We start from the raw sequence: 72,089 nt of genomic DNA on the forward strand, positions 1-72,089 counted from the left end.
AACAGCTCCAGTATAGACGGTAACAGCTGCAGTAAGGGTGGTAACAGCTGCAGTAAAGACAGTAACAGCTGCAGTATAGACGGTAACAGCTGCAGTAAGGATGGTAACAGCTGCAGTAAGGATGGTAACAGCTGCAGTATAGACGGTAACAGCTGCAGTAAGGGTGGTAACAGCTGCAGTATAGACGGTAACAGCTGCAGTAAGGGTGGTAACAGCTGCAGTAAAGACAGTAACAGATGCAGTATAGACGGTAACAGCTGCAGTAAGGATGGTAACAGCCGCAGTATAGACGGTAACAGCTGCAGTAAAGACAGTAACAGCTCCAGTATAGACGGTAACAGCTGCAGTAAGGGTGGTAACAGCTGCAGTAAAGACAGTAACAGATACAGTATAGACGGTAACAGATGCAGTATAGACGGTAACAGCTGCAGTAAGGATGGTAACAGCTGCAGTATAGACGGTAACAGCTGCAGTAAGGGTGGTAACAGCTGCAGTAAGGGCTGTAACAGCAGCGCTGGACATAACTCTCTACGCTGAAAAGCAGCTTCAGTTATTGTGCTATCGAAAGGCGACTCTTTCTAAGCCCAGTTATCCCTCAGTAAGGGCCTGACGCTGGTAAGGGCTGGTTTAGGGAGAGAGGGAGGGAGGAAGAAGGAATTCCAAAAGAAAGGGTAAGGAGAAAGAGGGAGAGGTGGATAGGTGGGTCATGTGTAAGGATAGGTGTGGAGCTGTTAGGTGTACAATGGGATAGGACAGGACGATAAGGGATGAACGAGAAACAGACATGATGATTGGAGGGAAAAGCTGTTAAGGGAAGAAGTTCGTATGAGAAGCATAGGACTGGGCAAGACCCGGGGTGCTGGACACCAGAAGAAACCACCTCAAGGGGAAGGACCAGTACTGAGGCGAGACCTGGTGGTGACTGTAGGGCAAATGGGAGTTAGGAGAGACCTCGAAGATGAGAGGTAGGAGGGTGGAGGAGGCTGGTCTGAACAGGACGGATAAGAGTGCTCCTCCTGCACTCGATCTCTCAGTCAATAATCTTCGACGAGATTCAGTTTTCGTCATCGTCAGCTCCCACACGTTAGCAAGGTCCTTACCAAGCAAATAGGAACTAGTTCCTTATGACACATGCCCCCTCACTATCGTAAACCCCTTTTGCGACTGTCATTCGTTGGTAGTGCACACACACACACACACACACACACACACACACACACACACGCATTCTCTTGTGTTAAACGTGTTGAAAAGTACCAATAAAGTAACATATATTTCCTTTAAGTAGCACAGGTGCATGATACGCAACACTTTACTCTGAAGTAATCAAGTGTCATTTCACTTACAATTTGTATAATTTTCAAACGCAAAAGATCCAATTTTGAAAATACTTTAAAAGGCATGAAGAAAGCCCTATTTAAGTAACACTGAATCTTCCTTATTTGCCATAGGACTGTGTTGAACTTCCTGCAAATCTTATTTTCCTGCTTCTCTTCTGAACAAATCCCTATTCAAGCACATCTAAATCTTCCTTATTTTCCCCTTATGACTATGTCGAGGCAGCTGTAAATCTTATTTTTTCTCTCTTGGAGTCAGAGAAATTCCTTTTAGCGACTTGTATCCTTCGAAGAGGAGGCAAAACCCCTGCTATGCAATATTAAACCAAGATCCTACTTAATGATTCACAAACATTTACATTTTTCAATTATTCATCAAAAGCATGATCCCTTGTTCTGCGGAGGATGTAAAGCTGTAAGCGTTTGCCCGACCTTTCAATATTGTAAATCGTCCACAATGCTGAGAGGAAAGGGTAGAACAATTTCTCTGTCATATATTTTCTCTCTTGTTAAAAGTGCACGGTAGAAAATTAGGTTTCCAATGATAAACTGGAAGTATATATATATATTCCTATGAGTCCACGGGGAAAATGAAACACGAAAAGTTCCCAAGTGCACTTTCGTGTAATAATCACATCATCAGGGAAGACACAAGAGAGGAATATGACAGTCAGTTGATATACATCGAAGAGACGAAGCTAGGACGCCATTTGGTAAACATGTGATTGTCCAAAACGTAAAACGAGCGTTCATAAACTTATCGTTTTACAAATCTTATCAACAATAAAGTTATCTAATTTGTATAGACCATCATTAATATTAAGATTATAATTCTTTGTGTATCTAATAATAGAAGATTCAATGATATTTCTCTTGGTAATAGAGTTAGAGTTAATAACTGAGGTGGCGTTACTCCAGTCGATACAATGATCATAGTTTTTAACATGATTAAACAAGGCATTTGATTCTTGTCCGGTTTTTATACTATATTTATGTTGTTTAAGTCTAACAGAAAGATCCTTACCAGTCTGACCAACATAAAATTTATCACAGTTTCCACAAGGCACTTTATAGATGCAACCAAGAGAATTTTTTGAATTCCTGATTAAGATATTCTTTATAGTATTATTGTTGCTAAAGGCAACATTCACATTAAAGGATATAAGCAACCTGGGAAGCAAAGTGAAATTATTATTAAAAGGGAGAACTAAGAGATTCTTGGTGTCAATGGGAGGTTAGGGCTCAACTCTATAAAATGATTTCTTTGCTAACTTAAGGGATTTATCAATGAAAGATCTAGGGTACTTTAACTTAGATCCAATAGAATATATCTTCTCAAACTCATCATCAATAAACTCTGGACTGCAAATACGTAATGCCCTAAGGAACATAGATTGAAATGATGATAATTTAACTCTGTCATGTTGAGATGAGTAGTAATGGATATATGAGCACACATTGGTGGGTTTTCTGTAAATGGTAAACTTAAACTTGTTTTCTTGTCTATGGATCATGCAATCTAAAAATGGTAACATACCATTATTTTCATTTTCTACAGTAAATTTGATGGAAGGTATTAGATTGTTAAGTAAGGGGAGAAATATTTGTAAATTTTCATTTGTCGGCCAAACACAAAGAACATCATCTACATACCTAAACCAAATTACATTAGAAGGTAAGATATCCTTTAGTAATTTTGTTTAAAAGAATTCCATATAAAGATTATTTAGTACAGGTAAAAGGGGTTACCCATTGCCATACCAAATTTTTGAGCATAATAATCTCCATTAAATTGAAGTACACAGTCTTTTATACACAATTTTATCAGTTCAATGAAATTAGACTTTGAAACAGGTAAATGAATATCATCCAAGACATCAAATTATTCTAAAAGGTCATCAACTGAAACTATAGTGTAAAGTGAGGAAACATCAAAGCTAACTAGTTTGAAATCAAAAATAATATTGATATTGTTTAGGTTGTTGACTAAATCTACATTGTTCATGATATTAGAATTTGATACCTTACCCACCAAAGGGCTTAATAAAGAAACTAACCATTTTGACAATTTATATGTGATGGAGCCTACTGAACTCACTATAGGTCTTGCTGGAAAATTCTGTTTATGTGTTTTGATAAGTCCATACATATATAACAATGAAGGGGACAAAGATGACAAACCTTTGATAAGAGAAATGTTACCTTTCAACAACAAGTTCAATTCTTTATTGAAGTGAGAATTAACTGTTTCTAAGGGATTTTTATTAAGTTTGCAATATGTTGTGTTATCATTTAGATCATTTATTTTAGATAAACAGTTACTTTTGTCTAAAATCACAACAGTGTTACACTTATCTGCTTTAGTAATATGTATATCCTTGTCTTTTCTTAAGGTGTTAATAGCTCTTATGAATCTTTTAGGGCAATTAGCTTCCACTGGTTTTGACAAACTGGCATACACTAAACCCATACAGATATTAATATCATTACTTAAATTACTGTATTCTTCTAAATTACAAAAAGACTTTGTGACATCAACACAGCTGGCTTCTCTGTTAGAGCACAAAAAACTTAATAGCCTAATGCACACAAGGAATCTTTATCTAGTTGTTTATTAGACAGGTTTACCACAAAAGATGGGTTTGTGTTCTTGGTCCAGTCGCTGTTTTCAATTAGATGGTCCAACTTACGATTTAGTGACACTTGTAACCTATTGCGTTCTTTCCTTCATTCATCAGCAATATTGGACTATTGCTATGATGAATTAAGGAAAGAACGCAACAGGCTACAAGTGTCACAAAATCTTAAGTTGGACCACCTTATTGAAAACAGCGACTGGACCAAGAACACAAACCCATCTTTTGTGGTAATCCTGTCTAATAAACAACTAGATAAAGATTCCTTGTGTGCATTAGGCTATTGTTTAAGTTTTGTGTGCTCTAACAGAGAAGCCAGCTGTGTTGATGTCACAATGTCTTTTTGTAATTTAGAAAAATACAGTAATTTAAGTAATGATGATATTAATGTCTGTAAGGGTTTAGTGTATGCCAGTTTGTCAAAACCAGTGGAAGCTAATTGCCCTAAAAGATTCATAAGAGCTACTAACACCTTAAAAAAAGACAAGGATATACATATTACTAAAGCAGAAAAGGCTAACACTGTTGTGATTTTAGACAAAAGTAACTATTTATCTAAAATGAATGATCTTCCAAATGATAACACATTCTAAACTTAGTAAAAATCCCTTAGAAACAGTTAATTCTCACTTCAATTAAGACATGAACTTGTTGTTGAAAGGTAACATTTCTCTTATCAAAAGTTTGTCATCTTTGTCCCTTCATTGCTATATATGTATGGACTTACCGAAACAAATAAACAGAATTTTCCAGCAAGACCTATAGTGAGTTCAGTAGGCTCCATCACATGAAAATTGTCAAAATGGTTAGTTTCTTTATTAAGCCCTTTAGTGGGTAAGGTATCAAATTCTAATACCATGAACAATGTAAATTTAGTCAACAAGCTAAACAATATCAATATCAATTTTGATTTCAAACTAGTTAGCTTTGATGTTTCCTCACTTTTCACTAAAGTTCCAGTTGATGACCTTTTAGAATATTCATTTGATGTCTTGAATGATATTCATTTACCTGTTTCAAAGTCTAATTTCATTCATTTGATAAAATTGTGTATAAAAGACTGTGTATTTCAATCTAATGGATATTATCATGCTCAAAAGTTTGGTATAGCAATGGGTAACCTTCTTTCACCTGTACTAAGTAATCTTTATATGGAATTTTTTTAAACAAAATTACTAAAGGATATCTTACCTTCTAATGCAATTTGGTTTAGGTATGTAGATAATGTTCTTTGTGTTTGGCCAACAAATGAAAATTTACAAATATTTCTCCCCTTACTTAATTTAGTACCTACCATCAAATTTACTGTAGAAAATGAAAATAATGGTATGTTACCATTTTCAGATTGCATGATCCATAGACAAGGAAACAAGTTTAAGTTTAGCATATACAGAAAACCCACCAATTTATGCTCATATATCCATTATTACTCATCTCAACATGACAGTTGAATTATCATCATTTCAATCTATGTTCCTTAGGGCATTACGTATTTGCAGTTCAGAGTTTATGGATGATGAGTTTGAGAAGATATATTCTATTGGATCTAAGTTAAAGTACCTTAGATCTTTCATTGATAAATCCCTTAAGTTAGCAAAGAAATCATTTTAGAGAGTTGAGCCTAAACCTCCCATTGACACCAAGAATCTCTTAGTTCTCCCTTTTAATAATAATTTCACTTTGCTTCCCATGTTGCTTAAATCCTTTAATGTAAATGTTGCCTTTAGCAACAATAATACTATAAAGAATATCTTAATCAGGAATTCATCAGAAAATTCTCTTGGTTGCATCTACAAAGTGCCTTGTGGAAACTGTGATAAATTTTATGTTGGTCAGACTGGTAAGGATCTTTCTGTTAGGCTTAAGCAACATAAATATAGTATAAGAACGGGACAAGGATCAAATGCCTTACTTAATCATGTTAAAAACTATGGTCATTGTAATGACTGGAGTAACGCCATCTCAGTTATTAACTAACTCTATTACCAAGAGAAATATCCTTGAATCTTCTATCATGAAATACATAAAGAATTATAATCTTAATATTAGTGACGGTCTATACAAATTAGATAACTTTAATGTTAAGATTCGTAAAATAAGTTTATGAACGCTCGTTGTGTGTTTTGGACAATTACATGTTTACCAAACTGCGTCCTAGCTTCGTCTCTTCGATGTACATGAAGTGACTTATATTTCTCTCTTGTGTCTCCCCTGATGATGTGATTATTACACTAAAGTGCACTTGGGAACTTTTCGTGTTTCATTTTCCCGGTGGACTTATATCTTGATCACGCGGAAAATTGTGATCCTTTCCAATATATATATATATGATATCAAGCTTCCTATTAAGAAATTTCCGAAGCATAGTCTATGGCAAAAGGGAGTTTCAGATGAAATGAGACACAATGTTGAGATGGACCTATAATTCCTGGGGTAATTTTTTGATTCAGAGGTTGTTAATAACACTACATAGAAACTGATGCTACGCTCACATCACATCATCATATTAGATACGCTGAAATATTATGAAGTAGAGCTTTACCACTTCAACATTATACGGATTAACTTACCACAGTATGACACTGTCAAGCATTATAATACCTATCACAATATGGCCTCGTAGAGTCAAACATCAACTCCAGTAGCTTTATACAGTATGATAGTATGACTCTTAACTGAACATCATAAAGGTGAATGGCCAGGGATTCTAGCCATACAAACCCTGTTCCTCATTACTGCTGGTCGCTGGAAGTAATCATCCCCAGGTAATGAGGGTCACCAAAAGTCATTTACATTTTCCAATGAGCAATTTTGGCGACGTAAAATTGACGGCCTCTGGGCGTCAGACAAGGGGCAGAAGCGTCTTTACTTCGTGATTGTTTAGTGTGATGGTAGTTAAGGGATGTCAATACAGGGAGAAGGAGAGGAAAAGTTAAGGGAGATGGGGGTAGTATGAGGCGATACGAATAAGGGATGGCTAGGAAAAGGACAGAAAGGAAGGATAGAGGATATAAAGAGAGTAGAGTTGGGAGGGTCCACCCATGATTTATACAGAGGTTATTTGATCTCATCAATTAAATGGCTTTTCTCTAATGGTGTCGGGTGTAATGGGATAATTAACATATAATTACCCCCCCTGGTGAATTCATTCGCCCCGGACAAAATAGAAAGAAAAAAAGGCGGTGATGAATCTCTCTCTCTCTCTCTCTCTCTCTCTCTCTCTCTCTCTCTCTCTCTCTCTCTCTCTCTCTCTCTTTTTCGGGTAGGGTCATATTCACTGGTGTGGTCTGTGGTGATGTGTCCATGGTGTATGATCATGCATTATGTGGGGGGGGGGGGGGTAGACGTCGGTGATATGCTGGTATGCTGAATGGGAAATTCAGGTATGTTGGGCCATTATGAATGTAGCGTCCTGGTACAGTAACGTGTGTGTAGACTCACGCTAAGAGAGAACCGTGCTAGTAACAATAGCTTTTGGCCTCCAGAAAAAGGACCAAGACAAGGGTAAGCGCTCTAAGACCCAGACCCCTATCCACACTGCTGTAACTTAAGGTCACTGGCGTATTTGAGCAAGCAATTTTACGGAGGGCCTTCGCAGCGACAGCAAAGTGTACGGGATAATGGTGTCTATATATCATTTCGTCCTATAGAGGTAATAACATTTCTTATATCATTCTCTTTCGCTGCTCCTGGACGCAAAGAAAACGGTATCCAAAGGCGAGGATGTGTGGTAATGTACCCTATACTCACCTAGTGTGTGTGGGCAATGACCTAGCTCACAACCCGCCTAGTGTGTGGGGTTGTGGTGACCCCTGTCCCCAGTTGTGGACATCGAATGGTTCATAAAAAATAGAGACAGTGTGGGATTACCTACGAAAGGGTCGACATAAAGGATTATATATATATATATATATATATATATATATATATATATATATATATATATATATATATATATATATATGTGGTATGTTGGTTGGACTTCTATGGTTCTGGCGGACGTATGGTGAGATGAGGTGGCTGTGAGGAACAGACATGAGGAGTGGACAGATGTAAGGGAGGTCAGATGTAAGACTACAACAGGTGTCAAGAGACAGCAGCTGTGTTGTTGTTGGAGCAGATGTGAGGAAGGGAAGTCTGTTGGGCATGGTGCCCTTTTAAGATAATACAGTTGTAGGTGGTGAGGTGAGGTGTACTGTATTGTTGTTAGAGTAGGTATGCATTGTATAACATACAACAGGTGATGGAATGATGTCGTTGTAGGACTGTGTCCTGAGGTGGAGTCTACTGTGAGACGAGGTGAGTTTACCGGAGTGTAATCGAGGAAATCAAATGGATGCAGCATTTGTGTATGGTAAAGTACATTGTTCTGGTGCGAGTGTGGGAGGCCAGTGTCGAGTGTAATGAATAACCCGAGTCTAAAGTGGCCTAGCAGTGTGCGAGTGTGTGTGTGTGTGGGGTCGGGTGGAGAAAGACAGGGAGGGGGTAAGCCATAACCAGCCTTAATTACACCAATTACTGTAACAGCATCAGCGGCACAGCTGCAGTGACAACTGTACCGTTATAATAAACATTACCAGTCCCTGTAATCAACCAGCGCTGTTTTAACTCCGTCTCAGTACCACATCATCCTCCTCCTCCACCACCACCTCCCTCCCTCTCCACACACACACTATACCGCAATGGAACCCAGCGTACCTTAAATGGAACGGGAGAACAAAGGCAAAGACGTCAGAGGAGCATTTACGAAATGGGATTGGTGTCATCATGGGGTGCCACAGGGTTTGGACCTGAGAACCATTGGATCCTCTTGATCTAAGGAAATCAACTGTATTCCAACTGTGTTTCCAGATGATGCCGAAGACAGGAATGGACTAAGGAGCGACATGCAAACTGCAACGACTTACAAGGGAAACTAGACCAACTTTTAGGTTTGGTCTGGTACACTGTTGATGAACCTTTCAACCCAGTTGCATACGAAATATAGAGCATGGGATACAGTGAAGAGAGGCCTCAATACGTTATGCGATACGAAATAAGTTGCAAGAATCAGCGTGTTGAGAGGGATTTAGGTGTCAATATTTGTACTTAGCCGATTATCGAGAGAGCCATATTTCTGGGGAATAAAAATCATCAGAAACGTTCTCATTGATATGGATAATAGCAACCTGTCCACGTCGTACACTAGGCTAAGAATATGCTTCTCAAATCTGGTCACAGCACCTAAAGGCAAATAGATTAAGAGAAAAGGAACACTGGAGGGCAACAAAGACGGTACGAAAATTAAGAATTCTAAGTGTCAGTGATTGATTATAGGCCATAAATTCATCCACCAAAAGAAGAGGGAAGAGTAAATGGTGAAATGATAACAGCCTTTAAATTCTCAAGCCAATTTTGATTTTCTTTTGATCATACGCAAAGAAAGAGCAACCAGAGGTCATAACATAACTATGGTGAGGACACTTAAAAAAAAAAAAATGTATAGAAGTGATATATACAGTCAGAGGATGAAAATATTGATCTACTTGAAACGTTGTGTATGCTGACAGAAAACATTTCTTAAAAACTTTATGGCAGTGAAGGTAATTAAAGAGCAGAACATTGGATTCCCTTACTGTACAGACATATAAATCACACGTACAAATGCACGCAACAAATTGCATATAAAACACAAACACACACACACACAGCCAAAGGATAATGTTCTCCCTCTATCGTTCTCCATTTCTCTCTCATACTCTCTCACTTTATCTATCCATCTATCTCACACACACCTGGGGCCATCCCTCGTAAACTCATGTATATTGTTACCCCAGCAATTTACGTACGTTTCTTCGCTGTATCTGGGACAGTTGGTGCACAATGGTGCAATCACTTGGTGTCTGGTGAGGCTTTCCCTCACGTTCATCATCAGGGGGTAGAGATGGTAGGGGGGAGGCCAGGGGAAGCTGGGGTTTACCTGGGGGAGGTGGTGTAGGAGGCAGGGGGATAGGTACGCCTTTGAAGGAGGAGGAGGCAGGAGGAGTGATGCTACCTGGAGGAGGAGGAGGAGGTGAATGAGGCATGGGATCTCGTATGGAGGAATTGTGGTATGGGAGGATAGCGACTCCATGCTTCCTCAAATGAGCAGTGGAGTGGAGGAGGAGATGGAAAGCGAAGAGGGACGGAAGAATTGAGCATGTGAAGGGAAAAGAATAAGAGATGTGATAAAAAAGGAATGAGATGAGAAAGATAGAAGGAAAAGGAAATGAATGCATAAGGTGAATAAAGGACTTGGGGGAAGAGAGAGAATAAAGATTGACATCAGAAAATACAGACAAAGGAAGAATGGAGGGATGGAAGCGAGTATGAATGAAGGACGTGAATGCAGGAAAGCAGAAGCAACTGGAAGAAGACAGAGGGAAGGAAATGTAGATAAAAGTATAAGAAGGAACTGATTAAGGAGAAATAATCAAGGAATGTTGATGTCCATATTGTCCACTGGTGTAGAATATTTCCTTTTGTATTTCGCCTTCACTTCAGAGGTACGAGAACAGAAGCTGTGGCCAAAGTAGTGATGGCATTCAACAGCCAAATGGAAATTGAACGATGCAAATTGAAATTCTTGAAGTGTATTTTCATTTCGTTGTGTTTGATACACCACCTGGGATGCTCTGTACACAAGCTTCCAGTGTGTTTCAAAGAGTTCCTTTTCATTGCGTTCGTTTATACAAAGTAATAATTAACAGACAAATGCCAGTCGTATCCTCCACACACACACACACACACTGTATACTTTAGCCAAATAGCTGCCCAAATTCAATGAACCATTCTTTCTATACTTATTTCAGACACACACACAGACACACAGACGGCCTTAAGGTGGGAGAGTGTGTGGTGGGGGAAGGGAGGTGGCTGCATCAGGGGTAGATGATAGATGATTTTTGATTGCCATTTTCCATTTTAATGACACAGGAGGAAAAAAAATGTTACCAGTTTCCCTTTAAACTGGAATTTCACGAAGCTACGTAATCTCTATGTTTAGAAGAGTCGATAGATAATGTTTATCGCTACGCCAGGCACATGATACATCATCTACAGAATGCTACAGAATGCGACTCTCGTGTAAATGTAATTCAGACGGGTCACAGAAAATCATGGTTTTAGTATGAACAGTGTCTACCTGGAGAAAGGCTTCAGAAATGTGTGTGTGTGTGTGTGTGTGTGTGTGAAGGAAATAGATATTTTGGTTGACATTGCGGACTGAATGGATTCCATAAATTGATTTGCCAAACTAAAAGTGTTTTTCCCCCTATGGCCATACCACACGTCTGTGTATATCTGTCTTTTCAACCATGAAAACATTGCCCTCAAAATACAATTTTAGAATTACTCTCAACATTTTAGTTTCAGCATTACCCTAACCATACAATCTAGACATTATCCTCAACAATTAGTTTCATCATTACCCTTCAACCGTTTCAAAATCACCCTTGAACATTGTTTCATCATATAGTTTCAAACATTATCCCTAACAATTACCTTCAGAATTACCCTTCAATATTCAGTTTCAACATTACCATTCAACATTCAGTTTCAACACTACCCTTCAACATTCAGTTTCAACATTACCTTTCAACATTCAGTTTCAACAACATTCAGTTTCAACACTACCCTTCAACATTCAGTTTCAGCATTACCTTTCAACATTTAGTTTCAACATTACCCTTCTACATTGTTTCAATATTACCTTTCAACATTCAGTTTCAACATTACCCTTCAACACTTAGTTTCAATATTACCTTTCAACACTCAGTTTCAGCATTGCCATCCACATGGTTTCAACAACACCCTCAACGTACAGTTTCAACACCACACTCATAGTTTCATTTCCATGAACATTTTGCAGGTAATGTTATTATATTCAGTATTGGTCGAGTTTCGCTCAGAATATGTGACTGGCTTCACCTATTGGAGTTTTTTTTTTTTACTGATATGGACTTAGACATTAAAGCCGACCAAACAATCCTTGGTTGATCAGAAAATTATCTTTTTATGTTTTTATACAAGCCCTGGCCATTGTTGATGTATGACGTACTATCTGTGGATAGTAACTGTGTATGACGTCCTATCTCCGGATAGTGACTAGTGTTTTGCTATCCATGTGGATAGTTTATCCCCAAAATGATCCCACGTTATATATACAAGCCCGAAAGGGACAACCGTCTTTTGCAAGTCTTAGGGGAGGCCATGCATGTAAAGGGATGGATGGATTCAGCGTCTTAAAAGTTGTTTTAGTCAGTTCGGATTCTCCCTAACATTCTGTTTCGACCTTGAGTGAGCTGGTTGGCAGAGTCCTTTGACACCTTCATAAAAGGGGAAAGGGAGGAAAGAGAGAGAGAGAGAGAGAGAGAGAGAGAGAGAGAGAGAGAGAGAGAGCGTTGCTTCTCACGAGCTGCGTTTTGATGTCAAAAAAATCTAACTTTTCAATGAAGGAAGTGGGTCGGCATAAATGTGATTTGCAAAATGGATTTCAGCTCGCCCAACTGAATAAATGGAGACTGCATGGCTAATGTGGGAGCGCCCAGGGGAGTTAGAGATACGGAGAGGCTCAGAGAGAGAGAGGGAAGTCGACAAATATTTCTACCCTCCAGCAAAATTGATCGAGGCAATTGTGTTTTGGGTGAAGGTATAGGAAAAGATCGTGGGGAATTATATGATCAAAGATAGTGTAGGATATAAACTGATAAATAATAAGTGAAGCATTTAGATAATGAGAGGTTTGATGTGGGAATGATTGCAGAGGCAAAAATCTTAATTTAACCTAAGTAACCCGGGTTTTAAGTGCTGTTAGGTGCGAATATTAGAGAGTTAGACAAGTCTTGATACAAGAGTTTCTATCTAAAACGCAAAAGAACTCTTCTAAGTCTTTCCAAACCTGATTGTCTGCCATGTCTCGCGCTTATCGTAACATTTTCTCTAACTCTGGGACCTATAGAAACGTAAATGCACAACAAGTATATGTACACACAAACTATTTATCACTGTACCCTAAGACTCGAACCCCGATCCGTCTGTTTGGCAGTCAGGTAGCCACGATGAGCCTATTCGACGATTCGCGAGTCTCGTGATGTCTCACGTATCCATATGATATGGAAATACTGCCACTCATACTATGGACAAGGAAGGAAGGCTTTTTAAATAGACTCGCGATGCACAACGTCAATCTGTACACATCTTAATGATATTTATCTCTTGTATCTCCCCTGATGTGATTATTACATGAAATTGCACTTGGAAACATCGTTCCATATATATATATATATATTTCTATACAAGTATATAGTAAAACATATGTATTCAAATACTACTAAGAAGAAACATTGGACGATAGGTGAATGCCATCCCCCAAAGCAAGAACCACCCACAGAGAAAGCCTTTAAAATGAAGGGCTGGGTAAAGACCGCTATTAGCAGAAAAGGGAGTGGAACATAACGAATAAAGGGATGGGATGAAGAGAGAGGATTGGATGTAATGTGAAAACATAAAACGGGTTCGTGAGGGGAGATGGAGGGGTCAGAAGCGACAAGGAATGACGTTTTCAACCTGAGGGAAAAAGTGTATGGAAGTTAATGGAAGGAGTAAAGATTGGGAAATTGTTTCCAACCCTCTTTATCAGATCTGTGTCTTGTTATAAAAGGAGTTTCATAGTCACCATAGGGTTCGAACCAGTGTCGAAGTTCCTCTAATGTTTTCATTAACTAAATGCCTATTCCAATATGCCTTTATAGGGTTCGAACCCATGCCGAAATTCCTCCAATGTTTTTAAGTAACTTCAAATGCCTAATCCAATATGCATTTACAGTGTCATCAACTTTAAATGCTTAATTTAGTATGAATCTACAATCATTTTCTTTTGATCGTATAATCTGTATACGACCGTCAGTCTGCCTCGTATTTTGGGATTGTCTCTAAGGGACATCAAGAGCCGGAAAAGGTAACGGCAATAGTCAACAATAAAAGAGATATGGGTTAAAACACAGCAGATCTATCTCCTGGGAAGTCGAAAGCTTGGCGTTACCTTGGAGTAAAGAAGAAGGAATAGTGTGTATCCATTTCCACTCAATGTATCTTTCTCCAATTTCGACCGCTCGAGATTGAGAACGAGAGAGAGAGAGAGAGAGGGAGAGAGAGAGAGAGAGAGATTCCAGCCAATAGTAGTCGTAATAATAACCTCTAAGACTATCCTTTCCAACGCCGTGCCAAGGATAGGTCATCCAAGCGAGACACACGAAGATATTAGCGAAGCGACTCGCCAAAAAGGAGTGTTAAGACAGAGTGAAATTTCCTACAGAAAATCTAGCGTTAGTCAACCAGGCTCCTGGGCTGGGAGAACGAGGAGGAGGAGGGTGTGGTGTGGGCGAAGTGACGCAAGAGTGCAAGTTGTTTTGCTATAACACCGAGTGAAGCGCGGAGACAACCGTGAGGTAGGGGAGTTGTCAAAGCTCCTACAAGGCTTTTGAATACGTGGCAAGAACGTTATCTAGGATTCTTGTGAAGGACAAAAGGGGATAACTACAGTATATACAAACGTGTCTCTTGATATGGAGAAGATTCGACGTAGATTGTATTTAAAAAAATAAGTCAGCAAGATTACGGAAGTTTTATACCCTAAAATCTATCAATAAACCATAAAAACCTAAGAAAAGAGCTTTTGAAATTAAATTCCTATTCAAAATAAAGTACAATTCCGAAAAAATATTTATACCAAAATGTTTACCCTAAAATTTATCAATATACCAGAAAAAAAAACCGTGAAAAAAACATTCCAAATTTTCATCCATAACCTTAGATTCGATGATTCAATATCCCGCACAGTTCAGTACTTTCAACCCACACACCAACCAGCAACACACAACGTTGAATTTGCCTCTCGTGCAGTGTGATCATATTTACGATAACCCAGCACCTCGCTGTGCTCTATGAGACATAACTTACACCAAACTCCCGGTTCGTGCTAAAAGGTTTTGGGCTACCCTGACCGCAGGGGACAAGTCGTTAAGTAAAATGGAAAGAGAAAAATAGGGTGGTGGGGGGAAAAGCGGAACGGGATTAAAGAGAAGAGAGAAAAAAAGAGAGTGAAAGAGGTTATATATATGAAGGAAGCATTATGGTTCGACTACCATGGGATATAGATGAAAATGAGAGAAAATAGTGTGAATACGAGGGATGAGGGTGAATGAAAGAGGGAATTATGGTGGAATGGAAGTGCGATAGGATGGAAAGATGCGAGTGAAGTACCAGTGGAAAGGAGGAGGAAGATATTGGTCGAGATGGTTGAGGAGGTAAACTAAGTAGAGAGAAAGAGATAAGAGAGAGATAAAGGTCTGTTAGCTCATGGCGTCTTTATGTTTGCAATATAACACAATCACCATCAGTTCTAGATGACTGGGATTAGGATAGGACAGTACGAAGGCTCTCTCCAAACCCTTCACTACCCCTGACAACCAGAGCCAACAGGAAAAAAAAAAAATGGAAAAAGAAATGGATCGCTGGCTGACATGGCTAAGAATATACCCCACAATCAAAGGCCATCCTGGGTGAAAAGAAAAACATTGGGAGAAAAAGAATTTACAATTCAATCAAGGTTAGTTCATGGATAAAAACGTATGATATAGGAGGAGGAAAAGACGAAAGGCGGAAGAGAATTTTTTCTATAGCTTAGCTGTTCGAAGAAACAGAGGCATTATTATAGTCAGCCTTCGAGCGGTCGAACTCCACACAAGAGCTATTGGAAGCAGCAGCCAGACACTTAAGTGGCAGGGATACATAAAGACACCTCACAAAACCAATGGCCACAATAATACCTGTAGAATAAGAGACGGAGGAAGCAACATTATACCGTACAGGATGGGGTGTTTGGAGTGTGTTGGAGACTAGTGTTGCCCAGATACAAGAAATGGATGGCCTTTGATTCCACTCAAGTTATCAGAGAAGTGGAGGAAGAACCACTCACTGATATGAGAGCTGTATTTCCACACGAGTGAATAAGAGCCTCAATAAATGTGAACTAATGTCAAAGGAGACGGAAGCGTGTGGGATTTTAAGACGAGCAAGGATTGGATCTAGGTTAGAGGAACACTTCCTCGGCGTGTGGGATTTTAAGACGAGCAAGGATTAGAGGAACACTTTCTCAGTACTCGAGAAGATATGCCAACTGGGGTATACACCAGGACCACTTCGAGCTGAAAGAGTCCTGGGAGGATCCCGTTGGAGGAGAATCAGGTGCAGAATCATCATCCAAAGCAGAGGAATATATGATACTAAAAACTATTGTGGTTCTGTTAGTTGAACTGAGCTACAGATTGATCATGTCGGGAGAAAGAAGTAAATGTTGAATGAAAAATGAATGAAGATTCTTTTGGTTAAGGAACAAAAAACATTAGTCAATGGACGTAGAAGCTGTAGGTATGCTAACGATTTTCCAATCATAACTGGACTTATTGCCATATATCAGACAAAAAAAATAGACATCTCAAGGGCTGCTAAATCCATCAACTCATTTTTGGACATTCAGAGAAGACCCGTAATTTACCCTACTTCAGAGCTAACGTTAATTACGGGCAATTTAGAAGTTCAAACTGAAGTTTAAGCTTTCTCCAGGAGGTCCGTATTCTTTTTCTTCTTAGTTCACATTTTTTTTTTCAAACGTGGACGTTTCAGTCTAAACATCAACTTGAAACTTTGCATACCGTTTCGACGCCTTCATCAAAACATAGCAGCTTAAACATAAGCTTAGGAAACGTAAATTTAGATCAAGAATAGCTACATAGTCTGGTATCTAACAACACAGTCTACCACAACACTAGCACGACGACACAATCTAACAACACAGTCTAACAACGCAACACATTCTAACAAACGCAAAATAAACAAAATCCAGTACAAAATCTAACAATCCAACACAACACAGTTTGAAATATATTTACATCCCTCTATACCACAGAAACTTGTCATCCTTTGATCAAACTCGTATGGGAATTATCTTACGTGATATATACAATATGTGTGTGTGGAAAATGAATATCATGAATTTTAGATAACTCGCAAAATACGATCATACACATGCTAGGAAATGGAGTTCTAGGACACAAGGACGTGAAAGACGATTTATCAAAGTTGAAAATGATGAGTTTGTAATAGAAGTGAACGCAATGAAGTATCACTGTTTACACTCTTAACTAAAGTCTGTGGTTAGTATGCAAGATCAACTCTGCCTTAATTCAAGGTGAAAAATTGAAATATCGGAATATAATTACAAATATAATCGAAATATAACTACAAATATAATCGAAATATAATTACAAATATAATCGAAATATAACTACAAATATAATCGAAATAATTACAAATATAATCTTAATGTAATTGGAATTTATGTGTAATTGGAATGTAATATTACTCAGCTTGGATTCTTCTACCATGATTATACTCACGCTTAGCCTGACTGAAGATGGCTTAATTCCCGGGCGAATTAACGAGTGTTCCCCTAATTACAGAAGTAATGAAAGGGGCGGAATCGGTGCCATTTATCAAGAGGGAATATCCCCCCCCCTCTGCCATTGAAGAAAAGTGTTCCATCCATCTAACTAGAGGCCATAAATATCATTTAAGGTTTAGATCCCTGTCGGAAGTCTGATTAATGTGTACGACGCATCTGCTCAGGATTGTGAGCCGAGCGACCCCACATCTTGGGCCCCAGTGGTGCTCACAATGACACAGACTACTCACTGGTGCTCAAGTGATCTCAAGAGCTCAGGCGGTGTTGAGCTCCGACATGACCAATGCCCAGAGGCTTGCGTTCAATAAAGTTCTCAGTCGGAACGTTATTAAGAGCGACACAACGTCACAAAAGACGGAATATGAATTCCCATTTCAAAGACTAACGTAATCGACGGAATTACATGCGATTACCTTCACGATTAAAGGTAATGAAAAGTAATCATTTGATCACAGACTGTTAGAATGATCTCACCACACACACAAAGCGAGCAGACGAGGACAATCAAATACACTATTGTACATATGCATTGGACGTAGGACTACACACACACACACTCCCTGCTGATAACTTACAGTGAATAGCGGATGAGGAGACACATGAACACTTGAGCATGGAGGAGCATCTTAATGCATAGTTTTGAGAACGGCTAGTGCCGTGCACTTAGGGGATTCTTAGTCACTAATACTTATAAACTGTAGTAGTAGTAGTACGGTGTCAAGTGCGAACGCTACCGTAAGCTCATCTTGAAGAGACGTGGTGCTATTGCACCCATTAATAAGTGGACATGGTATCTACCTACACTGACAATGCACCCAGATTTAATGCACGGTAACAGCAGCACCCACTGAAATCACAGAGCCTCGCCTAGTACCCACTGAGAAAAGACAAAGTAGCACAAACCACACAGAAAATAGCACCCACCACCCACTTAATACAGCAGACACCATCCCACTAAACTCACAGAGAACGCCACCCACCTCCCACTAAACTCACAGAGAACGCCACCCACCTCCCACTAAATCACACACCACCCACTAAACACATAGAACAATACCAACCACCCACTAAATTCACAGAGCACCACCCACTGAACTCAGAGCACCACCCGCTGACAGCAGCATATACCACCCACCTCCCACTGAACACACACGAACAGAAAATCCAACACCCTCTAAACACACACAGCAACGCCAGCACACTACCAATCACAAAGAACAATAACTGTGACCCACTTATACACACACAAACACACAGAGGCACACACACACAGGCACTGCCATGCGCCACATATCCGCGATGATGAATAAATCCCCTGTAACACATTAGCTATCCCAGTCAATTATCATCTCATTAGCACAATCAGTTGAGGCCGTAACTGAACCCTCTGATGTATAAAAACAACAGTCCGTTCCTCTGTTAGAACAGTGGGTTGTGGCCCATCACTCGCTTAAAGGGTTTCTGTCTGCCGTTGTCTGTCTGTAAGCGTTAGCCCCATCTCGCTGTAGAACTCGGGCCCTGGTGAGGTGGAGGGACAGAGGTATTCTCACGTGGAAAAAACGTCACACACATACATACCTCCCGAAATAAAGGAAAATTCTCCTCTGATACCCGTGTGTGTGTGCGCGCGAGCGTTTTGCGTAATCAGCTTTAAACAAACAAGTTTGGAAATTTCTTCTGAAGAGCAAAAAACACCAATCTCATTTAGAACTTCAAGGAGGCCTAGGGAACTCTGCCTTGGGTTCCTAAGTTCCACTTATAAGGCAAATCCTCCTCCTCTTGTCTGAGCATCTACCATGGAGGAGATCCAACACTCATCCTGAATTAGGTTCCTCGTTAAGAGACTTAAAACAGCCTAAGGAAATAAGGAACGAGTGTGTGTATCCTCACCCTGACACTTTCAGCAAAACGTCACAATAAAACAGTTTCAGAATATATAATGTTCTTAAGACCTAACGAATTCTTAGAGGACACTAAAGAATATTTGAAGTCTATTCCAACACGCTGGATATTGATAGACAAAAGGATATACATCCCAGTGAATATTACAAAGCTGAAATTATGGTATTTCCATACCAAAAAGCTGCCCTTTGAGAAAATGAAACAAGGGAATTCTTTGTGAATGATGCCGTTTCTTACTGCCGCTCGTAACAATCACCAATCGTTAGGTCATCTGGTGCCGACTTCACCCTCAAAACAAATTAAATTGAATGTTTGGCAGTGTTCCATGCAAAACCTAGTTGCGATCTTTCTTGCTCTCGTACATTTTACGTCTAATGTCTTCATTTTCGTATGCTACAGGGGTTATTCTCGCTGACAGTCATTATTTTTCCTGGTTGAAACGCTCAAAGTCGTATCATATTGTCCTTCAATTTGTGTAGATTGCACAAAATGTAAATTACACAAAGGTCTGGTTATTTCAGCCTCTTATTGAAGTGGATATACCACATCAACTCTTAACTTTTTCCTTGTATTTTGCTTCTGGATTACCACCCACCTCCCCTCGATGATGAACTATTGAAAGACATATGGAAACGCTTATGAAATACATTTATTTGCCTATGATCAATGGTTCGTATTATTTCCCCAGATTCATATTAATCTTCTCATAGAAGGAGAGGAATCGTTAGGGGTCTAACTGCATGAAGGTATTTTACTACACCAGAAAAAAATTGAAATATCCATCCTCAAATATACAGAATTATATAAAAAATCTAAAAGTATTTTTGAACGATGTTTTGACAAAGGCTTCGGCCACAGTTCTGATCAGACCGAACGCGCACACACGAACACAGTGGCAGTAAATGGGATGTGGAAAAATAAACAAACATTCATGTATCCATTTGTTACCTCACCTTTTCCTTCGAAAATACACCCCTCTCTATGTACGTGTGCTTATTCTCATTCATGTGTGCTTTTATTTATGTATGTATGCATTTGTGTATGCATGTGAATACGTGTTATGTTTTCTCTACATGTTTTATGCATGTTTTATTACATCTTTTTTGGATGGGCATTTCTGAACGCGTTTTTTTTGAGCGTGTTTGTGTATACGTCTGTCCACTTGTGTACGAATTGCTCTTCTTTTAAGACCTTCTCAATTACTTCTTTGCGATTCTTTAAGCGCACTGACCAAACCTAAGAATACATATATCATCCTCAACCTACAGTGTATAGAATCTACCTAAAGTCTCTCTCATCTGTGTGATATATGCTCATTCCTCTCTGTCTGTCTCTCTCTCTCTCTCTCTCACGGCAGCCTCTCCATCAACAGGTGACGACCTCTCGTGGGTAATAATTGGCTCGTGATTAAACTGGGCCACAGTTATGTCCCCCAGGGAGAGAAGGTGGTGGTGGTGGTAGAGGCATGTCGGAGTTTGTCCGTCTGTCTGCTTCGGAATCTGAACTAGATACTGGTCAGTCAGTCTCGTGTGGACGCTGAATGATGGTAAAATGGGCATACGCATGATTCCATGTATTCTAACACGATATATGTATACATATATATATATATATATATATATATATATATATATACACACACAGTTTTGTAGCATACGAACAATTTTCTGTAATATGGAGAAAAGATCCGCTTCATAGACTAATCTATTTAGAAAATAGACAATTGTACTTTCTAAATACCTTTGAGGGATCTTTTGGCTTGATAGCCTATATGAGCTGCTGGAAGACAATGGTAGTTTTTAGAAGGCGACCGATAGATGCCTGCACTACATCTGACGGGTTCACAAGCAAAAGTAACCGAAACCCAGCAACCCAAAAGAGTCATGCAGAGAAAACAATAGATGCAAAAGAGAAAAACAAAAGCATCGGTAACAGCAGAGAACAGTTTGAAGATTCACAGCTTCAGTGGCAAAAGCCGTGATAGCTTCAGCAACACATATGAAAACCGATTCGTTTTCTCTTCTTTTAAACATCAAGACGACACCTGTAACCGCAGGTAGACTTGGAACGTCCTTGCCACTCGCCCACGATCAAAACAAGACAAGCAGTGGGTGTAAAAGGTCAGCAGGTTTGTCATAATATATTCATACATTCTCTTTCTCGTTAAGAGACTAGTATAACCAGTAATCCAAAAGCTGCCTCACACACTACTGTGAATGTGTGTGGGGTAGGCAAGCCGCTAATGGTTCATCCCACACACACACCACTGATTAAGACCTTCCCACGTGCTGCCGAAGCGAACAACTCATTTTTGACTCCAGCCTACACACACACACACACGCTGCAGAGCGCTCATTTGTGCACGCCCAGCGTTTCTCCAGGTGGGTAGACCATATCGCACTACCACTTACCTCCAGTCACCCACAGGGATGACCCTATCATCCAATGACACTAAAGTCATCCACATAACTTGTCTCCTTCAGCGATTCCCCTTCTATCCACCAGCGCTCTCCCCAGTCCCACACATACCTGTATTCAACTAATCTTCTACTTAAGTCCCATTTATCAGTGATAAACGAGTTATTTACCAATTACCTCAAATTAATCATGGTTTTACCTTTAAGTACGCTTTGCTACAGGAAAATTCCCCATCCTCTCTCCTGTGTTATTGTCTCCCGTGATCTCCCTCCCCACTTACCAATGATCCTTTACAAAGGGCGAATACCACCTTCCAGTGTGTACCATCCACTGGAGAGACTCACTAGCGAACCCTCCACCTTGCAGAAAACCTCCCATTCACCGTTCATCTTCAAATCGCTTGTGACGGAAGTCCTCCAGCGGACGAGTGTTTTTCACCCTCAAGTGTCCTTCACCCACTTAATTTTAACCCTCACTTACCTATTAACATCTACAATACACTCACTAATGACCTCCTCACCCTCCCTATTGACCCCATTCACCACACTAAGAATTCCTTGTTTACCAGTTATTTTCCCCCCTAAAGGCAGTAAATAAACAACTGTTTACACGGTACCTCGTCTTAAACAGCGGGGAAACCTATTTTTTCCACCCACTCGAACAAAGCTTCAAGATTTCCTATTGTTATTCTTGTATATCTCCATTATCGAAAATATCAGGCCCCAGTACACCCCACACGAGGGCTCTAAACAAAGGTAGACAAAAATCAGGAGTTTTTCAGGGTAGATTCAGGATATATTCCGATGTCCTCAGGCATACCATGAAGAAAAGAGCCTATCACAAGTCCTTAAAAAAAAAAAAAAAAAGGGGGTAGGAGGATGGAAAGAGGATAGCTACCCAAAGGCCTCCTTACGTAATACTTTTAGGCTACGAGCCGAAGGAGATGGAAGCACCGGATAGCCACACATGGGCCCCCTTACGTGATATTTATAGGCTACGATACCTGAAGGAAATCGAAGTCCAAACATACGATTTTGACCCAGAAAGTCTCAATAGCAAAGTCTATCAGGCACGCTGGCTATGGGTTGGCTTCGCAGAATTGTTTGCTACTGTGTATGATTAGCCTCTCGAATTGCTCATGGGTGGCAGAAGGAGAAATTCCTTTCACCCTTCCTTTTGGTCTAGGTTGGAGTCGTGCGACATCAGACATCTAACAGAACATAGGTTTATTTCTATAGCTGCAATAAAGTTCCCCCTCCAAAGGAGCATTTCCCTGCTATTTGAAGTAGCGCAGCTATGGGTTGCAGTCGAAACGGTCTTAGGGTAACAATTACAGAAATATGCTAGTTACTATATGCGATATACATATATAAACTTATAAACTATACATATACACATGTATATACACTACAGGACAGCCCGCATAGGCACCTTCCCGAAATGTCTGGTTAAACTAGAATTTTCCGTAACGAAGTGTACAATAATAACGTCTGAACAAGTTCCAAAGATTGTCTCACGAATGGCCAGATAACCACACATCAAAACCCAAAGATATTGACGAGGTGAAACGTAGCAGTTTTCCCCCTTCCACAAAAAAAAAAAAAAAAGAATCTCCCGGAAGAATCAGGGACGGAGATAGGATTTTGGTTTCGTTAATGCAAGATGCGATTCGGTTTATGGCTTGAATACCAAGTATACAAGGATTAAGCTGTTCGGTGCAGATTCCTTCCCGTCTATAGATTGAGATACGGTAATTTCGTCATAATAGGCATATCTACGAGTTATAGACTATCGAATCAAAGCTGAATCTTGTTTGTCATAATGGACATTACTATCTAAACTTAAGGCCTGGGATGAAAACTGGCGATTTTGAAATTAGTGGATTACCTAATATACTACGTAATATTGATCCACCCAACTATTGTTATCAACTGCAGGCGAAGGTGTATTATCCTAGACAAAAAGGTCATTAGCTTTTGCAAGTTTCGTGGTAAACTTTCAATATTTTCCTGTAAAGAGATTTATTCTAGGAATATATTGTCGAATACATCATTCCTTTTGAAAAAAATTTTTCGATGTATATATATATATACATCTTTTTACTTTTAATAATAACAAGCTCGGATTCCCTAAATGAATTGGTACAAGAGCCATACCCAAACCTGAATATTAAACATATTGCTACAGCAAAATGAATGGAAATATATGAAAGACAGCATCTCCCAAATATTAAAGATGTTTTATCCCTACGAAGTCATACCATGACACTAAGACACTAGGAAGGCTGGTGTTATGCTGCACCACTCGAGTGCAATGCTCTTCAACCAGAACAAATACCAGGAAGAATCAATGACATACGAGTCCCACTACCACAGGGAGCACGGACGACGGTGATCAGTACACTTGGCAAGGGAGGAAATGGGGTAATATAGCGAGGGTATAACGAACAGAATGGAGTTTAGGGAGGTTATGGACTCTCAGAATGGAGTGTAGGGAGGTTATGATAACTCAATGGAGTGTAGGGAGGTTATGAACACTGTTGTACACGGAGGTTATGAACGTTCAGAGGGCATGGTAGGGAGATATACATTATACACGAAGGTTATACACTATACAGAGAGGTTGTTGTACTCACGAGACAAGGATGTGGGCGGGTAATGGCGTTGGAGGCGACATGCAAGATGGTCAAAGTCAGGGACGATTCGTTCGGAGGTCCTTCCATTTCGGGAGCTCCCACGAAGTAGTAGCAGCCACGGAGAAAGTCCTTCGACCTGGCCACGTCTGTAGCTGCCTCACTTGTACATTCCAAGTATTCTACCATCACTACTGTGCATCTAGCACTCTTTCTAGTGATCCAGGGGACGTCTGAAGGGAACAGGGGAACGTACAAAGTAGTGGCCAGAGATTCTAGGAGTACCTATACTAGTATATAGGAAATCTAGTCTATTCATTTCGTTGTTAAACCTGCGAATTCAGTTCCTGTTACGACGATACCCAAACTTCTATGGGTTTTCCATTAGCTAATCCTATACTATCTAGGGTGGATTTGCCTAGATTGCATTTGCATACAAATCAAATATGCTTTCACGTCCAGTAGCTCGTCTAAATCCCATCTTGGACGAAAGAAGAGACCCAAAGGGAGTTCATTCGTACTTAACCATAAAACTTACCATGAGTCAAAAGTAATACGCAAGGTAAAGAAACGAAAGTATATTTAGTGTTCCAGTTTATTACCAAATATAGATAATCTTTTACATGCTATAAGTATAATTTATATCAATAAATATACATGCTATAAAGCTATAAGTTATATATGCTATAAAGCTAAAGATGAGATGGGTGGAGTTGAAGGTCCATATACGTCTGGAGACATCCCCATTGTGTCTAATACAGGTGGTGGGGATCATCTGAAATTCAAAATTGTGGTTATTTTTTATACTAGAATACATAGAGATTATCTTAGGATTTGATACCAAGCTTTTAGCATTAATCTTTTGAAATTTTATTAACTTAATGTATGTGAATCTTCAAGACTTCCAATATCTAAATTCTATACTGTAATTGGGACATTCTATTTCGGATATAGAGCATTAGTTTGTATTCTTCATGAAGGGTATAGATAAGCTATAGGTTTTACATTAGCTATTAAAATTTAGAGAATTCTAGAAATAGATTACTTTTTTAGAGTAGATACAAGTCAATATTACCAGTTAGATAATTTAAACGTCTACGAGCCATCTTAGTTAGGATTAGAGATATGGGAGGAAGAAGCTATAACTATAAAGTTTCTAATAGAATGATATAGGGTAGAGACAAGTATGGTAGCGAAGAAAGGTTCACGAGACTGCGTATGCTTACCCCTTAACCCTGACTTGTGCAGTCGAAACATGCAATTAGATCTAGTCCATTAGTTAAGAATTCAAGCTGTGAAATATAGCGTTCGAGAAGCGAATGTAGCACAAGGAAACTGAACAAAGGAATGAAGGAAGGGCGAGGTACAAGAGATCTAGTACGGCAAGGAGGCCAGAGGAAACGAATTGTGGATTTGGTATAGTATGTGAACTCTACTACCTTGAAGTGAACTAGGGGACGTGGAAAGAAAGGATGACGGATGGATCATTAGAATTTTGCGATAGTACGATTTAATGGGTTTGCGAGAGAGATCACCTACGACATTGTGAAATAAGAGCGGAATGATGCTCTAAGGAGAGAAGTGGAGGAAGAATGCCTCGTGTATGCAAGGAGAGACACTCTTTGGCCACACATTAATGGGAGTTACCGGAGAACACAGACGTCAGAAACGAGTATAGTTCATGAACACAGCTTTAGCTAGTGCAGTTATCTTTTATATTAGACTATCTTACCTAATACGAAAGCAGCAAGACGTTAGTCTAAGTTAAAATTTGTCACTTATTAAAAACTAGATACGATTTTACACTAAAAATTGAATTCATTTTACCTGGAACACAGCAGACGCAGTCGTCTGTACCACATTTGCCCTGGATCGAATTCTCGCCTTTCCGACAGACTTCAGAGCAATGGCCATCAAGGGCGTGACATCCAATCGTGTCGTAGCATTTGCTTCCTGTTGGGAAGATAGTATGAAGGTAAATATTAGAGATTTAAGCAGTACCACACAGTTCGAAAATCCAATCTTAAAACTTTGGTAATTTTATTAAAATGAACCCAAGTATTTTATTGTAATGCAGTTCTTAGATACTCTCAAAATTTTCATAGATTCTACATTGTCAAAATCATTACTAAAGTTTTAGATTTTTGCATGATTAAATCACTACAAGTTAGAAAATATTTTCAGCCACATTTTACAAGACAAAATGCTCCAGTAATAGTCAATGACTTAAAACACCTTACCAAATGGAAGGGTTTCAGGGTTGTATAAAGATAAATTACGAGGTTATCTGTTAAGGAGACATTGCCAGCTTACTTGGCACACAGCAGAAGCAGTTTTCACCATCACACAGATGATCTATACGATCCTCATCAAAGCTGCACCCTTCTTTGCAACGACCATTACGACCATGGCAAGCGGAGGAGGTAAATCTACACTGATCTGTTTCTGCATTGGAAAAGGAATATTAACATTTGCCAAGATATATTAACATTTGTTAAAGAATATTAACATTAGCTAGTTTTACATATCAGTTTTCTTAACTTAAGATCAAATTTTCGTTTTATGGCTCATGTTGCCAATACTTAAGAGCTTCAGAGATTCCTTATTCTCCTTTCTTGGATTCGAGGAATTTTAATCTTACGCTTCAAAAAAAACTTTCGAGAATCGAAATGTTCAAAGATGTTTCACCATTTGAAAGCTACTTTGATGCATTTTCAGTATACGCAGCAATAGCAGTTTACCCTTTTATCAATATAAACTTCCCTGTGCAATCTCAAACTTTCCCAATAAATGAAATGATCAGGTTCGTTAACCACTATACAGTGTACGATATTATAATAAACCTTCCGAATCTTTATCGAAAACTTACTGGGAACGCAACAGAAGCAGTTATCGCCCTCACACAGATGTTCGAAACCATCTTCCTCAAATTTACACATCTCCGCACAATGACCACCACTATTACGGCATGCAACAGTGTTACGCCTGCAGTCAGCCTCTGCAACAAGAAGTAGTTATATTGCAGAGACTAAAGGATCTTTACCAAAGCAAGTACTCACCATTTGAATTTGGAAAATCCACGAGACAATTTTTCTGGCACAGTTTTTTGTGCGAGCTAACCAGTGCCGAATACAAGTTATAGGTTAAAATCAAGGATAGAAGCATGAACAGTATTGAGATAACCAACACATATGCTACTATCAATGCATGTTGCAGTAGAAGATTTGAATATACATTTAATTTGTAGGATACCACTGCAATGGCGTGGCTAGATTTTGTCAATAGTGAACATAGTATAGAGTAGAATAATATTCTTCCAAGTTTCCATATGATGTTTGCAAATGTATCATCGTACCAAGACCGAAAAATATGTGTCCTAAAGTTTTTTACCTTTGGAAACGTATGAAAAGAATGCAAACCATAAATCTATGCAAAGAAAAGAACTAAAAGATATGGAATAGTCTTGGAAACCCTATCAAACGAAAATTCTATTCTTCAATCTTTGATTAGCAGAGCCTACTGGCAAATAAAGAATTTCCTCAACGTATTGTCCTGTCTCAGCTAAAGATTCTTTAGCGAAAACTTACTTTGTACACAACACAGACAGTTGTCAGATTCACACAGATGCTGTAGACCATCTTCGCTAACACTGCACATATCGTCACAGCGACCACCTGTGGTCTGGCATGCGGAGGTTGTAAAGCCACAACGAGGCTCTAAGGAAAGAAATGGAAATTATTGAATTTAAATTCATGCTCGTCAGTCTAAGAACTCTGTTTGATAACCATTTCTTTATCTAGAAAAACCTTAAGATTCCTTCAAGACTTTAATCTACCTCTCTGGATATTCCCTAAATACCCATCCAGATCCTTAATTACATCAATCGTGGACTGATGAGAATATCTATAATTTTCTAATCCATGAATTACAAATACACCCATTTCTGATTAACTGTTCTACGATGTGAAAGAAAAATTTTAATTTACCAGATCTACAACTATATAAAACAAATTTAACATCTGGTGATGTTTACCGACTTGCTTAATAAATTTAATATCTGTTGAAGTTCATGGATGAACGAAGTACTTCGTTCCGACCCATAAACTGAACAGTTTCTATTAATATAGTACGGGTTAGAATCTGAACGATTCACCATGTATGACGCCATGATCATTTCCAAACAAAAACTTACTTTCAACACAACATAAGCAGTTGTCTGTCTCGCAGAGGTGTTGGACACCATCCTCCTCCAAACCACACCTCTCGGCGCAATGGCCACCTCTGATCCGGCATGCAAGGGTGTTGCGATTGCAATCCTCAGTCTCTGCAATGAAAAATAATTCCCATTTAGAGAAGTTAGTAAAATACAGGTGTAAAGATGACGTGGCTAGCTTCCAGAGTGGCGAAAGACTATATATATGTAGGGTTAGTTGGACCAAAAACGATTTTTTAGGGTTAGTGGGACTAGAAAATTTTTAAGGACAGAATAAGAACAACGTGGGAATTATGACACTTTTCCATTCCATCCTCTATAGGAATGGAGCACAAGGCTTGCACAAGAAATCAAAGTGTTGTACAACAAGAATGCTTAGCGAAGGTTTCGTAATGTGTGCAAAACTAAGATATAATTAAAAGTTCCTTTTGAGTATTAAACTCTGAATACTAAACTATAGACGAAAGCAGCATGTATAGGATACCTTTATGGTTACAGTCTTAGATTAATAAGGTCTAAGAACTCGTAGCTTTAAGTATATGAACCGATAACTTACTTGGCACACAGCAGAAGCAATTATCACCATCACACAGATGTTCCAGACGATCCTCGTCAAAATCACATGTCTGGTCACAGCGACCACCCCTGCTTCGACAGGCAGGAGTAGTGAACCTACATTGGTCAGCCTCTGAAATGGAAACCAAGATCATTTTGGTCTTTCAAAACTACAAGTTAACTTTGCATATTTACAGGTTAACGTAATTTTTGTATTGTCGATACGTAAAATTTGTTTCCCCCTAAAAAAATTCCAGCAATGTTTAGCTTTAATGCTAGGGTTACAGAAAAATAGCACCTTTAACTTTTTTTATGTTAAACATCTTTCCGAGAAGATAAAAGTTGAAAATACTAAATGGCTTATGAATATTTAGATTAATACCCAAGATAACCTATCAGTTAACGTAGGAGCAAGAAGAAATATTCAGCAACTTTGAAATAAATTACGGTTGCTAATATAACTTGAAACTAATTTTTCAAACTAGCGAAATATGGTTTTAAACAGACGCATCTGCAAGAGTTTCAGAGCAACGCAAGTGTACACCAAATGTTAACAAATATTTAAGTTAGGGTACATCTGTTGTAAATGATCCAAGCACATTCTATGGAATGAATCAGGTATGAAATTTAACACAAGATTTTAAACGTTCATAAATGAAGAATGCCTGCAATCTTAAATGACAAAGTAGTTCCTTTACCCACAAACATGTAATAAGATCAAGAATGATTGAAGTGTTGATCATGTCTAATATAGACTCACTTGGCACACAGCAGAAGCAGTTGTCACCATCACAAAGATGTTCCAAGCGATCCTCTTCAATACTACACATGCCTTTACATCGACCGTTCCTCCTAAGGCATGCAGAGGTGGTAAACCTACACTCCTCAGTCTCTGCATGAAAGAAAATATCAGTTACCAGGCCATATGGAGTAGATTAGTTTCAAGCTCTGTAGATAGACCCGTTACATTGCTTCTGTAAACCTTTTCAACATACTAGGATGAAGTCTTCTCAACATGTTCAACATACTAGGATGAAGTCTATTTCCTACTGTAAGTATTAAATCGGTCATTTTTAATGTACAGCAATAGTTAACAAGAGTAGGTATTCAAGTCAAATTACCAAAAATTTTAAAATTTTCATATTCATGGTCCATTTCAAGCTACTTTATATGTATAAACCCGTTTGACTATTCACGAAGAACTCAAGTTATGCATCATGATTAAAGCCGCTAGCTAGTAAAATACCATAGAAAATGTACTTAAACTTTTATTGCCAAGGTCTCTGGACGATTGAAGGTCCATTGAGAGGAGAGATTTCAAAGTCATTAAACCATAAAGAGGAAAATGTTAACCTTTTCAACATATTGCAAGAAAAAGAAAATCTTATTTATCGATTTTAAACTTAAAATTTTAACCTTACTTGGAACGCAACAGAAGCAGTTTTCCGTGTCACACAGATGCTCCAGGCGATCCTCATCAAAGCTACAGAATTGTGCACAGTGACCACGTCTGCTGCGGCAAGAGAGGGTAGGCCGACAGTCCTCAGTCCCTGTGAAGAAAGTAGAAGTCTCACTAGCTGGTAAATAAGAATATTTTCAAAGGATTCCAGCAAGGAGTAAATATTGTCAACCCAGAGACAATTGCACTTCTATAATAGTTGCTCCAAATATTTAGAGTTATCAAAGCATTTATTTGTAAAATACACTAAACATATGGATTATGTCTATGGCAATATCTATGAAGATTTTTGCTTTTGTATATATTTTTTTTTGTTCAGTAACGCTAATGTAAATTCTCCCAGCAAATGAAAGTACAGAGATTGATATTACCAAAGCTTTTTCAAGCATTCTACCGCTTTGAACTCTTTGTATACATACAGATGAACTTGTACAGTCTATAAAGATTCGTTTGTACCGTGACAAATAGCCTTACCAAAATGCTTATGCTTAACTTATGTAGAAGCTGCTCTCAAGGTACCCGATCATTTCGCTTTTCCATAAACACTAAACCGTCGTTTTACTGGATGGGTAAATCGAGCTACTTTTCCAGAAGCACTAATGTTTTACTGGCTGTTTAAACTGATCTGTAAGCAAGAAGAGAGAAATACAATATGTCTCAAGGTACTATGACTTACTTGGAACACAGCAGACGCATTTGTCACCCTCGCATATATGTTCTACACGATCCTCCTCAAAGCTACACACATCTGCACAATGACCGCGTCTGCTTCGACAAGCGAGGGTATTGTGCATGCAGTCTTCAGATCCTGTGGTAAGAATTCATCGTATCAAAAGCAGAGTTTGAAGATTTCTCGCAAGCTAAAGAGAATGGAAGAATTTTGAACTAGTAATGAAAACATTTGGATAATCTACCAGAACCGCGTGTCCCTTTTCAAGAGGGAAGGATTCTAAAGGGAATTAAAAAGGCCATTTGAAACTAATGGTAACCTAAAAATATGTTCTTTGGAAAAAGAACTGGGGAAGAGGGTTTATGAAATACTATAACTTCAGCTTTAGTAATTAATACTTTCATGAACATGGCATTATCTAAAATTCAAGTTATTTAGCACGAAATAACGTTTTGCATCATTGTTACTTAAAGAACTATGCAAAATTAACACAATATCAAATACAAATTAACTAGATTTACAGTCATCTGGAAATGTTCCAATTATTCTGCAATTCAAATAATGAGAGTAGAATTTACTACAGGCTAATGGCCAAATATATGGGTTATTACATTTCCTATAAAAATCTACACTAATGAAGGAATTACCACCAAGTAGTCTTCAAGTCCACAAATGGACTCTTACGATCCAATATAGCACTTCATCAAGTCAATTCACTGAAGAACCTTAAACTTACTGGGCACACAACACAAGCAGTTGTCCGAGATGCACAGGTGTTCTACACGATCTTCATCAAAGCCACACGCTTCACTACAATGACCTCCCCTGTTATTACAAGCAGTGGTAGTTATCCTACACTGGTCAGTTCCTGTAGTGAGGACGTTGAAATCCGATCAGAGTTGAAATACCAGAATGTGTGTACATGCAATACATTTTCCTTTGTCAAAACCTTGACCTGTACTTTCTAAGCGACTTGTGTACTTGTACCAATCTTTGTAAGTGCCAAGGTCATAATAGATTAAGTACACAACCACTAGAATGAATTATATGGAATGCCCATATAATTTCAACCTTTCTTCAGTTAACTTGAGAATATTCTACACGATAAGACAGGATAGTATATATCGACTTTGTAAGCGTTTAGCAATTTTTTCATTACTTAAAACATCAGCAAAGTGATAAAATGAATCAAGTTTTGTTTTAAAAACTTGGTACTTTACGAAAACAGTATGGGTGTTTTATATCCTCTTTGATTGCTTAAAACATTAACAAAGCGATAGATTGAATAAATTAAGTTGTTAAACTTACTAGTTTACGAAAACAGCATGGGTGTATTTATATCAAGTACTAGACGAAGTTTTGCACGATGGTATGATGCATAAAAACCATGAAACACTCACTTGGAATACAACAGAGGCAGTTGTCCGATTCGCACAGACCTTCGAGATGATCTTGTTCGAAACAAATTTCGTTACAGTGGCCTCCCCTGACGCGGCATGCCAGGGTGGTGCGACTACAGTCTGATTCTGTAATACAGAAAAAAAACTATTGGATTCGGGAAATATGGTAGGCAAAACACTAAGAGTAAATTGAAACTAGTTCAAGTCCGTTCTCTACACATGGGAAGTGTGTGTGCGAGATTTATACTCAACTGGAAGCGCCTTTGACAAGACATTAATAGATTCCTAACCATCTCAGTTCACGTCACAATAAATCTAGATTCAACGCCAAATACGAAGATTAATCTTGTATGAATATTAGCGAAACTCGCCAATTTGGTATGATTACTCTGAGAATCTTGTGATGTTGGAATAAACCAGGTATTAAAGCTCAAAGAATTTAAAGTTCCTCTCCAAAACGGTTTAACGTCTTAATTACAAATGAAGGTTATTACAATATACGCATTATTATATACTAAAATTAGGTTTAATCTGATATTTGGGTCCAATTTTCTGGACGAAGTACTAGGTACTACACAATCTACCATTAACAAGTAACTACTTTGGGAAAAAAAAAAAAGTATGCAAAACAAGTTGTTGCAAGGGACATTTCGGGGGTTCTTTTTTACCAACTCTCTTTATACACAGCAGAAAAAGTGGACGAAGTACTATGGCACTACATAATCTACTATTAATAAGTAGCCAGTTTGGAAAAAAAGAACGGATAAGCCGTTGTAAGGGCCACTTCTGGGTTCTTTTTTACCCACTCACTTGGTACACAGCAGAAGCAGTGTTCATCGTCACATAGATGTTCTAGCCGATCTTCGTCTAATCGACACGTCTCGTCACAGCGACCATTCTTGCTACGGCAGGCGGGTGTAGTGAACGTGCATTGGTCGGTTCCTACTGCCAAAATACAAATATCTTTAGTTATCAAGAGATTTTGAGGATCTATAAACTTTGTCGCATCTTTATACAAAGATTTTGTTTGCTACGGAGACAAGGTTATAAGTTTATACGAAAGTTCAAAAAATCTGCGATTGGTTCAGTTTACACAAGAATGGTTGTCCTTTTATCAATCTGTTCATCTATGTAGTGAATTATATGAATATCTAAAATTAGCACAAGACTAGATATTCGCACGATATTAATTTGTGAAGTTAACCGAAGACATATGGTGATGTACGTTTAAAATCTTATCGAACAGATTAATATCTGGGTTAGAAAAAAAATTAACACAATAGTAAAGTCATTTAGACTCGGCAACAAAGTTTAGAAAAAAAGTAAAATGACAACTTGTACTCAAATACTTACTTGGAATACAACAGAGGCAATTGTCAGATTCGCATAGACCCTCGAGGTGACCTTGTTCGAAACAAATGTCATCACAATGACCTCCTCTAAGACGGCAAGCAAGGGTGGTACGAGTGCAGTCAGGCTCTGCAAATAAACGAGTCATTCCATGGTGATTAGTGAAGGAACTTCACTACAGGTGAAGAGTTAGGGAATATGTTAACCACAGGTTATTGAAAATATTTTTCTTCAAGCGTTTCCTTTTAGTTTAAGGTTGTCTGCTAAGGTTATGGTTGGCATTTCAAGATTTGTTAAGACTTTCTTACTTGGTACACAACAGAGGCAGTCGTCAGTAATACAAAGATGTTCTAGATGGTCTTCATTAGAATTACAGGATCTGTCGCAACGACCACGTTTGCTACTACATGCAGGGGTAGTGAACTTGCAGTTATCAGTCTCTGCGAAGAAAAGTTTACATTGGTAAGTTAATCTTATTTATGTCCAAATACTTTACACAGACTTTATAAACCAGAGTCTACGTTCTACCATAGGACTATTAAACATACCTAAATTTTGTGGTAAGATCTTCTAGTCCTCTCACTATTTGGACTACCATGGAGTAGCGTAAAGTTCCATTAAGCTTTTTTTTTTTTTAACAAAATATTGGGAAAAAAGTTTAGACATACTTGTGCAGATTTATCGCTGAGATGCTAACTCAAAAACTGAATTTACTTTAAAAAAAAAAAAGAGCATTTGAGAGTTACATAAACACAAGTCCTATATTCTTCAAAACTACGCTTCTTCGACAAAGTGACTATTTTTGTTACAGCATAGCATGTTATAGACAAGCCAAACACTTTGTAATCAAAACTCACTCCATAGAAACTAGTAAATTAAAGATTCTCGTATACACAGTATACACCGTTATATCCAGTATATCGTATATCCAGTATACACGGTTCTGTATCCCATCTTCACTTTGCTAGCTTCTGCCTAGGCATCGTGTCATGGGAAGAATGGTCAAGCTGGTCCATAATTGTTATTTGGCGTTATACTTCAGCCAAAATTGGTGCAGAGACACGATTGTAGAGTATAAAGAGAATGGCTACGTCTACGACATACCACAAAAGAGTAAAAAGATCAGGTTGGGCAATAAACACTTCACTGGATATGGTAATAAATGAATGTCGTAGCGAATCTGAAGTTCAAATACCACCAAGGTCAGGTGTATCATAGATGTATACTATACGGAATCTAAGCATAGCGAGATGTTACCTTCCCAACTACCTTTAAAAGTAAATCCTATCAACTTAATACAATATCCAATAAACCCAGATCGTAAACTAATCGTTCAAGAAGCGATCGTAGTTTGCATAAAGACCTTAAATTTTCCACAATATATTGGCTTTGTGTCAAGATCTTTTAGTTTTAATTCACCAAACATGTTAACCATGGGCACGTCTGTGCCCAAGTTTAAGGGATGTTTTGATCCGAAACTTACTTGGCACACAGCAGAAGCAATCATCACCGTTACACAGATGTTCAATACGTTCTTCGCTCGTGTTACAGGTGTAGTCACATCGACCATTTCTACCATGGCAGGCACGGGTCGTAATTCTACACTGATCAGCCTCTGCGGTAGGGAAAAAGTAATCCAATTAGATACATAGTTTTCAAAGACGAAGAAGAATGCTATGCATTTTTTCTTTATAGTACGTTTTCAACGCAAGAGACTTATTGAAAATCAAGAAAGACTTGAGACACTAAGAAGAGTGTTAAAATAATTTTATTGTATATTTACAATGATCGCACTGCAAACTATACAAATTTGGCCAAAAAAGGTTTAATTCTATGAAGTGATATGGACTTTGTAGGTAGATGCGATGAAGTATATTAGTCATTATAAAGGCCAAAATGATACAATCCAATGGCAGCAAGTGACAGACAGGATCACAACCCTTTAAAAGGACCACAAATTTGCACTATGTCACTAATAATACCGTTGTCACAAGGTGATAGTCGTTCGTTATTTGTCGACTTACTTGGCACACAGCAGAAGCAATCATCACTGTTACACAGATGTTCAATACGTTCTTCGTTCGTATTACAGGTGTAGTCACATCGACCATTTCTACCATGGCAGGCACGGGTCGTAATTCTACATTGATCAGTCTCTGCAATGGAAAATATAATAAAATAACAATTCAAGTCAGCGCACAAGATATAGTCCTCCAAAAGGATCTGCAGTGATTACCAATTGCAAAGGAAATCAATTTAAAAAAAAAAAGTCATGGAATTTTATCTAGTGTTATAGATTTCATAATTAGAAGTAACTTGTCTTTGCAGTTACAAACAATTGGTCATATATGACCTAACTCGATTTCTGAACATGTTAACACTATACTGAACCAAGTGTCCTCTGCCAAAAATTAGAGGACTATACTTTACTGTAATATTCAAGTCTACGTGCTGACAAACTGACCAAGAAATTCAAGGAGTTCCATTGAATTATGTACTTATTATAAAAATTAAAATATTCTGCGGCACACCAAATTAAGTTGAAAGTCGGTCAAACCGAATTAGATTAGTTATTATAAAGTGCAACTCTTAGAAGTCAAAGCTGCACTAGTATATGAATATGGCCAATTGGCAGCAAATGATACGATTATGATTTTCTCAAAATATCCGTTCGTCATTGTCAACTTACTTGGTACACAACAGAAGCATTTGTCACCATCACAGAGGTGCCCTAGCCGTTCCTCGTCGAAGCTACAAGTCTCGTCACAGCGACCTTTCCTACTACGGCAGGCAAGGGAGGTAAACTTGCACTGGTCTGTTTCTGGAAGGAGAATTTAAAGAAATTTACTTTCGCCATTTGAAAGCCAGCTCTTATTTTCATACTTTTCCTGGAACTAAAAACTCCAGCTCTTGTACAATATTCCCAGTTAATGTAATCTATGCAAGCTTCCAGACTTCTTGGAAATGCCCGAATTTCTCCATATATTCAACCAAGAGTGAACCAAATGCAAACTTCCCCCACTTACACTTAACTTCCTTACTCTACTTAGCTGAACTTGCTACAGCACAGAATGATGTAAAACTTGTCATTATCGATAGAATCTATTAAATTTTATTTCTCTACCTGCGTTTTTGAAGTTTATGGGAATTTTAAAAGTTCATTGCTTAATTCATTATTAAAATTATTATGTACATAACTATAGTTACACTTGATATAGACAATTTCAGTAAAGCTGTACTTTGGCATGATAATTTCTTATAACTTACTTGGAACACAACACGCACAGTTGTCAGAGGTACATAGGTGTTCGAGATTATCCTCTTCAAAACTGCACGCGTCTGCGCAGTGACCACCTTTGTTACGACATGCAAGGGTGTTGTGTTTGCAGTCTTCAGGCTCTGCAATTAAAGTTGCCCCCTTTATAGTATAGTGGTTAAGAACTTCAATCCATTATGAAATTAGTAGTATCAAAGTACAGGACAATGCTCAAACAATCAAGTAGTAGATAATCAATTCCAGCAAGTCTAAGTGGGATGTTGAAATAAGCAAGACTTTGAATGCAACTCACTTGGTACACAACAGAGGCAGTTTTCTGTATCGCAGAGGTTAGGTACATGATCTTCATCAAGGTTGCACCTTTCCGCACAGTGGCCACCTCTAAGACGGCATGCAATGGTGTTGCGTCTACAGTCCTCAGACTCTGCAACGAAAACATGACATGATGTAGTAAACGAGTTTGAAGAATCAATATCTTAATCTAATCATGGATAAATTGTCTATTCGGGCATCGAGTTAGACAAGCTCTGCTATGGTACAAAAAATTTAAGAGAAGAGGATTTTTAAGAGAACATGATGAACTCAAGGTTTTATAACCAGTTATGTACATTAAATGCTCTGGTTTAAAAGTTTGATAGTGGTGTGGTAAAGTAATTAGTATGACATTGCAATTGTATCACGTACAAATCACTAGTTTAATTTCATATGTATATCATTGAACCATGATTAGCATTGCACGGTCTTCACTGCAATGGATTTTGCAATAGTAATGTTTCAGAACTAGATATTCTAATGATAACCTATTAAAGTAATCTACAGATTCCAATACATTAACCTAGAGCAAGAGGTACTGCATAATATGTTTAACCAAATACAGTATCGAGTACATTTCACGCAGTACAAGTCAAATCACCAGCTTGCAAGATTATCCGTTCCAGGATAAGTTTTGGAAGTCGTTTAAAGTTTCGTCTGACTACTTACTTGGTACACAACAGAGACACTTGTCCTTAGCACACAGATGTTTTAAGATATTCTCGTCGAAACTACACGTTTCGTCACAACGACCACCTCTGCTCCGGCAGGCACGGGTTGTAAGCCTACAATCGTCAGCTTCTGCAATGAAGGAAAATAGAAACCTTTTAATGGAAAAAAAAAAAGATCTAACATGTCGATTCCAGACTTGAGTACAGACGAGTTAGGCATTTCAAAATTTGATCCACTAGATATTGTGGCCATATTCAGTCACTAGTTCTACCTGCAAAGGAGGAAGCAGTTTTGAGACCTATACCAAATGTCTACGATAAATTTAAAACATGAAGGCTCCGATAGACAAGCTTCATTACAGATTGCAATGGAAATTTACCAAGAAACTGGCAAACGAAATCTATAGACGGTTTAAGTGATAAGTACACCTTAACCAGGGATAAATCATATCAAACATCGTATTCTATCTTCGATAACCATCGCAAACGTGCACAGGGATATTAATTTCAAGTTTCTCTACTCAGAGTCAGTCATGAGCGAAAAGTGGATTGGTTTATTTACGATTAAATCTGGTAAGTACTGAAGTGCGATTTGAATTACGTTACCATATCAAGGTTTTGTCGAAATCAAATGCTTTTATGATGGTAGGTAATAAAGCCAGAGACTGACCAGGTGATAAGGATATTAGGAATGAGATTATATTCCTAAGAAAATTTATTTGTAACGCTAAAATTTTAAGCAAGTATTCAATCGGTTTTGAATAGATATTTTACAATTTTTACGTTATGGCTGCGTATAAAGATTCGCAACTTTACTATGTTAGAATATGAACATATGACAGGTTTGTGATTACACAAAGTTAGTGGATCGAAACAATACCGAATGATTATAGCCATAAACACCTAACTTTATCATGACTCAGTTATAACAATGTAAAGAAGCAAGTATTGGGAGGACATGGGAAAGCAACAACTTACTTGGTACACAACAGAAGCAATTTTCAGTGGTGCACAAATTCTCTAGACGATCCTGGTCAAAATTACAGCTGTCATCACAATAACCACCTTTGGTTCGGCATGCTAGGGTAGTAACCCTACAATCATCCATTTCTGCAATGGAGATTTTGTATACAAAATTTATCAGTTTAAAGATGAGTTTAGAAACTAGTATATTTTGTCAATACATTCAGTCCCGAATTAAACATTCATCCTTACGTTACACATTTCATACATGTGCGCTTGACTATGAAGTCCTTTGATACAACTATTTCAATTGTGCGAAAATCATTCTAACACGAGCCGCTTCAGATAGGATCAGTTTGAAGATCTATCTCATATGGAACAATAGCAAATTGATAGTCCCATCTAGATTTCAACCAAAATTTGTTTTACAGAGGCGAATCTTAGTTACAGATTGGATAAGCTTCTTGCAAGATTAACGCCAATAGATTACGTTCATCTCATCTTTTAAATAAGATTTACGATGTAGAAGAACCCGGAGCAACGCCTTTGAAATTATAGACTTGATATGCGAAAACTATAGACATTTAAGCTTCCAATACCATTCTAAAGATTAGATCCTTTTAAAAAAAAGTGGAAACTATAGACCAATGAATCTAAGGCAGATCACGACCACAAAACTTACTCGGAACACAACAGAAGCAGTTGTTAGTAGTACACAAACGAGGAAGAGAATCCTCATCAAAGCCACAAGACTTTTCGCAATGACCGCCTTCTCTACGGCATGCAGGAGTGTCCAACGTACACTGATCAGATTCTGTAGTGGGGGGAAAAGAAGGAAGTTTGGCACCATTGTGTATAAGTGACAACATCCTCCACTGTTGGCCAGAGAGGATCAAGCCATTATAATCGGAGGGAGTGGGGTCAATTTCAGTCATGAAAAGTCTACCTTACATGAAACCATAGATTTTAGAAGGCCTAACAAGGCGTCAGTACTATACATCAAAGTATAAACCTGAAAGGATTAATAAGGCGTCAATAGTACATTTAAGAAATGTTCTTATGCCCTGTATGATATCGTACCAACACTAGGAAGAATAACATACTGGCATTACATATCTAGTGGGAAGGCGAACTTACTTGGAACACAACAGAGGCAGAAGTCAGCTGTACACAGGAATTCCAAACTTTCCTCATCGAGATTGCAAGTGCTCGCGCAATGACCACCTCTACCAAGGCACACAGATGGAGTAATGCTACACTGATCAGCCTCTGCGAAGAAAGGAAAAAAAAAAAAAGGTTTTAAATCTATTCATTGAATTCTAATATTCTAAGCCTCACAGTGGTACGAAATAGCTATATTCTAACGTATCTAGTAGCAACAAACATTTACAAGAAGCAATCTTAAAATATTCTTTTATTTTACTCAACGCAAGCTTTACGCATCAGGCAGTGTATTGGACATTAAAAAGAATCTAAAGACTTATGATAGAAGGAAAAATAATCACCATTTAGTACATTAGCTCCGAAAATTCTATACCTATTCAGCGTAGCATGCAATACAAATTAAATTTAGAAAATTACAGTGGCATGTGTAGATGATCACACATTGCATTCGTGAAATATATATTTTGTAATTAGCGGAACTTTCAGTTATGTTTCAAGTCTAGTGAAACTATTCATTTGAAATTAAAAAAGAAATTTCGTATCAATGCATTTGGCGAAACTTGGTAGAATACACGATATACATTCACCGACCTTTCCAATTCGATTATCTACCAGCAGGTGCACAGCTAGAAAGTGTTTGGGGACATATTTTCCCAGTTTTATAGTTCAAAATGAACATTTCATCGGCATTGGTGCAGTTACAAGTGCTAGAGACTTTTTTTTTTTTTTTATATACGGCACGTTTCTGCTCCAGGCAAAAGTATCAATATTACAATTATAAAATGATTGCGAGCAACTTTTGTATATATCAATACAAGGCCAGAAAATTATAAAAGATTCGAAAGTTTCGTTCAGTTATATTCTATTCAAGTGTATAAGCATGATGGCAATAAAAAATATATTAGCCAGAATTGGAGTAGATTTGAACGTTATAAATTACACCAACTTAACGAATATCAAAGCATTACCAAAGCTTCCCCAAATCAATTAAACTTAACGAAAGTGCAGTGGGGGAAGAGAATAGTTGCACTAACGTTTACGAAATGACTGATAATCAAATTTATTTGATAGCATAATCTAAATGTCAGGAAAATAACCTTTTAAAAGATATTGGCATGATATACACGACTGCTCATTTCCCACCACTGCTAATTTCCCCACAACTTCTTAATTGTAATTGGTCTCGAAGAACTTCTTACTTGGAACACAACAGAGGCAGTTGTCAGTGTTACACAAGTGTTCTACATGATCCTCATCGAAGTTGCAAGTGTTGTCACACCGACCACCTCTGCTCCGGCAAGCGCGGGTGTTGAACATACAATTTTCAGACTCTACAAGAAATAAAAAAGGGGGAATTTATCTCAAGAAAAAAAAACATGAACTTACATCAGTTTTACGGCAATTAGTTTAAAGATCAAAATAATACCAGTTACTAGTATTGAGGGCTAATTCATCAATGCTGCCATTTACCCTTTGATCAAATCCGACAAAAACAGTTTGAATTAACGTTGAGACTTGGGGTTCAAGAGCAAAATAATACTAGTTACTGTTGACCAATTTATTAATGCTGCCATTTGTTCTTGCACTGACCAAAGTTGTAAAGACTTTGGAAGAAAATAGCGAAATTATAGCACAACTAACTTGGAACACTAGTCCTATTACGACACAACTAACCTGGTACGCAACATTGGCAGTTTTTCTCCTCGCATAGACCTGGGAGAGGATTTTGACCGCTACCACAGTTTCTGGAACACGTTCCACGCAAGGCAGAGCATAGCAGTGTGTCGGGACATACTAGATCCCCTGAAATTCACGAGAAAAGGACATTGTGAACTACAAAATAGTAGATATACGAGATCTACGATAATAAAGAGTTTTATAGCAAGTCTGATCAAACATATATACAAGTAGTTATACGGTAAATAACCCCTGAGAATAAAGGATTTTTGCTTTACAGACTATCTTTTTGATGCAACATTATTAGATGTGGGATACGCCCGATACTTAAGGAACTGACGAGAATAGAAATATGAAATTTCAAAGGGAAAAAATGTTGAACTTTTTGCGGATTGTGTCCAGTTGATGGATTGAAGAGAAAGTTTGTTTTTAAGTCGAGGAGCAAACAATTTGCGTAATCACTATAAAAGGTTTGTATATATGCAATAAATGTAAAAGTTTGAATGTGCAAGACTGTAATTCTTAGAATGTAGTGTTCAATACTTTTCCGCTTTGAAAAATGGAACTCAAACCTACTTCGAATACAACAGGAACACTCGTCAGTAAGACATAGGTGCCTTATAGGCTGTTCATCCCTCTCGCATATATGGTCACATCGACCATCTCTGCTCCGGCAAGCAGGGGTGTTTACTTCACACTCGTCTTCAGGTTCTATTGCAAAAAGAAGTACATTGAAGTTTTATTCTCAATATTCAGCAAATTTTTTCATTTCAGGTATTCTATTCTCATTGTAATAGTTTTACACCTAATTTAAAGAAGTAACCCATTGTTATATATAGATTAAATTGCTTAGTTTCTAACGTCTTATAATTAATAAGCAAGTTATATTAAAATCATTGAAGAAATGGAATCAAGATCACTAGCACCCATTTTTTTTTCCAATACAACTATTCATTTAGAGTCTTTCATACTAGAGCTAAATGTTTTAATGAGAAGTTACATTTAAACAACTTGGATGAGGACAATACGAATTATGCTTTTTAACCCCCCCAAAAAAATTAAGTAATTCTTAAGTTAAATTTCTTTTGACATTTACCTGGTACACAACAGATACAATTAACGTTGTCACAGACGCCCAGGACTGGTTTCTCACCGTGACGACAATCGGTGGCACACCTTCCACCCAGTTCTCTTCGGCATCTAGGCGTATCCCTACATGGCTGTTGCCCTTTGAATACAAAATTAAGAGATTTTAGGTTTTTTCCATAAAAATAAGTCATTTGGAATGGATTCCCGAAACAGGTGGGATATTATAGCAAAGAAATGTTCATTATTGGGTAATGTAACCCAGGCTACACTTCGAATTTAAACCATTTTTGCTTAGTGTCAAATAAACTATAGTTTATTTATGACCAAATTGGAAGCTTAAGTACATTTACACAACTTTAAATTTTGGATAGAACGATGCCTAGAAAAAAAATCGATAAGAACTTTAAAGACAAAGTAACATGTAAACTCACTTGGTATACAACAAACGCATTCGTCACTGTTACAAAGGTGTTTGATCGGATCCTCGTCACTGTTACATTTTCGTTCACAGTAACCTCCCTTCCTGATGCAGTTGAAGCTGTCAGGCAAGCACGCATCAGACTCTAAGGAAGATGCATCAGTCAAACAAACTTTTTTCATATATACTTTCAATGGTTCTTAGAAGCAGTTACCTTACTTGCTAATTACATAATTACAAAAGTCTTTGCTGGTGACTAGATATTTATCAAGAGCGATTGAGGCAGATGAGAAAAAAAAAAAACTAGCCTGGAATACAGCAGATGCAGTCTCTGGTCTGGCATACACCATGGTTGCCTCTCTCTCCTCTATGACAATCTTTGTTGCAACGTCCACCCAGCTCAAGGCACGAAGAAGAGTCTTTACACTGACCTGCAGTAGAGAATATTTTTCCCTAATTTTAATGACAAAACTAACATGATTAGACCCTAATGTAAAGGCACGCTAGGCTTTTAAAAGACTTTTAGGATAAAATTCAACTTGTTTGTACGTAAACAGTTCTTGTGACAGTAAATTAAAAGATTTTAGATGTTACCTGGAACGCAGCAGGTACAGTCTTTGATGCCACAAACACCCTGGATGGGGTTGTCGGCTGGATTACATCTCCTGGAACATTGACCTTCTAGTTCCAGACAACGAGAAGTGTCTTGGCAAGGCAGAGATCCTGTTGAGGGAAAGTATATATTCCGAAAAATATGGAAGCGATTTCTTCTTAAATATATTGAGCAGACAGTCGACATGCAAATTTTAAAGAATTGAATTCAAATGATAGGCGAATATTTTTTGTAAAGGTGCTTGTTACATACTTTTAAGTTCATGGTTAACTTTATGCTAAGTTATTGATAAGGGAAAAAAATTTGGAATTTTAGAAATTCACGATGATAGTTTTAACTCCAGCATTATCTATAAGGGAGACTTATTACAAGATTATATACTTACTTGGAACACAACAGAAGCAGTCGTCTGTCTTGCACAGATGTCTAAGCGAGTCTTCATGACGTCCACAAGTTTCGTGACATTGACCACCTTTGACACGGCACGCGAAGGTGGTGGAGTCGCATCTCTTAGATTCTGCAACGTATGTAGAAAAATATAAGATCTAAGGAATAAGCAATGGTGTTGTGGCATTTAAAGTTTGTAATGTAAACATCTTAAACAGAACCATCACAAGGGTTAGCGTTGTTTTTTTTTTTTGAAGATGCTTTGAATTTGTTTATTTTCGTAATGGAGTCTAGTCCATGAATTAAATCAAACCAGTGTTGACACCTAAAGAAATTTTTATGCCATCATGTTTTAACATTCAGAATCGAAACAAACTGGAATGTAAAAGAACTGAATCAGATTCACTGCTGTGCATGCCATTCAGTACACCTTAGTTCGTGTCGAGATAGTTAAAAGATATCTTTATACTTGCTATATTTCGTTAACAGGAATTTGTAGACATCAAAAAAGTCTTTCAATATCTGTTTCAGATTTCAAATATGTTTTTCAAGCCCGAGAAGGCAAAATTTTGACGAAATGGGGAGATTTGAAGTAGAATAGGAGAGCGAACTGGTACAGTATGAAAGCAAGTTAGTCTTTGGACATTGTCTATTCTAAATATTCCCAGTCTATTACGAATGCGAAATATGGAATATCTAGTCCTTGTAGAACAAGTTTTACGTTTGTATCTGGTCGTGAACACACCCTGGATAGTGTTCTTATCCTTACTACAGTCTTTGGCATATTGGCTAGGTAGACCCTAGCATATGTAATAGTATTTTGGCATCAATGGTGTATTTGAACAATAAGGATACGGAACTTAATTCAATACCAAACTTCAGAATTAGTCAAAATTATCAAGTTCGTTTCTGTAAGGAAAATCGACGAACGATACTAACAAGTTATTAATGAAGTTTATATTTGTTATTAGATGAAGAAAACTTCAAGATATTTCCATTAGACAAAGAATTTACATTTATGAAAGAAAATATGAAATATTGATTGTTCGGTCAACCCGTTTTAGATTTAAATGGCTTTTATACTTTGCAATAAATTTCTTTAAGCTTTTAAAAGTTTATAAAATGCAACATACTTATGTACCACATATTATAGCACCATCCCCTATTGTGGACATTTCTAGCTTAAAAATGGATGAAGATAAATCTCAAAATATAATTTCAAAAAAGCTTTAAAATATAATCAAAAGTTTAAAAGCTTTAGAATATATTTCGATTATAGTTTAAACGTTTCGAAATATAGATTAAACGCTTTGAAATATATGAAGTTAAAATATATTTGAATCTTAGACAAGCTTAAACCAGTTTCAAGCGGAAAAGAATTTTTTAAACGGGTTCATGAACCTAGCTTTGAATTTGTAGAGGATTAGATTCTTTACGAATAGAGATAATTTTCCTCACCGCCGATGCATTCTTTGCCACAGCCAGCCACAAGGCAGCATTGTTGTCCTGGACGACAGTCTCCATGACTATGGCACGGACGGTGGGAACATTCTCGATGGAAACTATGTGGGTCTGGGCAGCTCATACTGAAAAGTAAGGACCTTACATATTGACCAGTGGAACTAGGAAGAACGAATATCCTACATCATTACACATGTAAATTTTCATCTGGGTATGTAGAGTACTACATTAATCCTATTTGAAATATTCTTTTAAAAGTTAAAATGATTCGCAAGTATACTTTAGAACATTTCTGGATATTCAAAATATAGAAATGTTTAGGTTTAATTATTTTTTCCAAGTTTGAGTACTAGAAGGGGCTTATCCATTTGAAGTTAAAGAAAACTTTATATTTTCCCTATCTAAAAATGAATTTTCCATAGCAGTAGAACCAAAGCATTTCATATTTGTTTCTCGTCCACAAGACTTATTCACAACCTAGCCATTTCAGACCTTTCTAGGGTTGAAAATTCTCTGGCATTTTGAATTCTTTTTTACATCCTGTACTGGAATATTCCGGTAAATGGGTATTAAATTGAATACCCGATTAATAATGCAACGACAGGAATGAAGTTCTACCTGGGCATTTTTGAACACAAAAGACGTTGAATGCATTGCAGAGGTTTTAGTCTTGAAATTAAAAAGATTTGTAGACCCGTATTAGCCGAGTACCTTAAAGAGATATTCAAGGTTGAAAAATTCTTTATGTTGAATAGAAACTTTGCAATATTGGCAGCAAACGAAAGTCTGGGTTCAGAAAAGATGTTCAACATCTAGTAGTAGCGACAATCAAATATGGACAGTTTAACAAAATACGTCACTAAGGAAGGATATGACTTTGTCTGGGTTTCCGTTTAGTGTATACAAGCTAAAATTTTAAAGTTTACGGGTTTCATCATTTCATTAAATACTTCCATTTGGTTAGTTTCATTTTTTTTAAAGTCAATTTGTCCATAAATTGACATTTGTAGATTTTTTTTTTATAAATTACTTAAGGAAAGAAAAATTGAATCTTTCCACATTATCAGAGTGTTCTATAATTTACAAAACAAGGCATCAAATTTCTTATAATATTAGTCTCCATATTCATTTTGAATGCTTGCAATTCTCAATTTGTAACAGTATACCAAGCCTTTCCAAATAGGCTTTATATACAAGTTTCATAAAACATTTGCAGTACAGAATAAGGAAGACCATCTTAAGAAAAACCAATGATTTTACCCATGTGCTGAAAATTGTAGTAAACCAAAGTTGAAACTTATTAAAGTGCATAATTCATTAGACTAACGATACTCACTCTGTATCGCCACAGTCATAAGTGGGGCAGCATTCGCCTGGCAGTTCCTTACAGTGTGGATGCGGTGGGGGAGGGCACTGAGGTGGTACATAGTGGCATTTTACTTGACCATCGTTACAGCGACACAACGTACATGGATTTGCATACCACTCTGAGCCGTCAGGGTGGAGGAGGCCCTTTTTGTCTACACAGTACTCATTCCGGACGAAGTCACACATCGGATCTGAAGGAAGAGAACGGGAGTTCATAGAAGTGAACAGTATTAAAGATAGGGTTGTTGGGAAGTAGGAAGCAAGACTAATGTAACCTACGTTAAATCGATTTGTCATTCAGGTTCTTTTAAGATGTATAATTTTTCACAATGTAGGATGCTAGAAGGCGAATGTTAACCAATATAACCATTTCATACAGTTTTGATGTATATTGTGGATCCAAAGTTTAAGTGGACATTTAATGAAATTATAAAAATCGTGTAATCAGCATGTTGCTAGTAGAGAACGTAGGTCTATATAGCGAACAATCAGTACTATAAATTCTAGTTCGTAAACCCATTTTCTTATTCTAATCAAGAAAAGATATCCAAATACAAACCATTATGGGGATTGTGGTGGATGGGTATGATGACAGACTTTAGATAAGGCGGTGTGGTAGTGATGCGAGCACCACAGATTAAATCCACACAACACTTCGGGAAGGAATCTACAACGGTGCCCCAAGGGAATGTGCCAGAGTTGTAGTAACAACCTGGAAATACATGGAGTCCTTCATAATCTATTGTATGAAAGGCTTAAGGCTATACGTTCAGAGATAATGAATGATAAAACGCCTATTATATATAAAGATTTTTATAAGAGCGCAAATTCTTAGCACGGCAAGTTAGACCTGTAATATTTAATATTTGTAATAGTTACAAAGTAATATCGAGGCAGTTACATAATTTGCGACAAAGTCCAAGACTCAAGATCAACCAGTTGTACATTGTCGACGTATTCACAGCTTATGTTAATGCTCGATTTCTTATATTGCAATCCACAATGTATACTTTTGGAAAGTATATCATTATGTCCTATAAGTGTTCAGTCCTATTCACCGTAATAATCCACGGAACAATATATTTACACTTTGGCCATCGATGGAGTAAGAGTTAAACTTATACGAGAAGCAAAGTACAAGTGTTATAGAATTCGCACTTAGCACGCGCAAAGTAATTGCCTTAAAGTGTAGTTAAGGGCAAGCAAAGTACTATAGTTTGAAAACTATATACAAACTTTTCACCAAGTAATCATTAGGAATTCGCACTTAGCACGCGCAAAGTAATTGTTTTATAGTGTAGTCAAGGACAAGTACCATAGTTGGAAAACTATATACAACCTTTTCATTAACTAACCATTAGGAATTGCCAACTTACCATCGGAAAGGAAGCCACAGTAAGGACAGCATCCATGCTCGAAACAGCATTTGTGGAATTCGTCAGAGAGGAACGGGTGGAGACAGCATTCATAAGCACCCACACAGTCTTGTTCCACAATGTAGGCACCTCGACCTGTAAAGGACATTAAGATGCATAGATTTTATTCATAGAAATCAAAAGAATTTATTTCAAATACAAGAAATATCAATGAAGGTTGAAACTGAAGTCAAGAGGGATTATCAAAGGTTCGTGTGATGGATTACCTTTTAAGAAATGATCTAGGTCATTAGATTATCTCCCGAGGGATTACCTTTAAGGTGGTAGATGCCGTCACAGTCCGTACAACAACCATGGTTATCACAACATTCCTGGAACTCTTCAGAGACGTGTGGGTGTCGGCAACATTCACGAGCCTCCAAACATTGGTTTGTGCCCTGATAACCTGTACAGCCGAAGACCAGAGGAGTATGTTTAATAACGAAGCGCTCTTTTATAAAGCGAAATACGCGAATGGATTATAGCGTATATTTCAAGTTTTATTTTTACCAAGTAGGTAAATGAACATAAAAATAAAAGTTAATCTATACATATCCCATAATTCCCTAGTTATGTATAATCCTACACGGTATGAACTCAAAGCTATGTTGAAAAATTATTTCCCATGCACTTAGAAATAATTCAAACATTCCAAGACTATGTTACACATAAAACTTCAATTCATTCCACATGTTAAAAATTTAGAGCGTTTCCAAACAAAACTAATTAAAACAAATCTTAAATCCAGGATAAAGATCTAATGTCTATCTAAACCAAATACTCCCAATACCGAACATCATCTTGCCTCGGAAGGGGAAAACAAAAAATTTTTTAACATGTTCTTACCAACAACTGCTCGACCCAAAGACAAACGAATCTCCGACGCCACCAGTAGCGTCACTATGACCATCCACCACCCCATCTTCGACTGGACGATCACCATGCTACATAAACAAGAAAAAAATCCATAAATGAACTCCTCACCCCCCCAAAAAAAAATTTATCCACCAAATAACATTAAGATAATCGACCACAAAATTTGGATTCACGAACTATTATAAACAAATCAACTCACTGAAAGAAGAACACAATATAGGCCGCCCGCTGGCTGGACCAACAACTGAAGACTTATAGGAGGAAATGGGAGCGACCTCACCTCCGGAACACAGGTTCGAGCAGCGTTTCGCTTGTGTCCAACCCTATTCGAACCATCTTATCGCTCATGAACCACGAACTGCAATTTGGATTAACACCCTCAAATCACTAAAGAAAAGCTTTACGCTATTATTTTCATCTATTCTTTTTTTTTTAGATTTTGTGGTTTAGGTTGATTTTCATCTGGTTCTCAGAACTTCTTCCCCCAACAAAAGTTCACCGAACGCGAAGCGTCTCGTTCGAAATTTCGGATTCGAAGCCACAATCTTCCCTAACCGTGTCACTGGCACTCTGCTTCTCATTCCAATCATTGTGGATGCCACCTTATACACAAGGACTATAAGCTCTCTCCCTTATCTCCTCGTAGTAAAGTGAAAGGTTCAAAGGATCATGACACTTAGTCTTGGACTCGCTGGAGTTTCGTAAGACAAGCCTATGGGTGCTACGCCCGTTAAGTGTATAATGGAGCCAAGCAGGTACGTCACTTATTGTATCGTTGTTTCCCCTCTCTAACCTACAAATTTCCCTCTTGTCTAAACACACTCGTGCTGGATATTTTGCTAAAAAGTGGAGTCACATTATTGCGCCGGTTCCAAGTGTGTTCTCCATGTTACAGTATCTATGAATACGTATCGTATCATGAAATTAGAGACGATGAATTACACAAAAACAATTTACAATTGCTTTTTTTCATCTGCAGTTCCAAGGGACAGTAGGAAATCACGTATGTTGATACATCAGTGTCTCTCTCTCTCTCTCTCTCTCTCTCTCTCGATGCTTGAGAACTGTAGTGCTAAACCAGAACCCGATGGTCATCCTATGGGATAATACTTTATCTATACACCACTGGTCGTTGTTTGAAGGACACTGCTGCTCTGTCTACGTTCATCCCTTGAAGGTGTGGCGGCATTGTGGGTTTGCACAGGGGTAGGCATCCACTCTTGGCAAATGTTGTCTCCATCATTCATTTACTCGCCTTTCAAAGATTAATCTTCTTATCAAAACCTCAGAATAACCCAGTCATGACGTACTCATGCCTTGAGTTACATTTCTTATCGTAGAAATATTGAATATGTCATCTGAGACATGTAGGAAGAATTAGATCCATTAGAAGGTCTCATTTTAACTTATAGGGTTAACTAGGGCCAACACCCACAAGCGATGATGCCACCTAATCGATCACAAATATGTCTCTCAGTTGTATGCAATTCCCTGACCAGAGAACACAGCATCTTAGCCCGTATATCAAAACGTACAGGCCGAAATACCAAGTCAGCAATGCATCCATTCGGGGCAGTGGATTGTCTGGCATCCCCTAAGATAAAAGCATTATGGGAATCATTTCATCAGAAGTATCATCGAAGCCTATGATCGTCCCTTTTATCCTACAGTTAAAGAACTTATTGAGGATCACATCCCTTTATTAGACGGATCGTGGAACACCGGGTCCTTGCCATATCTCACAACAACGCTAACCTCTATAAAGCCACTACGTAACAAAAGTAGACGTGGGAAGCCATACAGCCGAGGTATTCTATCCCCTCTTACAAAGCTACAACACCAGGAACAATGTGATAGGAACCTGTATGATGGGTAACAAGAATCGTAAGTTGTCTGAACAATCAGATTCCTTTGTGTCTTTAATCGCCTCTTCAGCGTTGAAGCAGTTCACCTTATGAGACACCACTTCGCCACCTGCTACTGTCGACTCCAACGCCATCTCTACGACCACTCGCCTCGAAGCCGATCTTCCATCCCAAAGACTCCGAGGTCGTAGTTAAGTGTTGTCAACAGACGTCTCTATGGCCTTACAGTAAAAAACGCTCTATACCTACCATTAACGTGACTATGTTCATGTATAACGGGGGTGTCTCTTAAACTAGCTAAACGCCTTTTACTCCTTCATAAAAGCCTCTCTTCCTCCCGCCCTCCCTCAGTCAAAACGCCTCGTTCCATAGTGCCGAAGTCAACAACCAGTCCTATAGTCTCTCTCTCAACGCGTTAGGTTAACCCATGGCCAAATCCCCCACGTTCCCTCATCTTACAGTCCCGCGATAGCCGTGCTTGGGTGTGGACGTGCTTATAGAGTGGCGTTCCAGAATGTGGGGTGGTTCGAACCCGGAATACTGGTCGAGGCCGGGTCGACCACTTGATGGCTCGGGAATGCATGGAGTGCGGAGGTAAACGAATGAAAGACATATTGCTTTTGGAGGACCTAGTTCTCATTTCTACTACGATGTAGGAGACTTCTATGGTCAAGTACAGACGTGCGAGAGGATGCAGCCTCCTTCGAGACAAGAAGATCAGGCAGGAGGAGACGACGGGGGATGTGCAGGAGGAGGAAGAAGAAGAGGAGGAGGTAAGCCATAAGAGGGAGTTGTGTATACTTTCAGAGGCCCAGAAGCAGGTGTCGGATTCACAGGTGTCAGGGTGCTTAGTGTCGGATTCACAGGTGTCAGGGTAGCGGCCAGGAGACTCAAATGCTCTTCTTGAATGAGTGAATCAACCGTTCTTGATACCGGAGGTCTTAGAACGCTGTGGGGCACCACCTAACGATCGTTAAGCGTCGTAAACACCTAACGATCATTAACCGTCGTAGAAACGAGCATTAGGATTAAATTACAAGGCCCCCCTCCCCCCGAACACTTAAACACGCACCAGGAACAGACGAAATATTCTATGACGAATGGACACAAATCTTCTTAAAAGAATACGATTCGTTTAAAGTGGGCGGTTTTTGAAATAGTTCCGGATGGGGATGAGCTGTTTTTTATAAGATAATCAGAGCCCGTAGACGACTTTTTAAACTGGCTAAGATAGAGCTGAGATATCAACTGCGCATCCAACAGCTACAGGCTTACCTGAACAGATTGATGTACTAGGTTTTCAGGTGGCGTATGAAGGTTAGAATTGACCAGTAAAACCGAGAAGAAGATCGTTACAGCATGAGTCTTGTCAAGCTGTATGAGGTAAATGAGAAAGGCGACTTAAATGTAATAATCTTTGATGACCTAAAACCATGAAAGCAGTGCGAAGAAAGAGTTGAATTCTAAACCAAACTCTAAGTAGAGTAGAAAATAATCCAAACCCATTTGCAATTCACTGGCGCGTCCCTACTTTGACAACTGTGTACAGTTATGGTTTACAAGACGTAAGTGTTATAGTGTGCGACACTGGGCAATGATCATTCTTCGTTTTCTTTGATTACTAGAAGGAATTTACACGTTTTCTTCTATACTTTTTTTGGAGGATAACTTGAAGATTTCGTTTGGTCCTCAGAATTTGTTGAATTTAGGTTGAAAATGGGTGGGGGAAATGAGAAATATGAATGTGTGTGTGTGTGTGTGTGTGTGTGTGTGTGTGTGTGTGTGAGGAGAGAGAGAGAGAGAGAGAGAGAGAGAGAGAGAGAGAGAGAGAGAGAGAGAGAGAGAGAGATAATATCTAGAAGTATATCGACTCGAGTTTTCGTAGGTATGATGTACCATTATCACACACGAATGTTCCTTTATAAATGCTATGCTGGAATTTCTCTCAGGAGATATTCCTAAGTACAATCAACTCACCCAAGAAAAAAAAATTGTATTAATAATTTGGATTTCAGATTTCAGTTTATTGGCAAATATGCACAAATGCTTGGAATCACACAAGTCAGTCTTATGATAAATGTTTCAAGCGATTTTCATACAGAATTGTTTCAAAGTCAATGGGTGCCCTTAGGTATAATAGAGAGGATGAAGGATGAGACAAAGTGTATAGTTCAAAAGAATTGTGATTCAAGTACGTTGGAGTGAGTATCGGTGGTAGGGTGTGGTGAGGAACATGAGGGTTGGAATAACAGGGACTGAAGATAAATGTCAATAGTGGAGGAGAAGAGGGTTGGAGTGACAGATGATAAAGTCTAGAGCAGGAAAGGAGATTGTTTGAGTTTGGCATAAGGCGATGATTATACATCGTTTTCTTAGTTTACTTGGGAGGAAACATCCATTTTCTTTTATGCGTTTAGAAGGGTGACTCAAGAATTTTTCCTATTTATTCATTTTTTTTTTCTTTTTTTACAAAATCTCTCTAGGATCGCTTATAAACAGGATGATTACGTTTTACATGAAGTCCAGGATGGTATGGAAGAGTCTGTAGGAGAAAACTTCAAAGTATGATGATCAAATTATATGTCACAGTAAAGTGTAAGGTGAAGAGATATTAGAGAACAATTGAACTCAAGGTAGAGTTGAACGCAAGGAAGGTACGTTCAATAATAACTTTAATGGCCGGCACACTTCTTCCTCCTCTTTGAATCCTTATCATTCCACTCTGACTTCCTTTTACGATTCTCTCCAGCTTTCTCAAGTATCTCATTCTCATGCTGATCACCTCTTATCGACCTCCATATCTGGCTCTATTTCTAGTACTTATCTCTTAAGAAATATGCCTTCCTTCCCTTTTCATCACCCTTCAAGGACCTTTTCTTTTGGTTTTCATGAACCTTTACCTGTTCTTCATCCCGGGAGAACAGGTCTTTTCTGCATTCGCTACTTCTGAGACACCTTCTCTTCTCTGGGTCCTTATCCTCGAACTGAATCTTCCTCTTACGGTTATTCTAACCCTTCAAACACCTGTCCTTTCTGTTCGCAGGAATCTCGTTGAGTCTCGTACACCTTCTTTTATATGGGGCTGAATTTTTCCATTCAGATTTCCTTTTCGTGTTGTTTTTATCGTCCACTGACCCCTCTTTACCCTCTTGTTCACATCTCTCGCTACAGTTATCTTCGCCAGAGGAAGAAGAGGGAGATGTGGAACTGTAAGAATGGCTGGAATGACACGGTGAGATGTTTACGTAGCCTTTGGGCGAGGGTTTGGGAAAGTAAACCTATCTCTTATTCTCCCAACCAGTCATTGAGGATGCAGATAACAACTGAGATAGGTGTTCGGCAATTGGGATCTTCTGAAAGACAGAGTCTTATCCAGCTCTGGAAAAGGGTAGGAGGTCTCCTGTTCCTCAACATAGCCTTCACCAGGTGACCTAAGCTCCAGACATCACTTGCTGCAGAGCAGCCCTGACCATTGATTAGTTCTGGGGCGGTTGCTGGGAAATGCTACCTGAGATAAGCCTCTCTTTCCTTACTCTTGACGAATTACTTGAGCTTGGTCCCCAAGGGTTATGCATTCCCAAAGTCAATCACATGAACGGTCTGCTTTTCTAAGCTATAGCAGACATTCTTTTGTCTTAAAGAATTGTGTGCGTAGCCCAGACGATGGACTTTTTCCATGGTCTTCAGTACACTGAAGAACATACGCAGTCTCGACCGGAGTGAAGGTCTTGTGGTACTGAAGAAATCTTTAAAGTCAGGCCCTTCGTAATATGAGACCATCTGTGGCGGATTTAAGCACACTCCCAGCAGACGTTGCACTCCCGGCACACGAGATACTGTGCAAAGGACGGAGGACTCTTCTTTCATGTTCATGATCTATTTTTTGCTGAATTCTTTCACTACTATATCTGCCATGTTACCTTCACTGCTGTATAGAGTGCAGTTGCGATTCCTGAACATCGCACTCCATCTCTTTGGCAGTTTTTGCTCCTCGGTGCCATACAGAAGAAACTCCATCACATCTGGACTGAAGACGGTGACTTATTCGTCAAATGCCTTTTGAATCCTTGCCTTTCTTTTCATTATGAAAAACTGGGACACTGGTGTATTATTACTATTCGCTGATTACAGTGTATACTGAGGACACGAAAGGTTGTGTTGCGTGAATATGTAAATAGATATATCGATATATATCCATCTTATGTCTCTCTCTTTGAAGGAAAAATCTTTTTTTTTTCCAGAGTGATATGTTTCCTCTCATTATCACTCGTATTTCTCTTCCCAACGGACCTCCTAGACGTTACGTATCAGCGTATAGTGTCGAGGATTAAATGAAAATCAGAGAGTAGTTTAGATACAATCCGGGCTGAACCGTTAGAAGTCAGGCAGATCCAACTATGGCAATTTCTGTGAAGGAAATAGTTTAAGGAACGTGATCAGAGTTGAACCTCCAAAGAGTTGGATATCACCACTCATTTTCATGGCCTTGGGAACCCACATTCACGAAATGCCTGTAACCGTCAGGTCAAAAAGGTGGTCAGTGGTGCAGAGGTCATAATGACTACGTAGTATAGCAAAGATTATAGGGTGGAGTGTGGCTCTATGACACTGGTGAAGTGAATATAGAATAGGTTTAGTGAAGATATAAGAGTATTGAAGATAATGCTGTTATAAAGGTACAAGTTAGTGAGGATGATTCATGGTTCGAGTTGGATGTTTCAAACCTGATGGCTCATCAGCTAGCGGTATGGAAGCACATGGAAGTGGCACACGATCAAAGCCAAGGGGGGGAAAATTTGTTTCAACTTATAATAATTATCAATAACGGCCGTGATAAACCCATCTGTCAACTACATCCATAAGATATGGGTCATTAACAATGAAATGATATATCATGATAGAACATTCGGATTTACCGGATTATCAGGATTAACGGATAACCACACAACCCCCCCTCTTACCGTCCGTTCAACCGAGATTAGACTTTTTTTTTTTATCATTCATGTGATGGTAATTCTTCCAAGTGATACTGTCTTCTTGGAGATTTAACATATAGTGAAGATTTAACATGTAGATAAGATATGGTTGTGTGTGTGTGTGTGTGTGTGTGTGCGCTGATCACAGAAGAAAAAAAATCCAAAGATAATTATCGTAGTGCCAGACTTTAGCTTGAGGAATGTCTGACAAAGCATCGATTAATGTAATGATCAGAATTTCAATTTCGATATTCTTTGGTGAAGGTAATTAAGTGAGAGTAACCAGATCAACATAATCCTATCGATTAGTTTACATATCGATATAATCTAGTAATAAAGAGATTAGTAATTGTGAATAAGGAATCAATTAGAAATAGAAATAATAATAATAATAATAATGATAATAATAATAATGATAATAATGATGATAATGGAAATAATAATCATAATGATAATGATGATGATAATGATAATAATAATAGTATTAATAATAATAACGATAATGATGATGATAATACTAAATGAATGATAATAATAATAATGGTAATTGTAATGAAAATGATAACAACTTGAGATTGAAAATTCACTCTCCTCTCTCTCTCTCTCTCTCTCTCTCTCTCTCTCTCTCTCTCTCTCTCTCTCTCTCTCTCTCTCTCTCTCTCTCCACTACTGCTATAACGCACTGGCCTCTTTTTATCGCTCATCTTCACAAGTTATCACAAGCTTATTTTCACTACTCCTATGACGTTCTGACCTTTTTTCATCGCTTATCTTAACTAGACTTCACAAAAATCATCTTCACTACTCTCATGATGCACTGACCTTTTTTCATCGCTCATCTTCACTATCCGCAAAAATTATCTTCACTACTCCCATGACGTACTGACCTTTTTTTAATCGCTCATCTTCACTATTCACAAACTTTTCTTCACTACTTCCATGACGTACTGACTCTTTTCCTCGCTTATCTTCACTGGACTTCACAAACTTATCTTCGCTACTTCCATTACGCACTGACCTTTTTTTCATTGCTTATCTTTACTAGACTTCACAAAGTTATCTTCACTACTCTCCTGACGCACTGACCTTTTTTCATCGCTTATCTTACCCACAATTCACAAAAATTATCTTCACTACTCCCATGACGTACTGACCTTTTTTTCATCGCTCATCTTCACTATTCACAAACCTATCTTCACTACTCCCATGACGCACTGACCTTTTTTTTATCGCTTATCTTTACTAGACTTCACAAACTTATCTTCACTACTCCCATGACGTACTGACCTTTTTTCATCGCCTTATCTTACCCAGACTTCACAAAAATTATCTTCACTACTCCCATGACGTACTGACCTTTTCATCGCTTAGCTTGACTAGACCACAAAAATTATCTTCACTACTCCCATGACGTACTAACCTTTTTTCATCGCTTATCTTAACTAGAATTCTTAACTTCACTACTCCCATGACGCACCGACCTTTTTTCATCGCTCATCTTCACTATTCGCAAAACTAATCTTCACTACTCCCATGACGCACTGACCTTTTTTTTCATCGCTCATCTTCACTATTCGCAAAAATCACCTTCACTACTTCCATGACGTACTGACCTTTTTTCATCACTCATCTTTCACTATTCACAAACTTTTCTTCACTACTTCCATGACGTACTGACCTTTTTCCTCGTTCATCTTCACTAGACTTCACAAACTTATCTTCACTACTATCATGACGCACTGACCTTTTTTTTATAGCTCATCCTTATTAGACTTCACAAAAATTATCTTCACTACTCCCATGACGTACCGGCCTTTTTTCATCACTTAACAAGACGTCTTATCTTCACTACTCCCATGACGTACTGACCCTTTTTTGACCGTTCATCTTCATTATTCACAAAAATTATCTTCAGTACTCCCATGACGTAGTGACCTTTTCTTCATCGCTTATCTTCACTAGACTTCACAAAAATTATCTTCGCTACTCTCATGACGTACTGACCTTTTTTGATCGCTAATCTTCACTATTTACAAAAATTATCTTCACTACTCCCATGATGTACTGGCCTTTTCTTCATCGCTTATCTTCAGTAGACTTCACAAAGTTGTCTTCACTACCCGCATGACGCACTGACCTTTTTCTCATCGCTTATCTTTACTAGACTTCACAAAAATTATTTTCACTGCTCCCATGACGTACTGACCTTCTTTCATCGCTTATCTTAACAAGACCACAAAAACTATCTTCACTACTCCCATGACGTACTGACCTTTTTCGTCGCTTATCTTCACTATTCACAAAAATCATCTTCACTACTCACATGACATACTGACCTTTTTTTTTCATCGCTTATCTATACTAGACTTCACAAGGTTGTCTTCACTGCTCCCATGACGTACTGACCTTTTATCATCGCTTAACTAGACCACAGAAATTATTTTCACTACTCCCATGACGCACTGACCTTTTTCTTCATCGCTTACCTTTACTAGACTTCACAAACTTATCTTCACTACTCCCATGACGTACTTACCTTTTTTAATCGCTCATCCTCACTATTCACAAAAACATCGTCACTTCACCCATGACGCACTGACCTTCTTTGATCGCTCATCTTCACTATCTGTATAGCCGAACATATCACTTGCATATCATCATCACTATACTCATCATACTATTGGACAAACATCACTATACTCAAGAAACGTGATCCAAGGCAACTATCATATGTATCTGGTATATTAGAGGAACTGATGAGAAAAGAAAATGCATCATGTTAAAAGTAAAAATGATGGAAAAGGATCAAATTGACAGGAAATTCCGGAAAATCAGGGTTTTCAGCTCAAAAGAGAAAAAGGATATGTTCATGCCCAAAATGGAAGAGAAAATGCCGGAAAGTCCTGTGCATAGTTGCACCTCTCGTACACTGTCTTCATATAAAAACACTGGCAGAGGAACTTTGATCGTAAAGGAGTTTAAGGAAAATGAGCTGGATATTATGAAAAGAGAAGCTGTCATTCTAACCCACCTGCAGCACATTTCTGGCGTGCAAAAGCTTGTAGGAGTGGGTTTGGATCCTCCCCAGCTCGTGACTGAATATGCAGGTGAAGACATCCTCGAATTGCAGTATTATTACAGGTGCGAACTGCCTTTGAAGATGACCATCTTCTTGCGAGTCATGGAGATACTTGAGATCTTTCACGGCAAAGGTTTTGTTCATAATGCAATGAAACTGAGAAGCATATTCTTCAACAACAAGGTAGGCGTTACGCTAAGTAACTTTGAAAGGGTGACGCGGATAGGAGGGAGGTTTGATAATACATCATGCAACGAATCTTTTGAACGTTTAAAGGAGGAACATCCATATGTAGCACCAGAGATCTTGAAAGGCAAGCCTTGCACTGCTGCAACAGATGTTTGGAGTATCGGTAATATGGCAAAGGATTGGCTTGTTAAGACCTCAAAGCCTCACCAATTGCCTGAGTATTTGCATGCTTGGATTAAGGGTTCCCAGTCTGAAGATCCTGAGATGAGGCCAACACTCTCATGCGGTATCTGCATCATTAGAAACTGGATCGAGGAAAACGAGGGGGCTTACATGACTGAAGGAATGATTCCCGCACTTAAGGGTCGGAAAGAACTCGTCCTCATGATGTGCCCCTGCGAAAGACTTAAAGGGTGGTTCCCTGATTTTGCGCTAGTTTTTGGGCCAAACGGGGAGCATTTTGACGACGATACGGCAGAAGATGTCTCCCTGTATGACAGCAGTGATGATTCGGTAGAAGAGTATGATGATGAGTCTTGGGAAATGGATCAGGTTAAGGAGAAGGTTGAGGAAAGCTCTGAAAGAAAAGATGATTTGGAAGAAAGGAGTCACAAGGAGGAATGTAGTGGGGAAGAAGTGATTAATTTTCGGCTGAGATCCAAGGACGGTGAAATCGTGCTTGAGATGGATGAGGTCGATCGCGAAGGGAAGCAAGGACAGTTCGAGAAGTCGAAAACCATCTGGAAATTGAAGAGCTTTTGCCTGAACCTTGAGGTAGTGACGAACAGCGGGGTCGTTAAATCATCATGGCAGCATCCGGATAAGAAGGAAAGTGGCGGTCGCAAAAGAGAAGGTGATGTGGTCGACCAGTCCCCAGAGAGGAAACGTGCAAGATTAAGTGAAGGTCGCCAGGGTAGGGATGGTGATGATTCTGGACGGGCTGAGGTAGCAAAGCACCATGATGTTCACAGGAGTGACGGCAACGATCGGAAAAGGAAAGCAGAGGTGGACGATGACCGACATCCGAAGAAGAGGTGTGACAACCAGCTCGAAAAGAAAGACGTTAGATTTGGTGATCACCAGGTGGTCGGTGGGAGTGATGATAAGTCTGGAAGGACTGAGAAAGCAGTTCATCGTGTTGATGTTGACGTGAGCGAGAGTAGCAGTCGCAAAAGGAAAGCCGATGTGGGTGACCAGCCTCCAGATAAGAGACGTCATATCAGACAAGATGAAACTCATCATCGTCATGGCGACAGGGATGACACATCTGGTAAGTCTGAGGGACGACAGGTCTTCGACCCGGGTGTTAGATCTAGCAGGCATGGCAGTGAAGGGCACCATGATCGGCGTGATAGGCATGATCGGCAGGATCGGTAGGATCGGCATGATCGGCAGGTTCGGCAGGATCGGTAGGGTCGGCATGATCGGTAGGATTGGTAGGATCGGCATGATCGGCAAGGTCGGTAGGATCGGCATGATCGGCAGGATCGGCATGATCGGCAGGATCGGCATGATCGGTAGGATCGGTAGGATCGGCATGATCGGCAGGATCGGCATAATCGGTAGGATCGGCATGACCGGCATGACCGGCATGATTGGCCTTGAATTGCCTGATCGATATGATCGGTACGATCGGCATGATCGGCATGATTGGCCTTGATCGGCATGATCGGTATGATCGGTCTCCAGACGGATATACATATATATATATATATATATATATATAGGCTTTTACATGTACTGACGGATTCAGATTCAGTATTCATTTTCTATATATCAAGCAACAATTTCTTCTTCACCTTTAATTAATTATATTATTAATTATATTATTACATTATTGTTGCCATATTCAATATAGCTATATTCACTATTCACATTTTTATTGCCCTGTTCACTATAACTATATTCATTATTCACAGCTATTGAAACCAGTCAAAGGTCATCTTTATAGCCAATGCCTGGCATCCAAATACACTAAGTATGCTATAAACATATCATTTGCATATTATCATCACTATACTCATCATACTATTGAACAAACATCACTATACTCAAGAAATGTGATCCAAGGCAACTATCATATGTATCTGGTATATTAGAGGTACTGATGAGAAAAGAAAATGCATCATGTTAAAAGTAAAAATGATGGATAAGGATCAAATTGACAGGAAATTCCGGAAAATCAGGGTTTTCAGCTCAGAAGAGTAAAAGGATATGTTCATGCCCAAGATGGAGGAGAAAATGCCCGAAAGTACAGTACATAGTTGCACATCTCGTACACTGTCTTCATATAAAAACACTGGCAGAGGAACTTTGATCGTAAAGGAGTTTAAGGAAAATTAGTTGGATATTATGAAAAGGGAAGCTGTCATTCTAACCAACCTGCAGGATATTTTTGGAGTGCAAAAGCTTGTAGGAGTGGGTTTGGATCCTCCTTAGCTCGTGACTGAAGATGCAGGTGGAGACATCCTCGAATTGTAGTATTATTACAGGTGCGAACTGCCTTTGAAGATGACCATCTTCTTGCAAATCATGGAGATACTTGACATCCTTCACGGCAAAGGTTTTGTTCATAATGCAATGAAACTGAGAAACATATTCTTCAACAACAAGGTAGGCGTTACGCTAAGTAACTTTGAAAGGGTGACGCGGATAGGGGGGAGGTTTGATAATACATCATGCAACGAATCTTTTGAACGTTTAAAGGAGGAACATCCACATGTAGCACCAGAGATCTTGAAAGGCAAGCCTTGCACTGCTGCAACAGATGTTTGGAGTATCGGTAATATGGCAAAGGATTGGCTTGTTAAGACCTCAAAGCCTAAAGAATTTCCTGAGTATTTACGTACTTGGATTAAGGGTTCCCAGTCTGAAGATCCTAAGATGAGGCCAACACTCTCATGCGGTATCTGCATCATTAGAAACTGGATCGAGGAAAACGAGGGGGCTTACATGACTGAAGGAATGATTCCCACACTTAAGGGTCAGAAAGAACTCGTCCTCATGATGTGCCCCTGCGAAAGACTTAAAGGGTGGTTCCCTGATTTTGCACCAGTTTTTGGGCCAAAGGGAGAGCATTTTGACGACGATACGGCAGAGGATGTCTCCCTGTATGACGACAGTGATGATTCGGTAGAATAGTATGATGATGATCTGTTTTGGGAAATGTTGAATCAGGTTAAGGTTAATGTTGAGGAAAGCGCTGAAAGAAAAGATGTTTTGGAAGGAAGGAGTCACGAGGAGCAATGTAGTGGGGAAGAAGTGATTAATTTTCGGCTGAGATCCAAGGACGATGAAATCGTTCTTGAGATGGAAGAGGTCGATCGCGAAGGGAAGCAAGGACAGTTCGAGAAGTCGAAAACCATCTGGAAACTGAAGAGCTTTTGCCTGAACCTTGAGGGAGTGACGAACAGCGATGTCGTTAAATCATCATGGCAGCATCCTGATAAGAAGGAAAGTGGCGGTCGCAAAAGAGAAGGTGATGTGGTCGACCAGTCCCCAGAGAGGAAACGTGCAAGATTAAGTGAAGGTCGCCAGGGTAGGGATGGTGATGATTCTGGACGGGCTGAGGTAGCAAAGCACCATGATGTATACAGGAGTGACGGCAACGATCGGAAAAGGAAAGCAGAGGTGGACGATGACCGACATCCGAAGAAGAGGTGTGACAACCAGCTCGAAAAGAAAGACGTTAGATTTGGTGATCACCAGGTGGTCGGTGGGAGTGATGATAAGTCTGGAAGGACTGAGAAAGTAGTTCATCGTGTTGATGTTGACGTGAGCGAGAGTAGCAGTCGCAAAAGGAAAGCCGATGTGGGTGACCAGCCTCCAGATAAGAGACGTCATATCAGACAAGATGAAACTCATCATCGTCATGGCGACAGGGATGACACACCTGGTAAGTCTGAGGGACGACAGGTCTTCGACCCGGGTGTTAGATCTAGCAGGCATGGCAGTGAAGGGCACCATGATCGGCGTGATAGGCATGATCGGCAGGATTGGTAGGATCGGCATGATCGGCAAGGTCGGTAGGATCGGCATGATCGGCAGGATCGGCATGATCGGCAGGATCGGCATGATCGTTAGGATCGGCAGGATCGGCATGATCGGCATGATCGGTAGGATCGGCATGACCGGCATGATCGGCATGATTGGCCTTGAATTGCCTGATCGGTATGATCGATACGATCGGCATGATCGGCATGATTGGCCTTGATCGGCATGATCGGCATGATTGGCCTTGATCGGCATGATTGGCCTTGATCGGCATGATCGGCATGATTGGCCTTGATCGGCATGATCAGTATGATCGGTCTCCAGACGGATATACATATATATATATATATATATATATAGGCTTTTACATGTACTGACGGATTCAGATTCAGTATTCATTTTCTATATATCAAGCAACAATTTCTTCTTCACCTTTACTTAATTATATTATTGATTATATTATTGTTGCCATATTCACTATAGCTATATACACTATTCACATTTTTATTGCCCTGTTCACTATAACTATATTCATTATTCACAGCTATTGAAACCAGTCAAAGGTCATCTTTATAGCCAATGCCTGGCATCCAAATACACTAAGTATGCTATAAACATATCACTTGCATATCATCATCACTATACCCATCATACTATTGGACAAACATCACTATACTCAAGAAACGTGAACCAAGGCTACTATTATATGTATCTAGTATATTTGAGGAACTGATGAGAAAAGAAAATGCATCATGTTAAAAGTAAAAATGATGGATAAAGATCAAATTGACAGGAAATTCAGGAAAATCAGGGTTTTCAGCTCAGAAGAGAAAAAGGATATGTTCATGCCCAAAATGGAAGAGAAAATGCCGGAAAGTCCAGTACATAGTTGCACCTCTCGTACACTGTCTTCATATAAAAACACTGGCAGAGGAACTTTGATCGTAAAGGAGTTTAAGGAAAATGAGCTGGATATTATGAAAAGAGAAGCTGTCATTCTAACCCACCTGCAGCATATTTCTGGCGTGCAAAAGCTTGTAGGAGTGGGTATGGATCCTCCCCAGCTCGTGACTGAATATGCAGGTGAAGACATCCTCGAATTGCAGTATTATTACAGGTGCGAACTGCCTTTGAAGATGACCATCTTCTTGCGAGTCATGGAAATACTTGAGATCCTTCACGGCAAAGGTTTTGTTCATAATGCAATGAAACTGAGAAACATATTCTTCAACAACAAGGTAGGCGTTACGCTAAGTAACTTTGAAAGGATGACGCGGATAGGGGGGAGGTTTGATAATACATCATGCAACGAATCTTTTGAACGTTTAAAGGATGAACATCCATATGTAGCACCAGAGATCTTGAAAGGCAAGCCTTGCACTGCTGCAACAGATGTTTGGAGTATCGGCAATATGGCAAAGGATTGGCTTGTTAAGACCTCAAAGCCTCACCAATTGCCAGAGTATTTGCATGCTTGGATTAAGGGTTCCCAGTCTGAAGATCCTGAGATGAGGCCAACACTCTCATGCGGTATCTGCATCATTAGAAACTGGATCGAGGAAAACTAGGGGGCTTACATGACTGAAGGAATGATTCCCGCACTTAAGGGTCGGAAAGAACTCGTCCTCATGATGTGCCCCTGCGAAAGACTTAAAGGGTGGTTCCCTGATTTTGCGCTAGTTTTTGGGCCAAAGGGAGAGCATTTTGACGACGACACGGCAGAAGATGTCTCCCTGTATGACAGCAGTGATGATTCGGTAGAAGAGTATGATGATGAGTCTTGGGAAATGGATCAGGTTAAGGAGAAGGTTGAGGAAAGCTCTGAAAGAAAAGATGATTTGGAAGAAAGGAGTCACAAGGAGGAATGTAGTGGGGAAAAAGTGATTAATTTTCGGCTGAGATCCAAGGACGGTGAACTCGTGCTTGAGATGGATGAAGTTGATCGGGAAGGGAAGCAAGGACAGTTCGAGAAGTCGAAAACCATCTGGAAATTGAAGAGCTTTTGCCTGAACCTTGAGGTAGTGACGAACAGCGGGATCGTTAAAACATCATGGCAGCATCCGGATAAGAAGGAAAGTGGCGGTCGCAAAAGAGAAGGTGATGTGGTCGACCAGTCCCCAGAGAGAAAACGTGCTAGATTAGGTGAAGGTCGCCAGGGTAGGGAAGGTGATGATTCTGGACGGGCTGAGGTAGCAAAGCACCATGATGTATACAGGAGTGACGGCAACGATCGGAAAAGGAAAGCAGAGGTGGACGATGACCGACATCCGAAGAAGAGGTGTGACAACCAGCTCGAAAAGAAAGACGTTAGATTTGGTGATCACCAGGTGGTCGGTGGGAGTGATGATAAGTCTGGAAGGACTGAGAAAGCAGTTCATCGTGTTGATGTTGACGTGAGCGAGAGTAGCAGTCGCAAAAGGAAAGCCGATGTGGGTGACCAGCCTCCAGATAAGAGACGTCATATCAGACAAGATGAAACTCATTATCGTCATGGCGACAGGGATGACACACCTGGTAAGTCTGGAGGACGACAGGTCTTCGACACGGGTGTTAGATCTAGCAGGCATGGCAGTGAAGGGCACCATGATCGGCAGGATCGGTAGGATCGGCAGGATCGGCAGGATCGGTAGGATCGGCACGATCGGTAGGATTGGTAGGATCGGCATGATCGGCAAGGTCGGTAGGATCGGCAAGGTCGGTAGGATAGGCATGATCGGCAGGATCGGCATGATCGGCATGATCGGCAAGATCGGTAGGATCGGCATGATCGGTAGGATCGGTAGGATCGGTAGGATCGGCATGATCGGCAGGTCCGGCATCATCGGCAGGATCGGTAGGATCGGCATGATCGGTAGGATCGGCATGACCGGCATGATCGGCATGATTGGCCTTGAATTGTATGATCGTTACGATCGGCATGATTGCCATGATTGGCCTTGATCGGCATGGTCGGCATGATTGGCCTTGATCGGCATGATCGGCATGATTGGCCTTGATCGGCATGATTAATTATATTATTGATTATATTATCAATTATATTATTGTTGCCCTATTCACTATAGCTATATTCACTATTCACAGTTGTATTGCCCTGTTCACTATAACTATATTCATTATTCACAACTAGTGAAACCAGTCAAAGGTCATCAATACAAAAATGCCATCTTCTTTTTTTTTTTCAACTTAAACCCATCCATAGGCCAGGTCTTTAAAGGCCTTGTGTGTGTGTGTGTGCGTGTGTGTCTCGGCGAAAACACTTTCATTTAAGAAGGGTTTGACTTTATGCTTAACATTATTTGACTTGAGGCTCTAAGTCAGTGAATAATATCATCACTATGGTAAAGATATTCATCAATCCAGTGTGCTAATTTTTCCTTTTTTTTATCCCATATCTATCATATTCAGTTCTAGTCGCTGGGAGATATAACAGTATGTATATCGTACGAACCATCTCACATAGAGATCTAGAGCTCAACACCAATGAAGCTCAAAAAAGCTAGGAAGATATTTGATAAAAGAGTCATTCTTTTTACCCAGGATTCCATAGAAGTGCTAGCCGCTGGCAAGAAAGAGAAGTTGCCTCGAAGATGGACACAGGTATGCGCCAACCGTTACTGCACACTTTATAGGATTGAGGGAACAGAGGACGTGGTGGTGAAGGCATTCAAACCCAAAAAGGTTAAGCTCATGATAAAGGAGGCTGTCAGATTGTTCTAGCTTCAGGGTGTCAATGGAATGCAAAAGATCATGGGAGCGTGTTTGGATCCGCCGCTCTTAGTGACGTATTACGCAGGCATGGATCTCGTCGACTACTTTTTCTACACCAAGCCTACCATTGGCACAAAACTGGCCATCCTACACAGGATATTCAAGACGGCAGAAGTGCTGCATGGCCTGCGCTTTGTGCACAACTCTCTGAAACTAGATAACATCTGCCTGTGCGTGGAAACTGGAAAACTACACATCATTGACTTCGGTAAAACGTTACGCACTGGGAAGAAGATCAAGTTCGGGAATCCAAATGAATCGCAAGAGAAACTGAGGAGGACGTATCGGCGACTCGCCCCTGAATTATTGAGAAGGGAGCCTTGTACAGCTGCCAGCGACGTTTGGGACCTTGCCTACATCGCGAAGCAACTGACCGAAGGTATAACGGGACCTAAGTTATTCGAAACGTGGATCAAAACCGCCAGGTCAGATGATGCCGCTTGCCGACCGACACTCTCAAGTGGGATCTGCATCCTTGAGCAATGGTTAGCGTAGCACTACGGCGGCCCGTCACCCTCTCTTAAGCTCTCCCCAACCCACTAGGCGCGCCTCTCCTCATGTAGGTCTCGCCATGGTTATAGCTCCCCCTCTTTCCCATCGTCCTCATGTGACTCAGACGACGACAGCAGTGATGACAAGACCTCTGAGTAGAGTTCTTCCAGCGGTGACAGCCTTGGCAGTGAGTGTTCCATGGACGATGATGAGAGAGACGTAAGCTTAAAGAAGAGGTACACGAGACTCCCTCAGCTTACTGTCGATAAGAAGAACAGCTCCTGGGCAGACGAAGAAATTGAAAAGGGTGGATTAGTGAAGGTTGATGAGGACCAAAACAAAGCATCAGTGAACAGTGACACTGGAAGCCCAAACGAAATCTGCTTGAAGGGCGATAAGGAAGAAGAGATAAGAAAAGTGAAAGGCGGTCACAACCAAAAGAGAAAGAGTTCTTCGGAGAATTCTGGGATCGAGATGGACAAGAGAGACAACGAAGCCTCGAAAAGAAGGTGCTTGAGGAGTGACAAAACTGAAAAGGAGAGATCTATGACAAGCGTAACCCAGAAGGAGGAAGTAGTGAGTAGTGATAAGGATCAAAAGAAGCGTACGGCAAAAGGGGCAGGGACCCGAAAGAGAAAGAGTCAATGGGACGACAAAGACCCAAAGAAGAGGTGCGCCAGAAACGAAGTAGGGTCCAAGAAATGCAGCGAAATCTAGAATGAAGAGCGGATGAAGGCCGTCCAGAAGAGCACTGAGAGTTCCAGGAAGGGCAGAGGGAACCGCAAGAGAAAGATCCAAACTGATGATGACCCGTACCCAAAGAAGAGGTGCGCCAGAAATGAAGTAGGGTCCAAGAAATGCAGCGAAATCCAGAATGAAGAGCGGATGAAGGTCGACCAGAAGAGCACTGAGAGTTCCAGGAAGGGCAGAGGGAACCGCAAGAGAAAGATCCAAACTGAAGATGACCCGTACCCAAAGAGGAGGTGCGTCAAAAACGAAGTAGGGTCCAAGAAATGCAGCGAAATCCAGAGTAAAGGACGGATGAAGGTCGACCAGAAGAGCGCTGAGAGTTCCAGGAAGGGCAGAGGGAACCGCAAGAGAAAGATCCAAACCGATGATGACCCGTACCCAAAGAAGAGGTGCGCCAGAAATGAAGTAGGGTCCAAGAGATGCAGCGAAATCCAGAATGAAGAGCGGATGAAGGTCGACCGGAAGAACGCTGAGAGTTCCAGGAAGGACAGAGGGAACCGCAAGAGAAAGATCCAAACCGATGATGACCCGTACCCAAAGAGGAGGTGCCTTAGGGAGAAAGCAAATAAAGTAGAGTCCAAGAAATGCGACGTCACCCGGACTGAAGAGCCGATGAAGGCCCATCAGAAGAGCAATGTAAGTTTTAGGAAGAACCGCAAAAGGAAATCTGAATAGGAAGTTGATACCACGCCCGCAAAGAAGAGGTAGTGTAGGGGACTCCGCATGAACACCCCAAATGGAAAGGACACGTCCGTGAAGGGTAGGCAGAGACCCGTAAGAAGGAGAAATATCAGGGGTGATGATGATGCGGAGGAGGAGGAGGAGAAGGATCAAAAACGGAGGTGCGTCAGGGTTCAAGGACCTAGAAAAGATACGACTAAGGGGGCTCATAAACCCCATACAGAACGACCAATTAAGACTAATGTGAACAAGAAGACACCAGTGGAAAGTTCTTCGGTCAGACGCAAAGGAAAACTTGTGAAAGACGATGAAGAGAGGCTGAAGAGAAGAAGACGTCTGTGAGGCGTTACGAAGAATTATGAAGTGGATTGTGTGTGCATGTGTGTGTGTATATGTGGCTGTCATTATTATTTGCATGTTACGGGGTGAGAGTTTTTCACTCCTGTTGTTTCTTTCTCATAACCCAGAAAAAAATCTATGCTAGTTTCAAAACTAGCCGACAATAATAATAATAATAATAATAATGATAATAATAATAATGATAATAATAAGGATAACAATAATAACAATAATGATATTGATTGATAATGATAATAAAGATAGTAATGATGAGTCAAATTGGCCACCCTTGTATATATAGTCTCTACTCTGTTATACCTTGCCGTAATCCTCTTCCTCTCAATTGTTTGGGATATTTTACCCATAGCGCCTCCACTATGTGAGAACTCAGCAGAGCTTCGCCAAGCTGTTGGTATCATGTCGCAGGCAGGCATTCAGGAGGTAGTCTCTTCGGCTGATGCAGTGAAAGCCAATAATGATGGCTATTTCTTACGTCAGAGTCTTGAGTTCCAAGAACAGGTCTCTTTTTACTTTCCTTTTTTTTTTCTTTTTGGCTTTTGTCATACCTAACGTACCACGACAGCATTTGCATGTTGGTGAAAGTGACGTTGATGATGATGGTGATGATGATGATGATGTCATCATCATCATTCATGACGATGAAATATGATTTTGTGGTGATAGGGATTTATGAAAATAGTGATGGTAGATGAGGATAAATAGAAACGACATTTTAAACTCTCAACAAAAAAAAAGAGAATTTGTTCTAATCTGCAGATGTGTTGTTCTGTTCAACTTTAGCGCTAATTAATTGAAGAAAATGACAATATTTCAATGGATAAAGATAGGTACTGAGGGAAAGTGTTCTATGAATACAGTCTTAATTCATTTTTAAGACTTCGTTCTGAGGAGAATATTGATGTTGCCTGGCAGGTAAACTGCATTGTTGTTATTTCTTTGAATTCAGGATGAAAATATGTGTGAATATACTCATATTTAACATCCTAGTCAAGCCCATGTGCATGTTAAACTGATAGACATAATATCATTCATTTCTCTATCTTTCATAATTTTTTTTAGGTGGGTTCAACGCTATTGCTTCGTGTTTGTAACCAAATTCTGTCTCTAACATTTCTTGAAGTTGTAGGGTAAAGTAAATTTTACCTTACAACTGTCCTTGCATAATTTGGTAGCGGGAAAAAAAAAACGAGTTTTCAAGGAATATTTCTGTACAGTAAAAGAGAAAAATCATGGCACCAGAATATGGTACGTGTGAACATGTCATAGGCCTTCGCGGATGTCACTGTATTTTAGAATGGATCCAAACAGGTGATCAAGTATGTATTAGGGTAAGTTTGGGCTGCATAGAAAGACGGCTTGTGTCGTGGTTACACTCAGTCCATCCACAACCTCTCTCCTCTACAGGAATATGATCTGTCTACCCATCCAATGTCGGTCATGTACCTCCTGGGAGTCGTCGACTCATCTTCAAATACCGTTGCTCTGGCCCGCCATAGTCCCCGTTTGTGGTGCGGTATATAGCCAGTAACTGGGGAGGAGGGGGAAGGCCAAGGCAAGGCTAGGCTTCTCCCGTCTGACACTAGGCGGGCCAGTCTCGTCCCAGTGCTTGTGGTGTAGAGAGGGAGGTACTCAGTCAGCAGTCTTGCTTTGCCCCGTCCCTCTCGGTGTGTGCGCTCACAGTGAGGGCTTATCCTTCTCTCTGTGTGCCCAGATGATGAGGTTGTGAGATCTCGTTCAAGTATGATTTTTTTTTACATGGTCACTTTCGAACGTGGGAGATTAGGGTGTTGTTGTCGTTGTGTTGTGAACTGTGATATACTGAAGAAGGTGATAGCAAGTTGGCAATTCTTTATCGCATTCATGAATTTATGAAAAAAGTATGATGAATATGCGGCATGAATGATTGCATAATGTGAATAACAGGAATAAACGCACTTGAAACAGCTAACAGTCAGTCATTCATGTAACATAACACTGGTGTTAGTAATATTCTTGATTACCCAAACATTTTCAAAAGTGATCAAGTTTCGTAGACTTTTTCGTTGAGAACAGATCTAAGAATTACATTTAAACACAATTATATGACTTTCTCCAGACCAGTAGCCTCCCTCCTGTAAGTGTAACCAAAAATGC

At 39.3% G+C, this 72,089-nt stretch overlaps 1 protein-coding gene across 2 annotated transcripts; it reads right to left on the reverse strand.

Annotated features, from left to right (window-relative positions):
- Positions 1 to 25,044: 25,044 nt before the first annotated feature.
- On the reverse strand, positions 25,045 to 50,067 carry LOC139765234 (uncharacterized). Of its 2 annotated transcripts, none has more exons than XM_071692569.1 (39): positions 50,003 to 50,067; positions 49,774 to 49,871; positions 49,202 to 49,333; positions 48,889 to 49,023; positions 48,072 to 48,224; positions 47,481 to 47,703; positions 46,142 to 46,269; positions 44,682 to 44,813; positions 44,278 to 44,406; positions 43,992 to 44,114; positions 43,697 to 43,828; positions 43,273 to 43,404; positions 42,753 to 42,887; positions 42,174 to 42,302; positions 41,699 to 41,830; positions 40,473 to 40,604; positions 40,018 to 40,149; positions 39,351 to 39,482; positions 38,371 to 38,502; positions 37,682 to 37,813; positions 37,380 to 37,511; positions 36,802 to 36,933; positions 36,137 to 36,268; positions 35,596 to 35,727; positions 34,421 to 34,552; positions 34,116 to 34,241; positions 33,573 to 33,704; positions 32,763 to 32,888; positions 32,099 to 32,230; positions 31,369 to 31,500; positions 30,655 to 30,783; positions 29,994 to 30,125; positions 29,235 to 29,366; positions 28,658 to 28,789; positions 28,053 to 28,181; positions 27,335 to 27,463; positions 26,779 to 26,910; positions 26,293 to 26,418; positions 25,045 to 25,240 (listed from the first exon to the last, which is right to left on the reverse strand). In XM_071692569.1, exons 2-39 carry the CDS (start codon positions 49,868 to 49,870, stop codon positions 25,218 to 25,220), a joined length of 4,944 nt encoding a protein of 1,647 aa, XP_071548670.1. In that variant the 5' UTR covers position 49,871; positions 50,003 to 50,067; the 3' UTR covers positions 25,045 to 25,217. The 2 variants fall into 2 exon arrangements, with proteins under 2 accessions (XP_071548670.1, XP_071548669.1); XM_071692568.1 differs by having other exon boundaries at positions 33,573 to 33,707.
- Positions 50,068 to 72,089: the final 22,022 nt, after the last annotated feature.

Source organism: Panulirus ornatus, chromosome 53 (assembly GCF_036320965.1).
Source record: "Panulirus ornatus isolate Po-2019 chromosome 53, ASM3632096v1, whole genome shotgun sequence".
Taxonomy (NCBI): domain Eukaryota; kingdom Metazoa; phylum Arthropoda; class Malacostraca; order Decapoda; family Palinuridae; genus Panulirus; species Panulirus ornatus.

Bases quoted from the DNA above. Each gene is read 5' to 3' on its own strand.
- LOC139765234 (XM_071692568.1), bottom strand. From the start codon at position 49,870: ATGGTGATCGTCCAGTCGAAGATGGGGTGGTGGATGGTCATAGTGACG. The intron at 46,270-47,480 runs GTGAGTATCGTT...CTTACTTTTCAG, and splicing joins TATGACTGTGGCGATACAGA to TATGAGCTGCCCAGACCCAC. The intron at 33,708-34,115 runs GTAAGTATTTGA...GTATTTTGGCAG, and splicing joins TTGCCTCTGTTGTATTCCAA to TAGGAACCGACCAATGCACG.